A 72,089-nucleotide genomic window follows, 5' to 3' on the forward strand; every position below is an offset into this window, starting at 1 on the left:
TTTCCTTGAAGATATAGACGCATATGACGCAAGAAGGCTCTGTGTGAGACAAAAATTTGTCTATTGAGATAGAAGAATTTCCTTCTTTTGATGAAATCCTTTGAGCTCAATGGTCTTCTCTTCAAAGCGATATGTTGATGAAGATTCCTCTTTCTCAAAATGTGAAGGATGGTCATATAGTTTGATATCTTGTTTTGCACTTTATTTTGATTTTTTGTCAAATGTTGGTTTTGAAAATTTTGTGTTGGATGAATACTTGTTTTTGAATTGGTTTTGATTTTCTTTGACAAGAAAACAGAGCAAGCACACAAACACAATAATGTTGCCTCAAAAGGCACAAATAAGTGTGGGTCTAAATCAACCCAATATTTGAACTTTTTGACCCCTTTTCAAAATGTTTTTGTGTATGTTTTTCCAAAAAAGACTGAAGTCGGCTCAGTTTATCACTAGTCTTGACACAAAACGAAGACACTTCAAACACACTTCATCCCTAAGGTCAAATGGCCAGTTGCGATAATTTCAGCCCACATCTTGATATTTCTTAAACTTTGGTACTACATACCTTATGAATCCCACCGTAGCAGGTAAGGATGTGATATACTAATTCTTGCGCGAGCATAACAAATAGATGATCCCTATGAGGGGGGAGTCGCCACTTTAATCAAGCTACAAGTTGCCTTTCAAAATACTATGTTTCTACTCAAGGAAATATGTATGGTGAGTCTTGGGAGAAAAACCATCTATGCTCTTACACTGAATTTGTCACAAATATCCTCAATCAATAGAACGGGTGGGTTTCTATATAAAAAGGTATCTAGTAATTTTTTATGTTTTTCGACATAAGTTCATTCTGCAGTGACTCACTTAAGAGCCTTGTAACTTTTGGTGGGGCCCATTTGTCCTTTCAGCAAGTTACAATGTAGGAACAGCTATACCCAAGGCTACAGCTTTCGCTCACACCTAATTTCTATAGCGGCTCGAAGGATTTACCACACGAGGTCATTCCCAAGAGTGATGTGTCTCTTGGCAGGCCTCTCTTAAAAAGATAAAGTTTTGAGTGTTACTTACACTTTTCTCTTGCACCTAGGACCATGAAAGCCAAGGGAGATGATAGTGTGTGTTAGAAGTAGGACCACTCGACAAAATTTGCACAAGCATGCCAATCACTGAAAACGCTTGTTCTTTTTAACTGATTTTTCATTGCCATGTGATCTAACTATTTGGAGATGTTGCCCCAACAATCATGGTATTCTTTTTAACTTCAAAGGAAAAATGTTATGTAATCTAGGAACTTGAAATCCTGGTCAACTGAATTTGAAACATGTTTTGCTTTGAAGTAAATCACTTTAAGAACAAAAAAAAACTTTAATTGAGGGTTCTTTTTAACTTGCACAAATGAAGTGTTGATTGTGAATTTAGCTTGATGCAAAAAGTTGTTTGTCTTGTTTTAAAACCAAAAATATAATGAATCCTAACTTGCAAAAAATCAAATTTGTTGGGTTTGAGTTTGTGGTTCTTTTTAGTTTGTCAAGTGAGATTCCTTTTAAACCCAAATTCAAAATATGTGATTCATTTTATGACCCAAATGAAAATGTGAAGTTAATTCTTTTAAGCTAAAACAGAAAGTGAATTCATTTTAAACCCAACCTTGAAAGACAAAGTTTAGTAAAAAATAATTTAACTTCCTAATCTAACTCTTAAAATCTTGCAAAAAAGGGGGTTAGTCTAAACCTACACAAAAATCAAATAGTTAGTAAAATCTGAATGCTTGGTGGGCTTCCACAAGCCTAATTTTTTTGGTTTTTCAGTTACAAGGAAAAAAAATTACAACTCTCTGTTACAATAGTGCTACTCTGTGTACAAATAGAAGCATTATTTAACACGAAAGCGCTAAATAATAATCAAGAGCGCTAAAAGAAGCGCAAAGACACTAAAAGAACTCTGTCAAACAGAATTAATTATGTCAAACAAAGAGCCAAAAATGCTAAAATAAGAAACGATGGCGCTATCTAAGGGTCAATAGCGCTAAAAGAAAGACGATAGCGCCAGTTGAGAGACAATAGCGCTATTATTAGGAACAATAACGCTAAAGTACCTAGTTTCGAAGGCACTAAAGTGCGACCTGTGTGTCAATTAAAGTATGCAAAAGTTAGTAGTTTTTGAAAAAAATGATATCGGGAGGTTGCGTGTTCGATTCACGTCGGGTTCACCAAATGATGCTCTGCAAAAAGGATGGTTAGGATAAGTTATGCAAACACAAAAACACAAGAAACGAGTTCAAACATTAGTGTTAGCAATCACAAATTAAATACTATCCTAAGCAAGCATATCAAGAGAGATACTAAATAAGAAATAGAAAGCATGCAAAGACAAAAGAGGTAAACTAAACTCCTTCAAATGCTGACCAAAACATTCATAGTGGCTCCTCCCTTGTTCCTCTCCTCTCCAAGTTCCCAAATGAGTGTAGCTCTCAGTATCTTTTTGCACTATTTTTGGATGTCTTATGGAGATTCAAGATTTTGAAATAAAGGCTCATGAAAATGCAAACATGAACAAGCTAAAAATGAGATATTATCTAATCTAGTGGTGATTTTAATCCAAAAGAGTAAATGTAAATGATTATGCTAAATGCTCTCTAAAATTCACTATAAGTTAGATGCATACAAGTTTTTAGGATCTGGATTATGAAGAAATGAGCTCTATTTATAGGTAAAATGGAGCAATGGATGGTTGAGATTGAGCAATCTCAACAAGGGTCGGGATTGAAGGGCTTATGATCCATGTGAGGGCTTTCAATCCAATCCTAGGATGATAAATGTCAACAAGAGATGGGTTGAGAGGAAAGGGAATAAGCATTAAATGCTTGACATGACTTGAACGTTAACTTGGGAGGTAAGGTTAACGTTGAGTTGAAAGAATAAAGCCATTATCCAATAAAAAAATCTTTATCCAATGGATAAACTCTTGCGCAAGAGTTAGTGAGGATAACCATGGTCAAAGAAATAAATGCTTGAGAAGACACATGGGTCAAATAAGGGTTGACTTAGAGGTAAAGTCTCTAACCATGGGAGCAACTAGATTTAACCATAAATGGTCATGTACGAGCCATTAGTGATTTGGAAGACTTTAGGGGTTAGCTTGTTGAACATATAAAGCATTAAATGCTTTTCAAAGACTTTGAGGGCTTTGAAAAATGACTCCAAGTTGATTAGGAATGTGACAATATTTAGGGGATGGATTAGGCTAATTAGGAATGATTAGAAAGTGGTTAGAAGGGTCTAGAAGGGGATTTAGGATTGCAAGTGGATTTGGTGGGTGAGGGAAAATAGGATTTAAATTAAAATAAAATTAATTTATTTCAACTTGTGGTTGCAACTTGTATTTGTAGGAGAATGCAAGTGGGGGGGATTTAATGATTTAAATAAATATTTTATTTATTTATTTAAAGAGGAAAGGGAATTAAATTAAATAAATAGGATTTACTCATTTAATTGATTGTGAATTTGGTTTAATGAATTAATTAAAATAAATTGAATAATTTATTTAATTAATAGGAGAATGTTTGAGGATGAATTAATCAAATAAATAGTAAATATTCATTTAATTAGATGGACAGATTTATGTGACTGCACTTATTAATTCCCCAATTTAAATAATCTTTATTATTTAAATAATTCTATTCTCAATTTCTATCTCTAATCATCCAATCATTAACCCTTTTCTAAATATTAATTAAATATTTATTATTTAATTAATTGTGATTTAATCTTGTAAATTAAATAATCTTTATTAGTTAATTAAGTTCCATTTCTAGCATTATTAAATATATTTTTTAAATTATTTAATTAACTAATTAATTCTTCCATTCCGAAATCCCCAAATTCTAATTTCATTTAATTTCATATTCTTCTAAGTTCTTCCAAATTCAAATACATGTTCATGATTTCAAAAACCAAATTGAAAATCAAAGTTAAGTTCTAAATATATTCAAATGCTAAATTGAATTAAAATAAATTCAATTATTTGAATAAATTTCATGCAAAGATTAAATTGAAAATCTAAGTTAAAGTGAAAGCACATGCTAAATTAATTAATTAAATCAATTAATTAATTAAATTATTTATCTGTCCAGTCTCTATTTTCATCTTCTAGTTCTCTTGGTCATCTTCTTTATTTCATCCAATCATTCCTTTTCTTCTTTCAGTTAGCTTTTTCTCAATCAGTTGACTCAATTAATCTATTCAATCTATTTTGTTTCACCTCCAAGTCAGCGGTTCAACTACCAATTTTCATGTGAGCTCACCTGAGTTCCACCTCTTGATCAATCTATTCCACCTTTCAATCAATCTCATCCAAAAATCTATAAATTGAGCATTCAATCCTCACAATTTCTCTAGATCACAAACTTTGAGTCTTTGTGTCAATTGCAGGTTGCCAGTGCAATATCTGAGAGCCATCATACCACAGAGAGAAGAAGAACAATGGAAGCCATGATGCACAATAGGAAGTTTCATATTGTTTAATTTAATTCCATTTTGCATCTATTTCATTGGTTTTATGTTTGAATTGCTTAGATAGTTAAGGAATTCGTGATTGTCCTTATTTCCTATTTAGCAATGATGTATTTGAGCATAGCACAAATTGTTGCATTTATGAATTAATATGAAGTCAGTAAATTGAGGCAATGGGTTCATGGAATCAATGCTGATTTGGAAACATTTGTTGTACATGTGTTATTATGGTCTCTTTGGTAGGTTCGAATGAACTCTCTTGTTTGTGGCATCATGAGTCTTGTTTTTGCTATTGGATCTTGTCCTTCATTGTGGGGATACTCAGATGTGTCATTTTATGTGTTTGAATTCCAGAGGCTTGGGAGGGGAGTTTATGGTTCTTTATGTATAGTCATGCTTCACTTTTGATGTTAAGAGTTCAATCCTTGAATGATTTTGAAGCTCGATGGTGTCTCCTAGCCTACTTTGGATACTCCATGTATGTTATCTTGTTCTTGCAAGCCAGCCAACCTTGCTATGGTAGAGGGGTCTAGACTCTTTGTGTTTTGGTTGTCTTAGACCATGTGATGAATTTTGATTCCTAGGTGCAAGTCAAGGGGGAGTGGCTTTCATTGGGGGTCGGGATCCAAAGTGGTTGCCAAGGTAACTCAATGAGAGTTTTGTAATCAAGTGATAATTTAAAATAATAAATTTGGGTGGGTAGCTAGATAACATTAATAAAGATTAATTCTTGTTGCCTCTCTTATGCTTAGGTGCTTGTATAGGGTTGAGGTAAGTAGAGAAGGGCCTGGAATGGCTTCCACCAATCTTGTCCTTTCAAAAGGTTGGTGTGATCACTAGTGATTGTATGGGGGCTGGGGGTCGGGAGAGGTCACCAGGGTAACCCAGGATGGGGTTCGAGACCTAGTGAAGGCCTACCAGGGTAGCTCATGAACGACTAGTGATGACACTCTTCCTTATTGCTACCTAGTGGTAACTTGCGTATTTTATTCTCCTATGGAATGCTTGAGCCTCTGGAAGATGGTTGTTTTACTTTGAACCCCCTTGTGGTTAAACCTTTTGAGTCTCTTGTGGTTAAACCTTGTGATTCTTTTGTGTGTCATGTTGGTTCTCCTTTTTATTGCTTCCATCATGTGAGTCTGGCTGATACCTCCTCGCACGGGGGGTGGACCTTATGGTACCACACGGTTGGGTGGAGTGCTATTCGCACCCATTGGGTTTTGTTCGACCTGCTTCGTCTTCGTGTTGGCATGTGGAGGATCGAAGTCTATCATATTGAAGTAGATCTATGTATTCTTTTTATTATTGTACTCTTGGAGATTATATCCTTATGGATACCTTGTAATGTAACCAATGATCTTATGTATATTCTCTTGGCAATGTGATAAGTATCATGATCCTTGTATAGAACAGTGTTGTCTTATTAAAGAAGTTCCTTTGTGTTCTTTTATGTTGGTTGATGTTATCCTTGAGTAACATCGTTATGGTGCCTTGAGGACTTTGCCAGTGTGTTCTTCTACATCGTTTCCTTATCTTGTTGTATCATGTATATCAATGTATTTAAATGGAACTTCTTTTATTAATCAAAAAAAAAATTCTTCATGTTTTCTTTGTTTATTTAGTTAAATCCTTTGGGCCTCATAGTGGGGCGTTACACTTGGTATCAGAACCCATGTTCAAACACTGGGATCTCTGGTTAAATTTGTGCCTCTAGTCTAGTTGGTCTTTCTTTTGTATGCTTGTCCTTCCAAGTATCCCTAGGATTGATGTTTAGGACCTTGTATGTCTTGGGTGCTTTGTGCTCTATGTCTCTTGCATGTTCCTCCTGAAGATCCTAATTATGTATAATGAGTGTATTCATTTATTTCTTTTATCATCATGATGTTAGTGTTTGTTACATGAGTGCATGTGCTTTTGATTGCACTTAAGATCTTCAATTTGTAGAGGAAATTATATATGTTTTCCTTTCTGATGTGGTATTCTGTAAATTAGCCTATAGTATTGGACAATGAATTTCTCTAATTATGAATTATATGGATGTATTCTCTCTTTCTCTTTCTTTCTATAAATTAAAACTATATGCATATTGTGTACTTAGGGCTTGTGTATGTCTTCTTGTTATGAGAGAATGCTTGTGAATTCATGAAACTCTTATGTGTATTTTGGATGATTAACTCAATAAATGTCCTTGTTATGAATAGCATAATAATGTATCTACATTCAGACTTTGCATACATAAAATGTGTAAGATAAGGACATGTTGGATGTGTATTCATTATCATATATTAGTTAACTAGTAGATTCTCTCTTCCCCTTTCTTGTGTATGTTCTCTTGTATCTAGGAAAATTTCATTATATTTTGGTACTTAAGAGATGGCATAGTAGTAAAATATTTGCAGTCAACCTATTAGCCTAAGGTGTCTATGATTCATTCTCTAACGCACTCAGGACATGTGACCTTGGGTGTTGTGTAGCGGTTACTCCCTACTGAGTGGCCAAAATTGGTCACCTCATATTGAGATTTTGTTGTAACCGTGGTTTCTTTGATTTGTTTATGAACTGTGTTTTGTGATATGGGGCTACCAATATTCTTTTGAAAGGGATGACCACTAAATCCTCTATTCTTTCCTTTTAATCTATGACTCTTGTCGTGTTTTGGCATTGTGGATTTGTCGAAATCGTCGGCGTTTTTCTTTATTTAATGTTGAGCTTGACAGTTTTGTTTTCTTGGATCATTTTCTCTTTGGTTCTTGGTGGTCATTCCAAATGTTTAAATTGTCTGGCCCTAGTTGTGTGTTAAGTGTTGCTTCTATCATGTTTCTTAACAACCCATATCAAAAACCAAGGTAAATATACATAAAATAATAGTTAATTTACTTACCCAATAACTCAACCAATCATACAAAAGGGTAGGTAGAATAATATTTAATCAACCCAAGAAGGTAAATAATAAATCAATCAATAAAATAATATTCATGGGCACAATTAACTATAAAGCCCAACAAATAATTAAATATAGTAAACCAAGGGCTATAAATAGATTAAAGTCACAATAAATAACCAAAGGCTATTTAATTAATTAAATATAAGCCTTAATATTACAAAGCAATAATAATAATAATACCAAAAGCTAATAAATAATTAATAATTAATAATGAATATCCAATGATATAAAATCATTTACCAACATTACTTTAAATATTATTACCAACCATTTATTTATTTTATTATTACCAACTATATATATATTTATTTTATTATTATTATAAACTATATAAGTCTATTAATTTAATTTAACGTTAATAAACTATATAAATCAATTAATTAATTAATAACTAAATCAATCAATAACATAACACTCCAAGCATACCAATAAAAGGGCAACTCAAGAGATCACTCGACACGGAACAACAACTCACACAAGTGGCAAGGGTAATCAACTTAAACCTACAGTGTAGAATGGGATTTCACGTCACCTCCGATCAACTTGCCATTGGGATAAGACACGCTTAGACCTATGAAGCCAGGTGGAGTCGATGTCTGCTACCTGCAAATCTTTCCTCCACAAAGCCACTATACAACATATACAATATATAGTAACAGGCAAGTGATAGATAATCCCAATGACACATATTGCTCGCAATGACACATATTGCTCGCAATGACACATATTGCTCGCAATGACACATATTGCTCGCAATGACTGATGTGACATCGTCCCTATCACAAAGATAGTAGAAGACACACACACAATCAAGCAACATCATAATAAATCTCACACCATGAAATAGGGTTAGTACATCATAACATATCATCAAACCATCATAAGAAAGTATAACAACACATAGAATAAGTGCATATAAATCATCAAATGAGAATCTATCATCATGATAACCCATTTAATAATCCATAATGTCATTATCCGCATGAAATAATAATGTCAATGCAAGCATAATATATCCAATATCCATAATAAAGCATCCAAATGATAAGTAAAATCCATGAACATCTACTAAAAGTGTATGCACCTAAAAATGGTCTGAAGATAATTAATTAAATAAGCAATTATTTAATTAATCCCCCTTCCTAATTTAATTGAATTCATTAAGCAATTTGATTAAATTCCCCCTTTCATCTACTTATTAATAAATCTAAGGATTTATTTAATAGGTTCATTTCATAATCCCTTTTGATTAATTGATTCAAATTAATTAATCCTTCCCCCACTTAAATCAATTCTTCTAATCTTCTAATTAATTAAAACAAATCAATTTATGAGTTGTTGAGAATTAATTAGTCTTTTCCTATTAATTGAATTTTTAAATTCAAATTACCCACATGCCTCCTAACTTCTAACCACCTAACCTAACCATCCCTCTAACCTAACCCATTCCACCTAACCTTGGGTTTTCCCAACCCTATCCTATCTTGCACATCCTAACCTCCTATGGTGTGGATATTTTCTTCTTGAGAAACATGGCACTTTGGCCACATGTCTCCTATCTTGGACACTTGCCCTTTTATGAGAAAAGCTCCTTGACACTTGTCACCACAGAGATGACAAGTGTCTCTTCCTCCAACCTCTTCTCCAACCTCCTCCAATTTCACCCTTGATATCTTCAGACTCAATCTTGACCATTGATTCCTGCCACCTCACCCCTGGCCTTGGAAATCCTATAAATATCCCCCATTTTGGAGCAATAAGGATCCCATCTCATTTTCATCTTATTCATTGTTACTATAGGCATATCCATTATAGCATATCATTTGAGTATTGTTATTATAGGCAATTGCATCTTAGATCTAATTTAATTTGATCACTTTCTAGCATAATTGTTGAATCATGTAGCTTAATCAATCTCTTTTCTAGCTTAATTGTATCATCGTCGTAGCTTAATCATGCGTATCATTAGCTTAATTAGTATCTTGGATCAATCTAGCATAATCAATCTCATCTTTGCATATCATTATCATTTCAAATCCTCCATCTAGGTGTAGTCAAGTCACTGGGATTGCTTATACAGATCTGAGAGAAAATCCATACTCACATCTCTTAGGAGGTGATAGATCGCTTTGTCATGGTTTTATCTTTCTTTTGCTTATTATTTGCTAACCATGCTTGTAATGATCTATTGAGTGTTTTGTGTTGCAGCTGCAGGTATCGCACATCACAGAGCATGATAAAAAGCATCTCAAAGTAGTCTAAGCTATAGCAATATAGTCTATCGATGCACCAAAAATAAGGATGAATCAGGGAAGGACACTACATCCTCCCCCCTTATCGTAGGCTTACTCTTGGAAGCCTGAAACAAGTAGGGAAATAAATCTCTCTCAACTGCACTGCATCCTCCCGAAATGCTAAAAATCCTCATTTGAGCCCCATTGGACCCTTTTCTGCTCCATGACGTGACCCCTAAGGATCAACTCCTGATACTATAGGACATGCACTGTCACCAAAGAAAGATTCTCTGCCATGACGTGAAGCCTCAACTACTGAACTCTAACGCACATCCTGACGATCATCTATTGTGGCAAATATGCAATGAGATCTACCTGCATCACCAATAGTGGGCTCTGACGTTGTTGGCCTCTGAACTGACATCTGAATGGTTTGTTGAGAACAATCTCTCGTGTAATGTCCCTGCTAGCCACAAGTGAAACAACTCCCTCTGGTAAAACCATGAATGTTGTTGAAAAACTACTTCCACTAGAGTTCTGGTGAGAACTTTGCGTCGGTCGATTAGTGTGAAAATCAATAGCACATTGCCTGCTACTCTCTCTATAAGCCTATGATTTATGCCTGCAAGAAACATTTTGATCCTGAGAGCTCTCCTTCTTTTGATGACGTTCACCCTTAGACGATGGAGGATCACTCCTAGCAAATCCTGATACCTGCGACTGCACACCTCTCACAACTGATCCTGAAACTGGAGCACTAACTGTCTGTCCACCTGTCGCACCACCTGAAGCTAAAGCAAGATTTTCCTCTGCTATATGTGCCTTCTCTATATCTGCAAACCTCACCACTGATACAACCATTGAGGCCTCTCACAAAATGTTGAATCAGCATCGGCTCATCATCCACTATCCCAGCATACTGCCTGAGCTCAAAGAACCTACGCTCGAACTACTCAACTAACATATCCTGTTGTCTCAAATCATGAAACTCATCAGCCTTCCTCTGTCTTCAATGCTCTGAAAGGAATCGAGCATGAAACTGCTCCAAAAACAACTCCCATGAAACTGTTGCAATGTCCAGATGCAGCTTTTGCTCCTCCTTATGCCACACTATCATCGCAAAATCACAAAGATGCATAATCGCACACCTTGCCTTAGTGTTACTGCTACATGAGTGCACAAAAAAACACCTACCCAAGTCCAACAGCCAAATCTTTGCCTCCATACCACTGCCTAAGCCATTAAAAGTAGGAGGGTGATTCCTCATAAGATCCCTCAAATGACCTGCTACAACTGTATCCTGATCAAGTACTGCATCAACTCTCCTCCGAGGTGAATGCAAACGTTCCCTCACGTGCTCCTTCTCTACCTCTTTATCTTGATGACTGGAATGATGAGATCCCTCTTGCTGATTCGCCTCCTGCCTCTGCCCCAAATGATCAAGAAGTCCCTGAAGCACATTGACCAATTGCGGAATCGCATCACCAACTTATGCTCCTTCCACCTGCTGACCATGTTGTTGTTCCTCATGGTGTGACTCTTCAAAAACCTCGAGTCGAGGATTCCATCGAGTATCCATGCGACCACCACGGCCATGGCCTCTACCTCTAGCAGGCATCTCATCTAATCAAGATACAAAGAAACTATAAGGTAAGAAATCTAGAGCAACAAATGCAATAAACAATAAGTAGGGATAAACTGTTGGGCTACCCCATGCTAAAGTTCTATCAAGCACAATAGGCTCATGTGAAACCAGAGTACCCAGTGTATGAACATGAGCTCTGATACCAAATGTAATGCCTACCAAAATACCCTAGAGAAATACTCTAACTAGCATGCAAAATAGTGATAACAAAAAAAATTTAAACATCTATACATGCATCCAATACAATAATTTCTCATATATAACAACATTCATTATCTTAGTAATAATAAATCAATATGAAAACCAATAAGATACACAAGCGGAATTAAACACAACTACATCAATAACACCCAACTTCCCTTGGGTAAATCAACGTCATTACTTATACTACTAATCATAAGCAACAACATCATAATTACAACTAATACAATATGCATTGCTTATATTATCAACTATTCCTTCCATGCATATATGCAAGATTATTCTCATCTATCTATCCTAAACAATAATTCGTCTCATAACCAATTACCACATTATTAAATCATAGCAATATGAACTAATTACATCATTACAAGCATAGCACTAAGTACGCATCGATAGATCCAATATACATTATTCTTATTATTAAATATTCTCAAGTTACACATGATACATCATTTTCCCTAATAACACCTACTAAATACACGAATACAATGTCTTTTACAATAATGGGCATAGTTCTCAAATACAATTACATATACATGTCTAATGAATCATATACAATAATCTGCTATGAATATCCATCCACGAACTGAAGAGATAAGAGATCCACACCCACACAAGGCATCCAAGAAAAGCAGCCACTGAAGAACATCCCAATGGAAGAAAGGAACCAACCACCTGACCATATGGAACCAAAGGAACCACCCCCGGCTAGGAGATGACACAAGATCCCAAACACACTCTAGATCTAAGCTGATACCTATCAACCAAAGAGGATACAACTCTAACACAACCAAGGAAAACATACCAAACAATCAAGAGATCTCCAAAGGCGACTCAACATCAAGACATAAGGAACTAGGACCAACATGTAGGGAAAGAGTGCCATCACATGCTACCACATAGGATACACCTGTGGAACCGTCTCAACCTTTGAGGAAATAAAGGTAGTACGGTTTACCCAGTTACTAGATCTACCGCCTCACTCTGATCTTTGATCCATGAGATGGGTATTACAAAACACATTTATTATCTTGCTTAGAGGAGTTGCTCTACTCAACCCACCTAATATTAATTTATTATGTTATCACTTATCAATTACAATGGAAAACCTTGAATGAGCTATCCAAACGGTCTAGACCCCGACTCTATTACACAAGAATCCTAGCAGTCTATTCCTCGTGACCTCGACCGACTTATGGAAGCCCACTCCCCCTAATCATGCACCTAGGCCTTAACAACATAGCAATCAAACAAAAAGGGCTTCACAAAACATAATCCGGTAACCAAGATCTCCATAGCATAAAATACCATAATGCACAAATAGCCAACATCACAGCCATAAATAGCTTAAACCAAGTGAAATCCAAAGAGCCCAACATCACAGCAAGGTGTGGCACATCTTGCTAAATTTTGCCAAAAAGGCGAAAGCCATTTTTATAACAAAACCAAAAAATTATAAAAGTTCAACCAAATCAATAATACAACCCCAGATCATCTCAGGACACTTAGGAAACACAGATCCAGCCTTTAGATAGTCGTAAAATCAAACTGAGAAACCAGAAAATCCAACCAGGAAACCCAGCGATCAGGAAAACTGACTTAGAAAGTTAAAAAGCCAGATTAACGCATATGATAAACAGATTAGTGCATTTATTATTTTAATCAACGCATATGATTGATCTTTCAGCACATATGTTAAACCTTTTAGCGCATATAAGATATGTTCTAGTGCATATATTCTACAAAATAGCGCATATGATTAATTAAGTACCGCATATGACCAAATAACTGGCGCATATGATTAAGTCATTAGCTTATATGACATAGAATGCAAAAATTGACAGAAAAGGCTAAGTTACGACTTCAAATTAAAAATCAAGGAAAAAGATCTGTCCCGTAATCAGACTGAAAAGTGACGCCCAGCCAATACCAAAAGAAAGGCGTAATCAAATCGATTAAACATAAATCATAGTGAAAGATCTCACGCATCAAAGCCTCATAGCTTCCAACCAAAACTACACAGAAAGTGAAATACAAAAGGGAATTCCTCTAAAATACAATAAGGCTCTCAAAATCAACATAGTCCAAATCACAAACACAAGCACCAAGCAAGAAGACAAGCACAGAGAAATCTCAGACAAGCCTTCACAGAGAAGTACGTTCATGACAACAATAATTCCCAGAATAATAGTATTTCAATAAAACTATATCAAAACCCATATAATATAAAGTTTTCAACATAAATATTTACTTCAGAAAATATATAAAACTATATGATAAAATTTATTTCTCCCAAACCCCCGCATACAGCCACGAAGAAGACAATCTTTTCAAATGGAAAATGCAGAAGCAAGAACCTCCAACTTGGTAAAAAAAATGTCGAGATGAGAATTTGAGGAAGAAGGAATCCAACCAAGCTTAACCAAAACAATCCAAGCTCCTCGCAACAACTCCAAAATCCAAGGTCACGCAATATGCATTTCCATCCAACTCCAATGAAATCTCAAGAAAGCAAATAAATAGAAAACCAGGCCAAAACCATAGAATATGTCGGCCAATCAAAATATTAGACTAAATAATATTTCTTACCAACTCACATCAAAAACTGAGGTAAATATAAATAAAATAATAGTTAATTTACTTACCCAATAACTCAACCAATCATACAAAAGGGTAGGTAGAATAATATTTAATCAATCCAAGAAGGTATATAATAAATCAATCAATAAAATAATACACATAGGCACAATTAACTATAAAGCCCAACAAATAATTAAATATAATAAACCAAAGGTTATAAATAGATTAAAGCCACAATAAATAGTCAAAGGCTATTTAATTAATTAAATATCTAAGCCTTAATATTACAAAGCAATATTAATAATAATACCAAAAGCCAATAAATAATTAATAATTAATAATCAATAACGAATATCTAATGATATAAAATCATTTACCAACATTACTTTAAATATTATTACCAACCATTTATTTATTTTATTATTACCATATATTTAATTATTTTTTATTATTATAAGCTATATAAGTCTATTAATTTAATTTAACATTATTAAACTATATAAATCAATTAATTAATTAATAACTAAATCAATCAATAACATAACACTCCAAGCATACCAACAAAGGGCAACTCAAGAGATCACTCGACACAGAACAACAATTCACACAAGACTGACAAGGGTAATCAACTTAAACCTAGAGTGTAGAATGGGATTTCATGTCACCTTCGATCAACTTGCCATTGGGATAAGACACGCTTAGACCTGTGAAGCCAGGTGGAGTCGATGTCTGCTACCTACAAATCTTGCCTCCACAAAGCCACTATACAACATATACAATATATAGTAACAGGCAAGTGATAGAGAATAGTAACAGGCAAGTGATAGAGAATCGCAACGACACATCTCGCTCTTAATGAGTGATGTGACATCATCCCTATCACAAAGACAGTAGAAGACACTCACACACAATCAAGCAATATCATAATAAATCTCACATCACGAAATATAGGGTTAGTACATCATAACATATCATCAAATGATCATAAGCAAGTATAACAACGCATAGAATAAGTGCATATAAATCATCAAATGAGAATCTATCATCATGATAACCCATATAATAATCCATAATGTCGTCATCTGCATGGAATAATAATGTCAATGCAAGCATAATATGTCCAATATCCATAATAAAGCATCCAAATGATAAGTAAAATCCATAAACATCTACTAAAAGCATCTCAAAGTAGTCTAAGCTATAGCAATATAGTCTATTGATGCACCAAAAAGAAAGATGAATCAAGGAAGGACATTACAACAAACATTTAGTTGAGGATATATATATATATATATATATATATATATATATATATATATATATATATGCAAGTATTTTGTTAAGTATAGATTTAATTGGAGTTTAGTTATATTTTTTTGAGAAAGTAAATGTAATTAGGTTTATTCATATGTTATTGATTAGTATTATTTACTAGTCTTATGGTTAAGTTCTGCTTAGGATTTATTATATGCATATGTCTTCTTGTGAACTTGGGTAATCTTCATTTTATATGCTATTGATCAAATATATCAAAAACAAATTTGTAGTAATGAATTGTAGCGTTTATGAATTAATATGAAGTCAGTAAATTGAGGAAATGGGTTCATGGAATCAATGCTGATTTGGAACCATTTGTTGTACATGTGTTATTATGGTCTCATTTATAGATTCGAATGAACTCTCTTGTTTGTGGCATCATGAGTCTTGCTCTTGCTATTGGATCTTGTCCTTCATTGTGGGGATACTCAGATGTGTCGTTTTATGTGTTTGAATTCCAGAGGCTTAGGAGGGGAGTTGATGATCCTTTATGTATAGTCATGCTTCACTTTTGATGTTAAGAGTTCAAGCGTTGAATGATTTTGAAGCTCGTTGGTGTCTCCTAGCCTACTTTGGATATTCCATGTATGTTATCTTGTTCTAGCAAGCTAGCCAACCTTGCTATGGTAGAGGGGTCTAGACTCTTGGTGTTTTGGTTGTCTTAGACCATGTGATGAATTTTGATTCCTAGGTACAAGTCAAGGGGGAGTGGATTTCATTGGGGGTCAGGACCCAAAGTGGTCGACAGTATAGCTCAATGAGAGTTTTGTAATCAAGTGATAATTTAAAATAATGAATTTGGGTGGATAGCTAGATAACATTAATAAAGATTAATTCTTGTTGCCTCTCTTATGCTCAGGTGCTTGTATAGGGATGAGGTAAGTAGAGAAGGGCCTAGAATGGCTTCGACCAATCTTGTCCTTTCAAAAGGTTGGTGTGGTCCACTAGTGATTGTATGGGGGTTGGGGATTGGGAGAGGTCACCAGGGTAACCCAAGATGGGGGTCGGGGCCTAGTGAAGACCTACCAGGGTAACTCATGACAGCCTAGTGATGACACTCTTTCCTATTGCTACATAGTGGTAACTTGCATCTTTTATTCTCTTATGAAATGCTTGAGCCTCTGAAAGATGGTTGTTTTACTTTGAACCCCCTGTGGTTAAGCCTTGTGAGTCTCTTGTGGTTAAACCTTGTGAGTCTTTTGTGTGTCATGTTGGTTCTCCTTTTGATTGCTTCCGTCATGTGGGTTTGACCGATACCTCCTAGCACGGGGGGTGGACCTTATGGTACCACACGGTTGGGTGGAGTGTTATTCGCACCCATTGGATTTTATTCGACCTGCTTCATGTTTGTGTTGACACATGGAGGATTGAAGTCTATCATATTGAAGCAGATCTATGTATTCTTTTGATTATTGTACTCTTGGAGATTATAGCCTTATGGATACCTTGTAATGTAACCAATGATCTTATGTATATTCTCTTGGCAATGTGATAAGTATCATGATCCTTGTATAGAACAATGTTGTCTTATTAAAGAAGTTCCTTTGTGTTCTTTTATGTTGGTTGATGTTAGCCTTGAGTAACATCGTTGTGGGGCCTTGAGGACTTTACCAGTGTGTTCTTGTACATCGTTTCCTTATCTTGTTGTATCATGTATCTCAATGTATTTAAATGGAACTTCTTTTATTAGTCAAAAAAAAAAAATTATTCTTGTTTTCTTTGTTTATTTAGTTAAGTCCTTTGGGCCTCATAGCGGGGCGTTACAAAAGCCTTCACCTCATGGTGGTTCAGATATTTTTACAAAAGCCCTTAGTTTGTCTTGTAAAATTGATATTATACACTGTATTTATTTTAGTGTTTATTTTTAAATATTTTTTAGATTTATTTTAGTTCTTTCTTCTTTTTTCCTAATTCGAATGTCAAAATTTTGTGTTTGTTTATGTATTATCTTTTAATATTTTGTATTTGTTTTGTAATTAATGTCATTTTTAATAACTTTATATTATGTTTGTTGTTAGATTAAAATGTAATTGTGTGGATGTCTAAATAAGACAATTTTGTATCATATTGCATAATCATACAATTGTTTTTCATAATTTTTCTCCATGGGGCCCCCTTGTTATCTCTAGATTCGAACACAGGGCCCAGCTGCTATAGATCCCCATTTTTAATAACTTTATATTATGTTTGTTGTTAGTTTAAAATGTAATTGTGTGGATGTCTGAATGAGACAATTTTGTATCATATTGCATAATCATACAATTGTTTTTCATGATTTTTCTCCATTGGCCCCCTTGTTATCTCTAGATTCAGACACAAGGTGCAGCTACTATAGATCCCCATTTTTAATAACTTTATATTATGTTTGTTATTAGATTAAAATGTAATTGTGTGGATGTTTGAATGAGACAATTTTGTATCATATTGCATAATCATACAATTGTTTTCATATTTCTTTATCTCTTTGTCCAAAAACTGCATTTTGTGTGATTAAAATTTTCAAATTGAATTCCCTTTTGTTCGTCATGCATTGACTTGGTTTTTGGCTTCCAAGTTTTCTTTCTTCTAGTTACCTTCAGCACTCATTCTTTAGCAACTCAAGTTTTGTAAGCATTGCATTCTATATTATCATTGTGAAGCTTTCTATATGTCCTTGGACTCCATATTCTTGGAGCAATTTGTTGCAATTTCCTTCTTTATTATTATGTATTGTACAAAAAAAAAATTGCATTTCTAGATTCTACACCTCCTAACCCTCCTTCATACACACAAGAATAACAATAAATGATTTTCTTTTTCATCACTTACCTTATTATTATTAGTTCTAGATTTACATAAAATTAAGGATACAAATAAATCCAACATCTAAATAAATCCAACATCTTTTTATTTGATATGTTGTGGAAGTCAAAAGACCAAATTTAGGGCTTGATAATTTTGGCAAGCTTCCAAGCAATCACACTTTCCCCTTGTTTCGGCTATATGTATTCTTGAGAGTTGGTTTTTTAGATTCAACACTTCAACTACATGGTTTATCTCCATTTCTTGTATTTCATTTATTTAAATCTATTTAAATGTGATTTCAATTCCTTTACATTCCTCAAATTGGTTCATAAACTGTCTATTACTTTGTTGTGCAGTTCTATAGCTTGCATAGTTTTATGTACTCATTAGACACTTGCACACCTTGCAAACTCTATTGCAATCACGTTGTCATCCAAGAAGTGCACTATCATCTATGTTATCATCTTTTTTAAATTCATCTTTCAGATTTGCATTTCAACCAGACATCCATTTCTCAACTTTATACCAAGTTTTATGCTCCTCGTGTTTTGTACTTTCCTATTTGAGCAAAAGATCTCTTTTTGTATATGCATTCCCTAGCTCTATTGTGTGTATGATTAAATTAATTGCACTGCGAATGTCTTATTAGTTTAATTGATAGATGTGATTAATGTAATTTAATCTACTATAAGATGAAAGTAGTTTAAAATATACTATCATGCTCTCAAAGACAACCAAATAACAGTACCTACTCCAGCTATACCTAGGTTACTTCTCACTACTCTAACATTCCTTCACAAGTTGTCATTAATAGGCAAGGTACATCACACAACTACATTGCATCAATTACCCCCTTAACAAAGTAATTTATTCTTTTCTTACTTTATTTCCATCAATTGTTCTATAATTTGATCTTTAGGTTTCTAATATTTTAGTCTGGTCCAAATAAGTGCAAAATTAGGTGGTATTAACAATGTTTACAATAACTATCCTTTTGAAAAAAATTAGCATTGTTTAATATATTTGGAAAATCTTTTTTTATGAGAGATTAAATATCCTAAATCATTTCATGTCGATATCAAAAGTACAAATCATGGATACACAAATAAGTGTCTTCTTTCGAAAGAGAGTCAAATGCTAAGAGATAAACATTCTATTAAAATCATCTAAGACACAATACTTGCCTCATCTTGCATTCAACAAGACTTAATCCTTAACAAACCATTTGTAAGTCATTCAACTTCAACTCTTTATGAAATATTTAAATAACTTTCTTCATCCATATATTTATAATTTAATACTTCATTATTTATTCTATGAAATGTCCTCTAAAAAAATCATTTAAAAGACATCATTTTGTATACACAATCATTTTCCTAGATCATCTCTTAATAAAAAAAATTCCAACATTTCATAGATTAAAATATTATGTGTGAAAAAAAAGTATAATAACTAATATATTTTATTTCTATATATACTTCATTATGGATGTAATATTTATAAAACTATCAACATTTTAAATATCTATGCATGCCAATACAACTTTGTAATTTATTATGGAAATAAAATATCTAGAAGCATTAATTATTCAAACATATGCACCTACTCATTCATCATATGTGGTAATAAATATTACAATCTAGTCTTAATGCAACAGTGCAATGAGTTGAAACTTAAGGCATTATACAAAATAAACTTTTATGATGTTATCATCATTTTTTTAATTTTTTTAATTTTATTTATAATTATTAATATGTTAATTAAAAAATATATTCAAAAACTTACAACAAACTTCAACTGTAAAAATTATTTGTATGATATTCTTAACAGAATGATTCCCCTTTTAACTAAAATCAAAATTATTTGTATGATATTCTTAACAGAATGATTCCCCTTTTAACTAAAATCAAAATCTAAGATTGTGTGTAAGCTACTCAAAAACAATTTTTACTTTAACCTCAACTTTCAACCTCTTTTACCTTCATCTTTTTATAAGGATATATTTCCTTCACACCAACTTTCCTCCCAAACTTTCGCATTTTAATTTATCTACTCCTTAATTTTAAAAACATCACTTATTTTTACCCTTCCATAAGGAAGGGTATAATCCTTAAACTCAATTCTCCTTGTTCTCTTATCCTTTCACATCTTTACTATTACCCTTTCATAACAATACACTTTACTTTTACCCTTTCATAACAATACACTTTACTTTTACCCTTTATAAAGATACACTCATTAACCTCACCTCCCCTTGTTTTATTATCTTTTTACATATTTGTTACTGCTTTGACTCCATACCATTTCCAATTAAAAATATGTTGCAAATATTCCTGTTATGATCTAAATTAGATATCTTACAAATTCTATAAATAAGTTGGGCCACCTCTCACTTTCCTTCGTCCACTTACAAAACTTTACACTCAATCAACATTCCAAAAATAACCACATTGTCGTCCTAACATATTGTTGTCCTAAAATCAACCTCACCACAACAAACAAATTGTTGTCCTCGTATCAACATCACAACAATAAACAGAAAAAATGTTCAGTAATGTGACCTGCTAACAATATATTAATCATGGAAAATATTCGGCAAAAACAGAGAGTGTTTCTTGCATCAAAGCTTAACCGAATTAATTAATTCCCAGAAATAACAAAAGTAAACGAGTTAATACTTACCAGAAATGACAGCGAACTTTCAAAGTTCGGTCAAAAAATTAGTTGCCAAATATAAGAAGAAAAAGGAAAGACAGAAAAATTCAATAATTCTATCTAACAAATCAAATAATGGAAGGTGGTTGTGTTAATTCTAAGCACTATACCAAAGAGAAGCCAAAAGGTTAAAAAAATTCTTGCATTGTGATTATGAAAATATATCTTTTTTTAGTAGCCAAACAATATCCATAATGAAACATTACAGAAATCTTAAAAAGAAGGCGAAGGCAAGATTTTTATGCTGTTAAACTATATTATTTCAATATTTGAGAAAAGTTTTAGATAACTTAAGATTGGAAAAATGAAAATAAAAAAGAATTATCCACATAATCCATTGCTCTGAACATCATCAAGAATTTATCTGCAGCCACTTCTGTAAGAAAGCCATAAGTCATTGCAGCTGCTTACACAACAAACCAAAGTCAAGTTACAAGTCATATTTCGGAAGCAGGTTATCATTCACATTACATCCTATTCAAGCAGAAAGTTGGCACATTTTCAAGACGAAATGCTTTTCCGCAACCTTAAGCTTTAACATAATTGCTGAGAAGACTGCCCTGCATGAGTTGCAACCATTCTAGCTTAACCTCCAGTAGAGGAGGCATCATAACTGCAGAACAGAGGTAATTGAATGAAGGGGTGGTATAATCTACTCCTGGACTATTTCCACTCCCATACATCTTCCAGATGCCCAGAATGCAGCATATACCTCTTCACATTGTGTAAGCAGCATACTCTTCATGGACTATGGAAGAATTGGACACAGATCTTTTTAGTGGGCCAATGTCCAAAGGAAGTCAGTATTAGCACCGCTCATAACTCCTGCGCATCCATGTCTGGCTCTGGTGGATATTGAAGCCCCTGAAGAACAGACATCTTTCTCAAATCCTCTTCAGCATATGCAGGGACTAACCAATAAAATTTCTGAGTACCAAACACCTGTTCGTGAAAAGGAAAATATTAGGTGGTGTATTAGATACATTCTCAGTGACCATAAACAAAACACATTTGCAAAAATCCACCTCTTCAAAATTCTTTCTTCGACCTAGGTCGTATATCCATTTGGGTGAGACCTGTTTTTCATAAGCCTGCGTATAGAAAAGTTCAACATTTCAATTAGGATCTGAAATGTAAAGCAGGGGCATACAATAGCATGTTAAAGAAAATAATGAAAAATTGGATTACCTCAATAGTGGTAGTGTTGTGAGAAACCAAGGAGATATGCATAATGAGAAAACCGAGAACACTCAATGAAAATGCTAAATTTAGCACTGAAGACAATTACACACAATGTTAGAAATGTGAATAAGTTTGAACCATGAGATAAATGAAGTTTATACGAAAGCAAACTACCGGTAGACAAATGCAAGCTGTGTATACTATAAGAATATACTAGAACATTAGTTGTTTAATTAACAACAGTAGCAGTAGCATAAGTTGGCCTGTGCAGAATCTAGCTTACCGAATCCAAAGAATGTGGTGGCAAGTGTTCCAGCGGAGCCAGGAATTTCCTCTTCACTAAAGAAATCTATGAAACGAGGTAACAATGCTAGTGTGACCAAGACAGTCTCCAAAAATGTGTAGAACTGTAAAATAAGAGAAAAGGAACATTAGACTAAGATAGTTAACAACTTTCAAGGATTAAAGTCACCCAGCTCCTACAAATGCAAAGTTTTCATTTCTAGGAGTGCCAAATGATACCAAAGGGAAAAATACACTATTTTTTGACCTCTTGTTTAAATTCTATATATTGAATATAATTCATCAATAGACATCTCACCAGTCTAACTAGAAATATTGCTTCAAAAATCATTTCAGCAATGCAGAAACTGAATCACTACCCTCAATTCCTAGAGCTTCAAGTTGTGAAGGGATTTGTCTGCTACAGGGGAATAATGCACACATCTGTGTTGCATTCTTACCAGTTAGACAATAGTTTAGTACAGGGGAGTGTTGTGGCCATAACAAGCACTGGTTCTTTTTGATCAATCGGCAAATATCACCCCTCCATAACAACAATAGGTTAACCATGTTGACCTTGATGTGCATCCACCTATTTCTGAACTCAAGGATGCAAGTTTCTTTTAGATATAAAACAAATGCCTTATGATGCTGATATTTCAAGAAGAGGAGATCCTGTATTATACTTACAAGTGTGGGTGAATGACAACTGTATATTCTAAGGCATCATGAACCAGCTTAGCAAATGTATCAAAATCTTGGTCTTTAAAGATTCATTAAAGCAGCATACTTCATTATAATTTAAACAAGGAAGTGTGACTTTGGCCTCTATAGAACCGATGCATAGATTGTTTATCTATTAGGTGGGATAAATTATACAAGTTTTGGCCTCAGTTTAGCAGACTTATTTATCTATCAGATGCAATAAAATGTACGAGACCAAAATTTCTTTAATGCCTCCTGCAATTTCTGCAAAAACAACCAAATGCTTCTTCATGAGACTGATAAGCTGATTTTGGATCAGATCTCACATGCTCTTTAGCATTGCCCATTCCATTCATGGAACATTGAGTCACTAATGTTTGGTAAGATGCCCTCCAATAACAAAAATAAGAAAGACCTTCGCAGGCATGAGACCAACAAATCAGTTCAAAGACTAGCTTGTCCTTCAACTGGTAATTGAAATAAAATGGCAGAGGTACAGTTTCATACGAGAAAATCTATTTATTTTCTGTCGCAGATTTTAAGTTCAGAATGAATGAAAATAGTGATAACGTTTTGACATTCATTGAATGAGATTTGTTTAGTGTTTTCTATAGTATGTGTTAAATGGATTATTGCATCTGAGATAGAGTTTGTATTGATAGGTTTCAGTTTCAGTTTTATTCCTGTAGGAATTAGATATCAAGAGCAGAATTTGTTTACCATGATTACAGAATTTAACATGGTATCAGAGCAGTTTACTGCGACCTTCTAGGAATCCTTGAATAGATAGTAGGGTTGCTACCTGTCAAAGGGAGCTGTCAGGAGGTTTCAGGGATGATATGCCCATGATCCATGCTTGAGAAAATCAGTGTACCTGTGATTAAGTTTTTTAGTTAGATTGTTTTGGATTAAAGCAAAAACAGGTTTTGAAGGGGCCCCAAAACCCTTTACAAAAAGATTCTAAGACAGATAGAATCAGATACTAGCATAAGTCCAAAACAAAACAGGCTGCAAGAGAAAGACATTACAAATTGCAGCCATAGAGACAGCAAAAGCCCAGACGGGCAGCAAAAGCCAGCAAAGAGAAAAAAACACAGAACCCGCAAAACAGAGACAGCAACGACAACAGACAATAGAAACACAGACCCAGCTACATGAAGCTCTTAAGGGTCTCAGCCAGCTCAGCCGGACAATCAGATTTTCAGCAGCAGCTTTTATTTCTTTATAGTTCGCCTTCTGAATGACTGCCTTCTTCTTCATGGTGCCATGGGTCCTCTTGCTGGGTCCCTCTTCAGCCTGGGTCACATCAGTATCATCTCCAATGGTGACAATAGCCCTTTCCTGTTGTTCCCAACTATGCACCATAAGAGCCATAACATCAGCAGTATTCTTCACATTCTTGTGGCTGCTCGACATGATAGTCTTGAGCATAGCCTGCATCTTATTATATCCTTCTTCAACATTGGAAATGCGGTCTTCAAACCTTTTGTTTTTTAGTTAGATTGTTGATTTGTTTTGTTTAGCATGATTATGCCAATGCAACAGGACTATTTTGAGTTTCAGATATGAAGACAAATTGGAAGGTCCCTCTAACTTTGTCCTGTGGAAATGTTGGATACAACTGTTGTTAGAGGAGCAAGATCTGTTGGATTTTATTGAGAAATTAGTTGCAGAGTCTACCAATTCCACATTGTTGGCAGATCATAAGAAGAATATGGCCAAGTCTAACTGTGGCATCTTTGATTCTACAAAGGATCATTTGATCCCTCATATCACCAGAAAGACCACTGGAAAGAACATTTTTGATGCTCTAGTCACTCTATATCGGAGGAGAACGTCAATTGGAAGATGTTGTTGTGAAATAAGCTTAGAGCCATGTGGATGATCAAGACAGATATTATAGCTACCTATTTGAAGATTACTAACACTGTGATCAACTTGCTGAAGGCAAGATAGTAAAACTAAAAGGGTTGTGTGCAGAGTCCACACAAATGTTAAGCTCTCATCAAATGCAAATGATGATTAACAAAGGGGCTGATGGATCTGTGGCCCAATTGTCAATTGTTCAAGAAAATGTTATAGCATTAAATTGACCACTAGAGAATACCAACTCAATTGCCTCATGTTTGTTATTACCATGGGTGAAGCAGACAACATGTTGGAAGTACAGTGGCTCACTACATTGGGAACAATTGAGATGAACTTCCAATACCTATTCATTAGATTTGACCCTGAGGGCAAGATAATTGAACTAAGAGGGTTGTGTGCAAAGTCCCCACAAATGTTAAGCTCTCAATGCAAAAGATGCTTAACAAAGGGGCTGATGGATTTGTGGCCCAATTGTCAACTGTTCAAAAAAATGTTATAGAATTAAATTGACTATGGTAGAATACTGACTTGATTGCCTAATGTTTGTTATTTTCACGGGTGCAGCAAATATCCTGTTGGAAGTGTAGTGGCTAACTACATTGGGGACAACTGAGATTAACTTCCAATAGCTATTCATGAGGTTTCACTCAAAGTGCAAGATAGTTGAACTAAGAGGGTTGTGTGCAAAGTCCCCACACTTGTTAAGCTCTGATCAAATGCAAAAAGATGCTTAACAAAGGGGTTGATGGATTTGTGGCTCATTTTTTTCCATTTGCTGCATATCAATCAAATGTTCCTACCCAACTAGATTTGCAAACAATTATAGATAGTCACAAAATGGTTTTTGGTGATATTCATAAAGGACTGCCTCATAAAAGGGATTAGGATCATGCCATTAAGCTAGTACCAGAGCGCCAACCACCCAACATCAAGCCCTACAAGTATCTCTATGTACAAAAAAGTGAGATCAAGGAGATGGTTCAGAGGATGCTTGAGCTAGCCTATCATCAGGAATAGCCAAAGTGCCTACTCTCCCATGGTGATGATACATAAGAAGGATGACATTTGCACATGCCTAGACTATAGAGAGCTCAACAAGTACACCATCAAAGATAAGTTTTCTATTCCAATCCTTGATGATTTACTAGATGAATTAAAATAGGGCTGCTACATTTTTTTACAAAACTTGATCTTAGATCAAAACATCACGAAATTTAAATAAAGGCTGAAGATATTTCCAAGATGATATTAAGGACTCGTGAGGATCATTATGAGTTTCTAGTGATGCCATTTGGTCTTATTAATGCTCCTTCTACATTTCAAAATTTGATGAATTCCATCTTTAAGCCATTTTTAGGAAGTTTGCATTAATGTTCTTTGACGATATATTGACTTATAGCAAGACAGGGGAAGACCATTTGCACCAGTTAGGTCAGGCATTACAAGTTCTCAAGTAACACCAGGTTTAGCAGTGAAAAATAAATTGAATGAATGATTCAATAATCAGATGATTACATTGAACGATATACACACGTATATATAGAAGTTACAAGACGATGTTCTATAATTAGAACATAACGTTAAAGTAAAAGATTAAAGAGCTAAAAGCTAAATTAAGCTTAAAAGCTAATTAACTAAAAAGGAAAAGCTAAATGCTAAATAAAGCTTAAAAGCTAATTAATTAAAAAGAAAAAGCTAAATGCTAATTAACTAAAAAGCTAAATGACCATTAAACAAGGAACTAAATATAGGTGACTAAAATATAATTAAATATTCTAATACCCTCCCTTAATGGTCATGCTATCTATCACACCAAGCTGCCCTCTAAATTTGAGAAACTTTGCCGAGCTCAAGGACTTGGTGAGGATATCTGCAGTCTGATCTTCTGTAGGAATGTACTGCAGTATCACTAATCCATCTTCAACATGCTGGCGGATGAAATGACAATGAAGCTCCACATGCTCTGTCCGCTCATGGAAGACTAGATTTTTGGCTAATTTTAGAACCCCTTGATTATCACAAAACAAGGGAGTAGGTCCTGGTTGAGACATTTGCATGTCTGCAAGCATCCTACGTAGCCAAATTGCCTCACATGCTGCCTTAACAGTTCCCCGATACTCTGCTTCAGTCGAGGAAAGAGCTATTGCATGTTGCTTCTTGCTGGTCCATGTGACTGCACCTATACCCAAGCTGAAAACATACTCAGAAGTTGACTTTCTGTCATCAACACAACCTGCCCAATCTGAGTCTGTAAAACCAACCAGCCTAGGATCTTTGCTTCTGTTGTACAGAATGCCAAAATCAGGAGTGCCCTTCACATATCGAAGCACACGCTTCGCTGCAACCCAATGTTCAACTTTTGGGGCTGACATGAAGCAAGAAATATAGCTCATAGCATAACTGATGTCAGGTCTAGTGGTGGTGAGATAAATGAGGCTGCCCACTAGTTGCCTGAATGAAGACTCATCCACTACAGGTGAATCTGATTTGGCTGATAATTTGAATCCTATCTCCATAGATGTAGATGCAAGTTTACAATCTTGCATACGAAACTTATCTAGTAGGCTCTTGGCATACTTTGACTGAGAAATGAGTATGTGGCTATCAGTCTACTAAACCTCTACACCGAGACAATAATGGAGAAGTCCCAAATCTGTCATATCAAAATGCTGACACAAATTCTGTTTGACCTGCATGATCAAATGTGATGCATTGCCAGTAATGATGAGATCATCAACATAGACTACTAGAAATAGAATATCATCACTAGTATGTTTGACATACAAAGTGGGATCTGAAGGACTCCTCTGAAAGCCTTGATCAATCAAGTACTTATCAATTTTGATGTACCATGCACGAGGAGCCTGTTTGAGGCCATAGAGTGCTTTGACTAGTCTACATACCTGGTGTTCCTTACCGGCAACCTTGAAACCTGGAGGCTGTGTCATGTAGACTTCTTCCTGCAAATCACCATTGAGAAAGGCACTCTTGACGTCCATTTGACGGACTTTCCATCCAAATTGAGCTGAGAGAAAAAGGACAAGCCTAATGGTACTCATCTTGGCTGTGGGAGCAAATGTCTCTTCATAGTCGATGCCCTCCTTCTATGAAAACCCTTTTGCCACCAACCGAGCCTTGTACTTATCAAGACTTCCATCAGCTTTATACTAAACTTTAAACACCCATTTGCAGCCAATGGGCTTCTTTCCTGGAGGAAGATCAGACAATACCCAAGTGTTGTTTTTCAGAAGACTATGTTGCTCCACTGCCATAGCCTTTTCCCATTCAGGTACACCTTTAGCCTCTGTATATGTTTGAGGCTCATAAATATTGTGAATGTTGGCCATAAGAGCAAAATTAACTGTGTGTTGTTGGCTCTTACCTCTAACGGATCTACCCTCAATGAGCTCATCATCATGAAGATCACCAATGGTCTTGGCCCACCACTTAGGCCGGAGAGTAGAAGTACCAACATCTGCTGCAGGATGAAGAGTGCCTGGAATATTTGGAGCAAGCTCCTCTCGATGTGGATCGAGAAGATCTTGAGGAAAGTCAGGGGGTGCAATGTCATGCCTGGGAGACCCCACAACTTCAGAGTCAACTAAATCCCTCCCATCAAGTGGAGCTAAGGGAAGACGAACACCCATACTTACAACCTTTGGAAGGTGATCCTCAGTGCTCAAATCAGGAGAGGAAGGCTGAAAAGGCCCTCTTTCTTCATCAAATACTACATCTCGACTGAATATGAGGTGATTAATGTCTATATCAACCAGCTGATATGCCTTGTGGTTGTCATTGTAGCCGATGAACATCAATTTCTGACTCTTTGGATCCAGTTTGGTGCGCGTGGCATCTAGAATCCAAACATAAGCTGTAGAGCCAAAAACTTTCAAATGACTGATTTTGGGCTTCCTACCAGACCAAGCTTCCTCTGGAGTCATCTTCTTAACAGCCTTTGTGGGAGACCGGTTTAGAAGGTAGACTACAGTGAAGACTGCTTCCGCCCAAAAGTGTTTTGGAACATTTCTATGCTCCAACATAGATCGAGCCATCTCAGTGACTGTACGGTTCCTGCGCTCAACAACACCGTTCTGCTGTGGGGTGTAAGGTGTGGTAAGCTGATGCTTAATGCCATGTGATGCACAAAAGTTGGTGAACTCTGTAGAACAAAATTCCCCTCCATTGTCGAACCGAAGAGAGACTATCTGACAGCTAGACTCTTTTTCCACTAAGGCCTTAAACGTTTGAAACATGGTGAACACCTCTGATTTCTGCTTAAGAAAATAAACCCACATGCGTCTGCTGAAATCATCAACAAATAGTAGAAAATACCTGCATCCAGTGACTGATGGAGTGTTCATGGGACCACAGATGTCTGCATGAACGAGTTGCAAGACCTTGGATGCTCTCCAAGCATCTCCATCTAAAAACAAAGTCCTATGCTGCTTTCCAGCTTGACATGCTCCGCAAACTCCATGATTCTGAGTTTGAATCTCAGGTAATCCTACGACTAGATCCTCTCAAACCAACTAAGAGAGATAGTGGACATTGAGATGCCCATATCGCTGATGCCAAAGAGTGCTGATGGAAGTACTCCTAGCTGCCATGGCGAGCTCCTGAGAACCAATAGAATCAACAAGTCTATAAAGACCATGATCCTCAATACCAACTGCAACTGTAGTGCGAGTCTCCCTGTCAACAATGTTGCACTTGTGCAACCCGAAGACGACATCCAGTTGTGGTGAATGCTGCATAATCTGACTAACTGACAGTAGATTGAGCTTCATACCAGGTACAAAGTATACATTGAGGAATATTAAATCCCTCCCACCAGATGAAATTTGAACGTTGCCCTTGCCAACAACAATATACTCTTCACCTCCACCAAAGATCACTGAATCAGTGAAAGGCATGTACTCTGTAAACCAATCCCGACGATGTGTGAAATGTTGAGAGGCTCCAAAGTCAATGTACCAGGCTGATGATTGAACATCATCAGAGGAGGTTTGGGCCATGGACACATAGAAGGCAGATTCCTTCTGATCAGGATGCGTGGCAGAATTGGCTTTCTGCTTGGACCCTCCCTGTTTGGATTGCTAGGATGCTATCAATTTCCGGCAATCTTTCACCAAATGGCCATATATGACAGTAGGAACACTGTAAGCTCTTCTTTTTGGAAGACTGCTGAGGTTGACCTTGACCTTGTCCTTTTTACTGGAAGGACGGAGCTTTACCCTTGTACTTATGCGAAGCTGAGGCTGTGAAACCCTGTTCAATGGATGAACTAGCGCTGCTTCCAAACTACTGCTTCCATCAATCTTGTTGGAGTAGCTTGTTGCAAAGATCAGGAAACTTCAAATCAACACTAGTAGAGGAGATATTGAGCGTATCAATGAAATGCTCGTAGGATCTGGGAAGGCTTTTCAGCGTGATCACTACCATATCCTCTTCCACCATGGTTCGGCCTATAGCTTCCAACTGATCACGGATGTCCTTGATCTTCGTAAGATGTGCCTGGATAGATGACTTCTCATCCATCATGATAGAAAACAACATATTCTTCAAAAAGAAAGCTCAGCTCTTGTCAGAAGTTTCATGAAGATCCTTCAAAAGATCCCAAATCTCTTTTGCTGTTTTACCTGAAGGCACCTGTGGGAGTTGATCATCTGTGACAGAGAGTTTGATAAGCATAACAGCCTCTTGATTCTTCACATCATGTTTGTCTTGATCATCCCCTGTTGTTGTAGGACGAGATTCCTTGCCCAAAACAAGCTGATCAAGGCAACGATACTCAAAGATGGTAAGCATACGCTATTTCCAGGTGTTGTAGTTGCGGCCGTTGAACTTCTGACTGTGTTCCAACATGATGTTGGTTAATGATGCCATCACGGAAATCGAGGTTGATCGAGGTCAACTAAGTGAAGGCAAGAGACAGAAGAATCTGATTTTTTTTTAAATTAGAATAGAAACAGCTTCTGAAAAAACTGAAACCCTATAGGAGAATTCTGACACGAATTCCAAGGCACGAATTTCGAGGTTTGGAAGAAACCCAAAAATTAAAATTTTCTACACACTTAAAACAGCATAAATGGTGCCAAAAAAACAGCAAAAAATCCAACGTCCACAGAAATAGCAGAAATTGTGAACTGTTTTTAAATTCCAAGGCAAATTTGCTGGCACAAAAATTGAGGCACGGAAAACGAGGCACTCAAAAAATATGAGGCCAACCCAGAAAAGCTCTCGAAAAACCCATCAAGAATCTGAAAACAGAATGCAGATCCGATGGCTCAAAATTTGAGGCACGGAAAACGATGCACCCAGAAAAATCTGACGACAATCCAGTTGAGCTCTCGGAAAACCCACCAAAAATCTACAACCAAAATAAAATTTCGACTTGAACAGAAGGGTCAAAACCCTAGTCGAAAATTACAGAAACCCTAGGAAAATTTTCAACCTGCAAAAAAAAAAAAACTGCCCAGGAAGAGAAAAAAATCTGCTTTTTAAAAAAAAACAGTTTCAAAAAAATCTCTTCAAAAAAAACTTCGAAAAATTTTAATAATAAAAATTTTCGAAATTTTTAATTTCCATGCTCTGATACCATGAAAAATAAATTGAATGAATGATTCAATAATCGGATGATTACATTGAACGATATACACACGTATATATAGAGGTTACAAGACGATGTTCTATAATTAGAACATAACATTAAAGTAAAAGATTAAAGAGCTAAAAGCTAAATTAAGCTTAAAAGCTAATTAACTAAAAAGAAAAAGCTAAATGCTAAATAAAGCTTAAAAGCTAATTAATTAAAAAGAAAAAGCTAAATGCTAAATAAAGCTTAAAAGCTAATTAACTAAAAAGCTAAATGACCATTAAACAAGGAACTAAATATAGGTGACTAAAATATAATTAAATATTCTAATAAGCAGGAGCATCCAATCATTCCTTATTTTCTATTGTTTGCTCAATTTTGGCATTGAATTCCTCTTGTTTGGCTTTTTATTGTGTTTGCAAGTACTAGGTCGGATTTAATGCCAATTTGCTTCTATACCTAGTTGATATCCTCTAGTTTTAGCTCTCCTTAGGGCTGTAATGCTGGCACAACAACTGGGCGGTTTCAATTGCTATTTTGGGTTGTTGTGCACTCAAGGAATATTATTTGACCTTGAAGAGTTGACTGTTAAACTAGTGCAATCATTTATTTCCTCTCATTTCTAACTGATGAAGTGTAACTGACCCTACCCTTAGTTTTTATTGGTTAAGTTTTTGTCCTTGGTGAGTGAGGTGGTTGTTGGATCTAATTTTAGGCTAGACAGTTTCAAACGCTTTTACCTTTTCTAAGCAAATGCTATATTAAAAAAGGAATGCAACAGTGGGAGATATATTTGTTGGAACTTGAATAATGAAATGGTTTTAACAAAAGAGTAGAAACTAAATGCAAAGATAAGAAAGCCGTTTTTTATAGAGTTGAACCAGTACGACACCCAAAATGCAACTCTTCATGTTTGAATAAAGAATTTTTAAATAAAGTTGTCTTCGATCGAGCACCTGGACTTGATAGTTGATTCAAGAATATTGAATTAGGCAAATATTGTTTTGTTATTTTGAGATGTTGAAACTTTCTTTTCTGTACTTTTCAAATTGTGTTACAATTTTTTTTAAAGGGCTTCCTCATTTGTAGCCTTTAATCAGGTTCTCAAACATGGACTGCATCACCTTCCAGGTGTGCTTCTGGTCTTAAAGAAGTTGAGTACTTGGGTCACATAGTGTCTCATGGAGGAGTGAAGGTTGATTCTAACAAAATCAAGGCTATGATGGAGTGGCCTATTCCTAAAACCATTAAGAACTTGAGGGGTTTCCTAGTACTGACTGGATACAACAAAACATTTGTGAAGAATAGTGGATTGAGTTAGCTAATACAACATTTAGGAGACTGAAGGAGGCTATGTGTACCACCCTAGACTTTACCAAGGATTTTATTGTGGATTGTGATGTTGCATAAAGGTAAGCCAATTTTGCTATTGAATTTCATCAATTGAAGTGTAAGAATTAACTCAAACCCATGAATGAGAAGGAAATTGTAGCTATTCTTCATGCAATAATGGAAGCCATATTTGATGTGGGTAGACATTTCAAAGTTAAGATAGATCATGATAGCCTGAAATATTTTTTGGAGCAATGCTTATCCTCTGAAGAGCACAAAAATGGATCACTAAGATGTTGAGTTATGACTTTGAGATTGTCTATAAAATAAGAAAGGAGAATATAGTGGTTGATGCACTGTTTAGGAAGGATGAGAAGGATGAAGCATTATAGTGCATCATTTCAATATTACGAATAATATGGTTGAAGAAGACAAGGTAGAGTGACATTATGATGTTGCTACAAGGAATCTCATTCAAAGGTTACAAAATGGTCCCAATATTTTAAATAAGTTTTGTTGGAAGGGAGACTCTATGGTACAAAAGAAATTATACCTATGTAAGAACACCACCTTCAAACACAACGTTCTCAAGGAGCTCCATAGTTCTCCAATTGGGGGTCATTGAAGATTTTTGAAGACATACAAAATCAAGCAAGATCTTTTTGGGAAGGGCTTAAGGGTGATGTTAAAAAATCTGTGGCAAAATGTTTGGTATGTAAAGGAATAAAGGGAAGACAGTTAAGTCACCTAGTCTTTTGCAGCCTTTAGTTATTTCTAGCCAATGGTGGGAAGAGGTCTCCATGGATTTCATCAATGACCTTCCAAAATCTAAAGGTAAGAGTGACATAATGGCATTAGTGGATTGTCACCAATACACCCATTTTATTTCATTATCCCATCCATTACAACTAGTACAATGGCAAAGCATTTATGGACAACATACAAAAGTTACATGGTGCCCCAATGCTTATTGTCAATGATCATGATCCTATCGTAATGTCCCTTTTTATTAATTACCCCTAGTTTACCCTAGATTATAATTCTTAGTTATTAAAAGAGGGTTACGAGAGGGAGTACCTTTAACTCTTAATAGTAAAACCCTGCAACAAGTTAGGAAATAGTCTAGCAATTATAACATAAGTGATTAATTACAAACATGCTAAGTATGTAAAATGAAGGAAGGCTAACTATGTAAAACAAGAAGACTAACTATGATTCATAAATCAAAGAGAGATAACTATGATTAATAAGATAAAGGAAAGCTAGATAAATATAAATGTAAAGAAACATGGATCATAAGTAGAAGTATCCCAAAAAAAGTGAGTTAGGAGGGATGACTCAATAGGATGTCCTCAACAACCGTTCTCCCTTAGCCATACTTGATAGGGTGTCCTAATCGCCGTTCTCCCTCAATCAAGTCATACTTGATAGGGTGTCCTAATCGTCGTTCTCCCTCAATCGAGTCACCTTCTACTACTCATATGAATCATCATCATAGAGAGGATGGAGATTGCCTCAATAGGGTGTCCTAAGTCTAACCCTCCTAAGCCCAAAGGCAGAGAGCCTTCACCCCCCTTTGGCCTCATGTGGACTCTGCCATACATATGAGGTGGCATGCTTAGAGGTGACCCTTAACATTGTTCCCCCTATTGCAATCATTCTTCTTCTACCATGTCTGATAATAAACAAACCAGAATATATATATATGCAAAGCATCATATTTCATCACTTTTTCCAAAATATATAACCATAAACGACTCTAAAGTATGCTGTGTAATGTAAATAACAGTGGACTGTTATCAGACATTAGTATGCAGAGAATGCTGTAGAAATATGATGCACAGGATCACGTACCAGAATGTCTTAATGTCTTAAACATGGATATGACAGAGAGTTCCTTACTTGCTGTGAGTTCAATCTGCTTTCTTCGATGTTCTTCTTCCTTCTCTTAACATGATTGGGTATATTCAGAACATATGAAGGAATTCATTCTACATATAATAAATTAGCAAACTGTGGTAATCAGACGAACCACTGAATATTTAATATCTTATAAAATCCAATCTGAATCCTTCAATTCTTATTTCTTCAGGTCTTTTTGTGCCTGTAACTTAATAACAGTTCTGATCTGATCTGATCAATGGTGATCTCCCTATATGCTTTTGATTCCTTTCCTTTATATCTTTCAATGTGAGGGAGAGGTCACACCTCTTCATCATGTATGCCCTTTGGCCAGAGACACACCCTTTCACCATTAGCACCCTTTGAAATAGTGCAACTCTTCATAATTCCTGTCCTTTGGAAGGGACACAACCTTTCACAATCAGATCTACACTTATTTAAATCAGATCTGCACTTTCATTTCCAAATTCCTCCCTCCCCCCCCCCTTCGAATGAGTTCTCTTCTCCCTTTTATACCTCGCATTTGGGAGAGTCACAGCTTATCATTTCATGCCTTTTGACCATTCTTTAACTTAATTAAGCTTTAATTATGTTTAGTTATATTCTTTTGTATTTTAATTTTCATTTTATTTTTATTCTTTTGCATTTTTATTTTTATTATTATTATTTATTATTAAATCCTATTATCAAAGTTGGGACATTACACCTATCTTACTAGTAACTTTTGGATAGATTTACTCCCTTGTTTAGGTACCCAATTGGCTCACAATTCTTCATATTATCCTCAATCAAATGGACAAATTGAGGTCATCAACAAGTGCTTGGAAGGGTATCTACATTGTTTCGCTTCAAATAAATAGTCTCAATGGGTGGATTGGCTACCACTAGCAAAATGGTGGTATAAAAATTACATCCATGTTTCTTCAAAAACATTTATGACATTGCGTGGAAACCATCCTCCATCCATCACATTATCATTGACGGTGACAACAAGAGTTCAACGGCATGAAAGCAAAAGAAATATTAGGTTGACCAACACTTGAGTGAAAGGAATTTTAAAGTACGTGATTGGGTTTTCTTCAGATTGCAACTTATTAGCAAATGTCCCTAAAGCAACAAACAAAGAATAACAAGTTGTCACCAAACTATTACTGTCCATACCAGATTTTGCAAAAAACTGGGATGTGGACTACAAGCTTCATTTACCTCCAACAACAAAGATATTGTTGGCGATATGTGTTGTCATTGATGTCAACCTGATGTCTAACAATATGTGTTGTCCCTAATGATGTTTGGGCAGTTGATTGTGTGGTCATTGATGTTGTTGATGTTACTGTTGTTGTCACTGATGATGTTGCTGATGTTGCTGATATGAGGTCATATATAGAGTTTGTGTTGATATGGTTTGAATGCAATAATGATGGTTGTAGTTGCTCTGGGTTGTGGATGTCCACCATCTTTGGTGGCTGATGTGTACACTCTGTCTGAGATATTATATTGCTGCTGATGAAGCTATTGTGATGGTATAATGAAGATATCTTTTGGATAGAGACTGATGATGATAGTTGAGGATGTGTTCTTATTGGTCCTAACACTTTTGGTCTAGCTAATGATGTTTCCAGAAGTTTTGCAATACAATGAGTTATGATATGTAGGAAAGAGTATTTAATGTCTGGCTAGGAGAATGCTCTGCATTCCTCCGCAATTGTGAATTTGATCTTATGGATTTGGACTTAATGTTTGTGTTCTATGGACATTGCACTACTATCTTTTCAAGTTCCTAGTGTTGCAGCTGAAGTGGTTTCTGAAGGTTGTTTGTTGACAGTTTGGATGTTTGTCAGATGTGGTTTGACTGGTTCAAAAAATGCTCCACATCTTTCCACATTGATATTTCAGGTGCTCCAACTTGGAGGACATATTTCTAATGTTCGTGCGCCGTCTCAATTACAGTTTCAAGTGTTGAAGTGTTTTGCAAAAAGGTTTATCAATGTTCTATTCAACACTATGTAACCTGGCAGCCTGGTGATGAAATGTTTTGTAGTTTGTATTGTGCCAAATTGGATCGATGTGACAGTGAGAATGAAATGTTTGGAAGTATTGTTGGATGTTCTATGAATATCCTTATGTGTTGTGGATAGTGTTGGATGTTCTGTTTGGTGCCGCATTGTGTCTAATGTTGTGTTTTTGGGTAAGTTTGTTTTTTGGCTTGTGCTCAAGTCTTAATGATATGTGCCGACGTTGGAGAGAGTGTTGAGTTGTGTTTGGGTCCTCACTACGGTGTGTGGAGATCTGCATTGAGTTATTTCATTTAGATGATGTATTTTGGGCCAACTGGTTGTGTACTACATTGTCTATCTACACGTTACCTTGTTGCTGACCTTGGATGATGTACGCCAGCATGTATATCGTTTGGAGCTGCTTAGAGAAGTGCAACATGATGTATTTAGGTCCTCTCTATCTCCTAGATTGGACTGCAGTCACCACAATTGTGTTTGGTGGCCAACATGATAGGACCTATGCCTGTCCCTTGTTTTGGCCAACCTAATTGATGTTTGTAATGAATAAGATGGTATATATAGAAGATCAAATCAGTGTGGTGATGTGTCTTTGAAGGTGTTGAAAAGTAGAAGAGATGATGAAGTAATGTGCGAAGTGTTTTTCATGTGCAAGTGCTTTCATGATCATATCATGTGTAGAGTGTTATGGTGCAAAGGCAGTGAATGTGGTGGTGACTGTTGTCGGAGTTCGTTGCTTGTAACAGATGTTCAAGGATAGCTTCATAGTTGGAGAAAGACTTTGTTTTGCTGATTCAGAGATTTGTTGTTTATGTATCTTGCCTTGGAGCACTGAACTTCAACTTGCAAGTCCTTTGTATCTTGCCCTGGGATAGTGCATCTCAGTCTACAAGTCTTCTAGGTGGCAATGTGCTTCCTTGGCAGTGGTTGCCTAAAACAGATTTGTAATGATTTCATATATATTGTGAGTTGACTCTCATTATGGTTTCTCCTTGTTTAAGTTTTTCCATGTAAATCTGGTGTTCTCTTGTGCATTCTGTCTTGTGGTTCCATGTTTCATTGCTGATGATAAGGTTAAGGATAAGTTGATTGTGTTTTGAAGATTAAAAATTTAAGTGAAGTGTTTTAAGATCTAGACTGGTTCACCCCCCCTCCCTCCCCTCTCAATCCTAAGGTGTGTTCAACGGATACATCTGGAAAGGAACCCTAAAATTCATAGTCTAGCCAAACCCTAGAGTGACAAGATAAGTCAATCAAGCCAAGTTGCATCCTTTTCTGAAAAGATGTGTCCATTACAACAAGATTTATTGGACCTTCTTGAGTCATCCAAGAAATCCACCCATCCAAACCTGCTTTAGGATACTTGTGAACAATTTTGGGATGTGGAATCCTTCACACTGGAGAAGATTTGTGCATTGTGTCTTGTGGTTCCATGTTTCAGTGCTGATGATAAGGTTAAGGATAAGTTGATTGTGTTTTGAAGATTAAAAATTTAAGTGAAGTGTTTTAAGATCCGAACTGATTCACCACCACCACCCCCCTCTCAATCCTAAGGTGTGTTCAACAGATACATCTAGTTTTTCATGTTTCAAATTTAAAGAAGGCGATTGGTCAATAGATCCTTGCATAGACAGTGATACCAAAGTTAGATGAAGAAGTAAGAATCATATAAGATCCAGAGTTAATTCTCCAAACTTGCACAATGAAGTTAAGGGCTAGGACAATCACAAACTATCTCATTTGGTAGAAGAATTTGCCAATCAAAGATGCCATGTGGAAAGATGAAGATTTTGTGCAGAAGCATCCACAATTGATCAACAATGAGTACAATGCTTCTCCGAAGAGAGGCATGCTACAACCTTAATCCTATAGGTGCATAATGTTATGAATAGTAAGATTGTGGCTACCTTAACTCTTAAGTTATGTGATCATTATTATATTCTTATTCAGATAATTAAGTTATCCTAAGTGTTATATTTAGGTATCTAAGTCAGTTTGGGGGACATCAAAGGCATGAGTAGGGCATATATAGGAGATACTGAGTGTTATTTGATCATAATATTGCGAATTGTGTTCTTATTTGGAGTTATTTGAAGGTCTTCCCCCTTAAAGTGGCTCATTATTCTCAAGCAATATCGAGTATTTGTAGGGTATTTCCTATTATATTCTTCTCTTGTACAAGTTATTTCATTACGCATTCATTGAAATTTGTTTATTATTTTCCATAGAATGTGTTGAATAAATTCTTATAAAGTTTTGTTTTGATAGGTTTCAGTTTAAGTAGGAATTATATATCAAATGCAGATTCTGTTTATCATGATTTAGAGAATGTAATAGCCCTGTATGGCTGCATTGCAGATATGAAAGGAATTAGTGTTTATCACATTCCTAGTACACTCTGGCATGTCCCCATTTGGCATCTTAGCACCACTCTAAACACAACCAAAAAGCCTACAATGAGATCATTTCTAGCCACATTGAGACAGCATTGGCATCTATAGATGAGGCAAGAAGATCCCAAGAGATCAAGCCTCCAAATTGGCTACTCCTACTTTGGCATAGTAACCTGCAATTGCACCAAACGACTTTGGCTCCAAAATGTTAACATCCTTGATATATTCTTGAGCAATTACCCACACCATTCCTTCCTCAAGATATCCATGATGTTTGGTAGAAAAATCAAAGCCAGGGTGTTGTTCAAGTAACGCTATGGAAATTCAAAAATACATTCAGGTCCTATAACCTTCCTGAATTTTCAACAAGTGGAGAACCAATTATGAAGACACATATGAGGCACTCCAAATCAAATCTAACAATGTTTGGCACCTCCCAATTTCCTAGCATAAGATAGGCTCTTAGGTTCATGGATGAAGATGGTGCACTAAGCATTCAGTACTCAATATTTGTGATAACATCATTGGAGTGACTGGTATAAATCCTTGACTCAAACACCTCACCCAATGCATAACTAACCCCGCCAACTTTAACAATGGAATCTCTTCTGATAATTATATCCCAAATATCATTGTAATGCTTAAGCCTCTACTTCATCCCATTGACTAGTTTTTGCATATTTCCATTCCAATCCCTTATGACATATCCAACACCTGACTCTCCCAGCTTGCCCCCAGCTGAACCATCAAAATTCAGTTTAAACATCCCATTCAATGGGGGTTCCATTTGATGTTGGTACCCTGATTTATTTGGATTAACCCACAAGACCCATGAACAGGATCTAAGCTCAGTTGTTAACTCCATTCACTTGCATAGAAATGAATAGACACTAGTTGCAATTCATAAAAATAGTTTCTCTTGCCCTTGCTTTTCGACCCTAGATTCAGAGAAGGTAGGATTACAGCTTGAATGAGCAATCCAGCAATGAAAAGCATTGCAGAGATATGCTATCTTCACAATTGGTGTACACACATATGTTTGCTACAAATTTACATATGTTGGGTGTAAATTTCAAGATATGTAGTTTCTTCAAACACTTTGACAAGATCAATAAAAGATTTAAAATTCTCATGTACATTATATGTCTACAGATCCATTTTAATGATCTGTAATCTTCTCAGCATATGTTGAGTGTAAATTTTGAGAGAAGCAGTTTCTTCGAGTACTTCATCAAGATCAGAGAAGAATTAAAATTCCCATGTACATTTTATGTCTGCATGTCCATTTTAATAATCTACAATCTTCCCTGAAAAATTGCAAAAATTTCTCTTGAAAGGTAGAAAAACTTAATAGTTCTGAAGCACGGTTGTAATTTTATTGGCTCATAAGGATTTAAAAGAGCATTTCGTTTACTAAGCAAACACGTACGATGTATGTTTGTACAATAATGTAAGGGCATGTCCGCTTGGTAACCAAATTTATATACTAAAAAACAATCTAACACATGAGAGGGTGAACCTCCAATAGAGAGCAATTCGGTTCAGCACTAAGCAATGTGGTTTTTGCAAACTACTTCATAAACACTTTGAAATTCCTCATACACCTAAAGACTTAAGGGACTATTTAAATTTATTTCTCTTTTTCATTTATCCTTTTACAAGTGGAATAAATAGCCTAGAATGTAATGTCCCTACATTATAAATTTATAATGATTTGCATTTTTTGATTTTTTTTTAATGTTCTGAATTTATGAACAAATATGCAAGACTGAAACAGCACATTAAATTCAAACAATTGATTGAAAAACTTGTGAAATCAACCCTTATCTTTCATGACAGCAATTAACCAATCATTTCTCTACTCAAATCCTTCAACTATACTGCAAATTGGCTGTTGTAACAGTATAAACCCTAGGGTAAAATATGTTTCAGGTCTGAAAATTAAAGAGTTTGTAATTGTAATAGCAATTACACATTTGACTGTAACTTCCAAAGCCTTCCCAAACTGAAAGTCTAATGTAATCCCTCACTGCTGGCCAAAATAGAAATGGATATAACAATTTTACTATGATTTCCAATCAGATATTCATATTATCATGAATTTGACTTACTACTCCATGGCAATGGAACAGCTGGTTCAGAACTGTAGGGCTGTAATGAATGATGTGGTGGCTAGAAACTTGAACCTTCAGCATTTAATTTACCCTCTACACTGCTGTGCCCCAAACCCTAGCACCTGGTATGAAACAGAATTGATGTGGATGGTTGACACTCTAAATGTAGCTTGGCTGATGACAAGAATGGAACAGCACTAATGTTGCTAGACCTGCCCTCTAAATGATGTCACCCTATTTTATATGGTTGTAGATGTGAATTGCAGCAAAGATTACGCCTGGAAACACATGCAAAATGCCCTAATCTGTTTAATATCTTCGTAGAGATGATGGTGCTTCACTCCAAAAGCCTGGTATCTTATGTTGGATGACTGAAATAATGTAACCAGCAGCTGGTATGACTATCTAATGCCCAGAATGAATTTCTCTCTCCCAATGTGGTCCTCAGCTAGGGTTTACTGATACAACTCAGATCCAACTGTATATGATGCTCAAAACTCACCCAAAATCTGAAAGCCAATGTACAAACCCTCAAATATGATAAGGCCACAAAATAATGATATTTACTTGCAAAACACTGTAGCAGTATTGTAGCGACACAGTATCAAATTAAAACTATCTCAAAATTCTTCACAAATTAGCACAATTGTGATCCCTGGATGGAATTACCCAAATGGAAAAACAACAGTTTTTGTCCTCTCAAACCCTAGACAAACCAACAGTTTTCAGCCTAAGATGCCCTGGATTGAACAAACTGCTCAAATTTGAAAATAAGATGTAAAAGGACAACTTGAATGATGATCAAATGTAGATAGACACCACCTTAACATAACTTCTCAAATTGGGCCCTTGGGTCCTAAATTTACCTCCAAGTATTTAAAAATACTTTTAAGTTTTTATTTTATTTTATTTTTATTTAACTATTTAAAAATACTTTTATTTTAATACTATTATTTAAAAACACATTTTATTTTAATTATGACAATATTGTTAAGTTGGCCCTAAAATAAAATAAAAGCTGGGCCCAAGTTAAATAATGTTAATTATTTTAATCCAAAAAGGGGACATGACAGCTAATTTTCCCATTTGAACTTTGCATAAATTACTTTTAACCCTTTACCACTATTAGAATTATTCTTAGCATCATTATTTGTCAACCCCTTTAGCAATCCAATTCTGGTCTCATAGATTGTCTTCTTAATTTTCATTTTGGGAGTTTATAAGTTAGCTTTTCTATTTAGGGCTTCTCCACTCCCTTTGGTTTACATGTCGATGATGTCTGGTCATGTGGCACACATTCCCTCTTGGAAAGAACTAAACTTAGCTCTGTAACCCAGAGATGCATCTCCACCCCCCTGAGACACATCTCGGAGAAAGAGACAGTATGCGTCTCAGAGGCTTTTCGTGCTTCCTAAGTCTTCATTTTCATCTGGAGACTTCACTTCCACATCTCCCACCGTCTCCACGTCTCCCACCAGGTTTCTGGCCGTCTCCTACGCGCCTCCTCTAACCAAAGGCACATAAAAAGGTCAAAAACAAAATGAAAACGCTGTTTTCCATCATTTAGCAGCCATGGTGAATGGAACGGTTGAACCATATGGCCTTAATGAATGACCCCCTACTACCATTAGAGGAACCTGAGTTTGAGAGTGATGATTATCTGGAGAGCATCATAGCTGAGGACTTTGATATGGATGATCAAAACATTGAAGAGTAGACAATAGATTTCTGATTTTTTATTTATTTTTTGTGTATCAGTATCAAACTGTCAATATTTTGATTTTCAATATGTAATGATAATCTAATATGTAATATGTAGTGTGAGTTTTGAACTTTTTGACACAAAGACATTTGACATTTTGATTTGTGTATTTAAACTTTAAAGTTGATGTTAAAATTTACCATTACTCTTGTTTTCAAAGTTCTATGCCATGATATTTTTTGGAAATTATTAAATTATATTAAAAAAATTTGGTGTCTCATATTTTTCAAAATTAGCCATCCCAGTACCAATATCAGTATTCGGAGTCTCCAAGTAGCCCCCATTCTCCTGGTGACCTCGAAACTTAGTTGTCTAATATTTGAGGTATTGTAGAATCAAATCATTAAAACTTAACATATGGGTGGTACTTTAAAATGTTGTTGCTATTAATGGCATAGCACAATGGAATAGGGGTGACACTGTTTCAGCAGCTACCTGAGTCCAAACCCCACTGGGCAGCTTACTAGTGGGCTTTGTGCCCCTCCTGAGTCATTGCACTCCAAAAGGCCGAGAGAACATTGACTCACTCAAATTAACTAAAAACAAATATTTTTAAATTTTGATTTGTCTTTAAATTTCAATGAAAAAGGAGACTTACCAAAATGGTTTCTCCAAGTTTCAAATATACTATTCTAAAGTTTTCTAATCTCTACAATGCTACTGAAAGTCACAGGCTGACTCTAATATTTTTTTAAAGAGCAAGATACTTTTGAATATTTATAATAGGTTACAGTTATTTTTATTAAGTCCATATATTTAAAGGGCATTTTTTTATTTCTCTGAAGTGTAATTAATTTTCGCCACCATGCATTTTAAGAGCACTCATTCAGCACTTTATTATGAAAGCCTTTGAATGCCATTTTGAGGGGATACACACTTCATTATTGACGGGCATTTTTAATTAACACAAATTTCATTGCCCAAAACTTTCAAAGTGGTTTCTTTAAAAGGTGACTCCCTTCATTGGGTTTGACATATAGGCTCAAGTTATATTAAATCAGGCAGTGAAGGAATATTTTAGGAAGCACATTGCTTTTCAAAGGCAACAATATGATATATGGCTGTGTAAACTTAAGAATCATATTGGAGGCATCATATGTGTGTTGAACAGCAAATTATCGTCTTGTAAATTCTCAATTTCCCTATTGCCATACCTTGCTACCATAGTTCATTCCATGGACTGTAATCAATTCTAAACCAGGAACAGAAACTATTGGAATCATGTGTAACATCCTCCTGAAACAACATTGTAATGATAAGGCAGATTATCATCTTATTTTAGCCCATAGGTGGATGCCATATTGAATACAGAATAATATCAAGGTGAATTGGTTTTCAACTGTGTAGGAGCATTACTAGACCAATTGTATCTCACAACTGGCAGCTTCAACAGAAGGGCCCTGTTGGGCTCTTTCATCCCCCTCGGCACTGTTTGCAAACTACATCAACAAGAATGAATCGTGCATTGGTGCCCTTTTCTTTAAATGCCCTTCTTTTAGTAGTTGTATGTGGCAGGGTAGTGTCCAAGTACACCCTCATCCTCTCCTCTTTCAATACATTTTTTGGATGTTGCACCCAGCATCTCCCCTCTCTCCTCTCTGAATCAATCAAGTGGGTCATGACTGGATTTTCTACACTTGGCAGCTCATTCCCTTTTTTGAGTGTATTGTTTGTAGGGGCAGGTCCAGTTGTAGTCAGCAGCCTATTTTATGACAGTATATGCAGACTAGACTCAATCTAATATGGCATCTTCAACAGTTTCTCTTCCTTGTAGGGGTTCATGCACTTCACATGACAGCTTGAACTTTTGGTAGGCAAAACAGTTGTCCTCAAAGGTGAGGATTCATGGCAGAAGAGAATCAAGATAGAAGCCTTATCCAATAAATTGCGGGAGGATGATAATGTTTATAAGCAAATCTTATCCTAAGATTGGTAGTTTTGAGAATCACAAAAAGGGAAAAAGTTCCAAACTACTTCAGCATGTGTATTATACAAGTGGTGAACTTGGTAAATGTGCGCAAGGTATTGTCATTTCTATTGAGCTTGAATAAGACCATATAGGACAGGCCTTAGCTGTCTTAGAACCATATTGGAAGATATAATTCACCACGATTTCTTAATCACTATCAATAAGCAGAACCTCGAGCTTACACCATTTGATACTACTACTGCTACTCACCATCAGGAATCCGTCCTACACAATCCACATCTCATCCATATTAGCACCCTCATTACAGAGATTGAGGATGTTCTCCTTATCAATACAGGAAGTGACATTCTTATCACCAAGCATTTGGTATGACAGCAACTGCCCAAACTAATAGCAAACATGGGCGGATAGTAGAATCCTATATCAGTACTCATTGTCAGGTCTGTGCGCACAGATTGATGCTTGATTATGTAGACTGTAAACATTTGAGTTTGTCTGATAGTTTCCTCAACAGTACGTGACAAATATTTTTTGTGATTGATTGATTGGCAACCATCTCTTCTAGACAATTCCAGATGGCAACTTTTATTAGTTGCTTCACTTCTGTTGTGTGTGAACATCCTAAATGTGATCTTTTTGGAGTACTTGTAGAGACTTTGATCCTGGTCCCCCCAAAAAAAAAAATTGGTTTTAGTTCATAGTTTAATTTTGTTGAAGGCACCATGCTGATCTTCGACTCTCTTGTGTTTGCAACATCATCAAAACACTTTCAGCTTCATCAAGCACTCATGAATGTCAATGCCATTGCTATTGCTATTCTTGGAGATTCAGTTTTCATTGTGAAGTCCATTCAACCATCTTGTCAGTGGACGTTGCAATGTAATGTTTATTTGATCAAATATTCAAGCAGTTTGATTGTTTGTTGACACCTTTAGTAACCACTTTCAACCCCAAGATTGCCCTAAAATTTCTCTTGTTTTGGAAAATATTCATATAGTAGATTTTCTACTCAAAAACATATTTTTAATTATTAAAAAACAAAAAGGGTGCACTTTCAAACACTTATTTTCACAATAAAATAACAATTAGACATTCAAGTTTACAATTTTACACTTACTCTCTGTTTCACTCTGATTTCAAGTTCTATTTCCAATGATCCATATTGAATCTTCAGTGTCCTAGATGATGGTGTTATTTGAAATTCAGCTTCTTAGAAAGTTTAATGATGTTTTAACAGTTTTACAAAGGCAAAGCTATACAATATTTTTTTCCATTATCTTCCTTTTATTTTTTAATTATAATTTGTTGTCCCCCAGTTGTCCCCAAAATTGTCGGAATTTTTTGTATTCTCAAAACCAAATACCCACAAGCCTTTGTCCCACCCTCCTTTAAACTCAAAGAATAATAATATTAAACAAACTCAATCCAATTAACCTTGAACCCAGCTTCTCCCTGACTACCACACCTATATCAGTGCCTTCTAACATGTAAGATAGGCCTTATTAAATCAAGCATCAAAATTTCACTAGTTCATGTCATTAATTTCTGGACACAATATGAGTGCTTCTTCAAAGCTGGAAACTGCACAATGGCACATAATCAGACAGTGTGGCACCAAGATAGCCTTAGAAACACGACAAACCCTTCCGATGAGAACCAATTGCTAGATAATAAATGGACACTTTATGGATGAGTACTTTCGTATAAGAAGAGCAACAATGATATTTAGGTACCACAAATTGGATCAGATGATAGGAATTGTCCTAAACATCCCTTAGACATATCTTCAACTTTCCTGGCACTTATTTTGCACTTGTCTCATATCTTTAGCAAAGATAAAGAACAACACAAGTACTTCAGTGATAGATATCCTGCCGTGCTACTACGCTCCAAATTTTTATTTAAAATTCTTCCAAACATCATGCACAGTACCCTTTATACTTTCCAATCAAAGTTGAAAGTGAAACTAACAAAGATGAGAAAAAAAATTCTCTAAGAATTTCTTTAAACTATGGAAGGGTTTCATTTGAGCAGACAACATATATATTCTATGAAAACAGCAAAAAGGAGGAAATTCAGTGCTTAACATTGATGAATAAGGAGCTTTGTTACATAACAGATGAATTCATCATGTCAATATTGTGCTTGGAAACTAGAAATGTCCTATCAAGAATGATTTTTAAAATGGCAACTCATATAAATGGAAACTAAGGTCAAAAAAAATAATTATACCTCCTTTGTGCATATAACAAATTTGTGAATGATGCATACAACACCTCTTTAAAAGAATTTATGAGCCTAAAACAGACATTTTTGTACATAATTTATCCATATAGATCCTCATTGCATTGCCTACCTAACACACATTTATTCAGATTTCAAGTCTTCTTAAAAGGAAAACAGAGACAATGGAAATTTAAGATATATTTAATAACCCAATCTGTACCACAATAGAATCCACTATGCAATCAAACTACAAGAGTCCGTGCTGTACAATATCCACTCACTTACCAAAAACAGAAGAAAAAACTTGTAATTTCGTGCACCAACACAATTGACCACCCAAACACAATGGTGATCCATTTTCAAAATGCATCTCCCACCTGGAATATTGACAAGTATACCAAAAAATGAAAGAGTTTACAAAGTTAGAAACGAAGTAAGAAGGCAAAGATTGGACAAAATTATGCCCACAAAAAGAGCAAAAGATACATACAAAGAAAACTCCCTGTGATGAGAACAATAATCAGATAAGTATGGAATCAAAAGATACCTCCATTTCTCATCAACACAATAATAGAACCATGAACAACTATTCACAGGAATGTATGGATCTTAAAATATGAAAATGCCATTTAATTGAAAGAACGAGAGAAAATCTTACAAACACAGCAATGATGACAGCGTGGAGGCTTAAACTGACAGCATTTCCTGCAGTACCGAAGCCTTGAATTTGAAGAAGCATTTATGCCTGATATTTGTTGAAAGGTCTGTCTAGGTATACTAGGTGAACAGGTCAATGGTACAGTCTCCCCACTCTCTTCGTCTACTACTGGTTTCCAACTTGATGGCACACTCCCCGGATCGGTAAAAACCACCGCAAAGTAACTCCACAATAACATCCCCAACTGCAAGCACGTTAACAAATCTTCAAATTTCCTCTTCCAAAACCAAATGAAACAAAAAAACAGATTAAAATTTTGAGATTTCCACAGTGCATATATCTTTGTACCTATTTCTTATGAATAAACTGCACATGTGATATGATAACTCAGAAGAATTTCATACAAACAATAAATTTGACCTATAGTCCAAAACACAGATTCGTGTGGTACGCTGTTTACGTGTCACCATTCAAAGACTTTGGATTCACTCGGTACTCACCAATAAATGGAAGAGAACCAACACCACAAAAGATTGTAAGGCTTTAACTCCTCCTTTCAGTAAATCCGGTCCATAGTTTGCTATCACAACTGCATAATATGTTGATCCAACGATCCCTAAGACGACAAGAATCATGATAGAGCCAAGGCCTCTCAGGGCCGTGCAGAATCTGAACACGTTCCATGACATGTGAAATCGGAACCTCTGCATATAAATGGAGGACTATACAATTGAAATAAACCAAAAGAAATATCCCTGAAAGTACCACGGAGGACAATTCTTTGACTCCGAAGGACAGAAATAAAACTCTAATCAAAACTGGACCCGTCAATGCCTTGATGTAGGCAATCTCCAAACTGAAAACTAATTAGCTTCAATAGCGGAACTTCTTCGCTAGCTCAAGCCAGGTCCTTCAATTCCTTTATGTAGCAATCTCCAACTTTAAATTCATATATCAGTATAACTTCAAACTAACAGCCCTTAACTTGCAGAGAACACTTCTTTATTTCGCAAGGGCAAAAACGAATCCCTAAATTAATCCAAGCCCTTGATGTGAATAATCTCTAGACTGCAAAATATAGAGCTTCATATACAGAGATTCTATGATTCCGATGAAGCAACAATGAAACCTTCAATAAAACAAGGCCACAGTCTCCAAAATAAAAAATTTATAGATCGGTAGATAATCTTCAAACGCAGAGTTTCTGTGCGCAACAAGCTTACTTCTTTAACACCTTCATGTATTCAAAGATCCTGGAAAATAAGTCTAATCAAACATCGCAGCCTCGGTGGTCATTGCTCTGGAAAATATTTGCAATCCTCCTCGGCATTTAAGAAATTTTATGGAAATATTACGGAATTCAGGAAATAAATAAGTCGTCACGTACAATCAACCGTTTGGAGTAATTTTTAGCTCTGGAAATATTTTCCCTTGCTTGAGATCCACGAAAAGGAATCTTCAACTAACACCTGACATTCACAATTTCAACGTGTTTTTTCAAAGCCGAACTTTTATGAGACATTCAGCGCCATTTCAACTGAAATTACAGTTTTTGCAATGCTTTTCGTTGAAATTTTAAAACTAAACTAAGATTAGGTAAACAAAAAAGCATCAAACCTGCAACAGCCAGTTCATGAGACACACCTTCCCCGATAAATATCTCAATCAAACCCTTAGATTTTACATAATTAAAATCAACAGAGGTTGAAATTTCCCCTGGAAGAAAAAGTTTTTTTTAAATCCAACTCAGAATTTCAAACGTAATACCGTGTTGCAAAAAAAAAAAAAAAAGCTCGGATTTTTAAAGAATAATTGAATCTTGTTCAAAAACGTGTCTACATTTCGGCGTTAAAACAAAATTCTATATTTTAGAGAAGAAAAGACGGAGTACCTGAAGTGAGAATTTCTAATCCAAGTTCGCCGGCGTAGCATTTCTGAGGGGATTAAAGAAATATTTTTCTTCCAAAATTCTATATTTTAGAGAAGAAAAGATGGAGTACCTGATGTGAGAATTTCTAATCCAAGTTCGCCGGCGTAGCATTTCTGAGGGGATTAAAGAAATATTTTTCTTCCATTGGGTCAATTTGCAAAATGTTCCGCCCATGGTTTTTAATTATTTCTAATATTTTCTTTTTTGAAGAGGGAAAGACTAAAATCCCCTTTTTAAATAAATATATATAGTTACGCGAGGCTTAAATAGTTGGCATCTACATCTAAAATAAACATTACCAAACTAGGCAAATGGTCTTTTTTAAGGTAAAATTTCTTTTAAACTAACTACAGTCGCATGGTTTGCATGCAAGGGAAGTGGATAGGGCGAAGTATTCCGGAATTGATTGTTCTAGTATTGGTGGTTTTTATTTGTAAATTTTGTTTTAACCGTGGACTTGATATTGGGTTGTTGTATTAAGTAAAGGTAATGGTATATCAATGTGTAATGTTATTGAAGAGGAAGAAAAAGAAAAAAAATTATGGTGTTAATATTGTATGTTTATGTTTAGTAATGGAAGGTTACTTTTTTTTTTTGTAAAGGGATGGTAGAAAATGTAGGAGAATGTAAAAAGTGATTGTTTGTGTTTTTTTGTGATAGGTGTTGTTTGTTTTTTTGATACAAGTGGAAATGTCTTATATTTTGGTTTAATTTTTATATTTTAATAACCTTTTTTTTCTATTTTTATTGGAAGGTTGAATGTAGGAATGTTTTAAATGTAGATTGTTAACGGAGCATGCATTAGCAGGTTGTTTTGGTTTGATCATGAGCAATAATTGTAGTTCTCATCAAACAGTGCCAAGTAAACTATAGTTGTTTCTTTATACGTATCTTTCAACCCAAAACGCATTAGTTTTCTCACATTCCTACCGCCTCCTTATATAGTTATTGTGTGATGAAAAATGTGTGTGCTAAACTAAGGGCTAAAAATAAACCTAATTAACCGAACAAACACAATGCATCATACATCTCAAGATTAGAATGGTAAAACTAAAATGGAGAACAAAATGATAAACAAATGCAAACCATAATTTCCGCTTTAATTTGATTATTCCACGATTGGATGTGTTCTCATGATGTAGCTTCGGATGTTCGATATTGCTCCATGATAGCAAATGCAAATGATAATGAATTGATGGATGAAAATGATAATGGATAGGTTGAGTAATGATTTTGGCAGAGTAATGGGATGATGTATGAAAAAGTAGATGATTTGGTCTAAAATGAGGGGGATTAAATAGGCAAGGTGAGGAAGGGAAGGGGAGGTGAAGAGGAGACACTTGTCCTCCATAGAGGACAAGTGGCTCAACTAGAAAGAAAATGAATGACGTGTGTCCTCCTATCTATTTTGGGCAAAGCCACTCAAAAATAGGAAGAGTGACATGTGTCCTTAGGGACACATGTCTATTTTGGAAAAGGCCACCCAAAACAGGATACTTTCCCCAAAATAAGTAATTGGTTAAGATATGCACACACATGGGGGAAGAGGTTGGAAGGGATAGGATAGGGTTGGTTAGGGAGGATGACTAGGATAGGGTAGTTGGTTAAATAGTAGGAGACATGTGCTCAAATAGGAATTTGAGCTTAATTAATTAATCAATGTGCTTGGAAAAGGGGGGGATTTAATTAATTAAAGTAATTAATCAAAAGGGGTGGAGAACTAGGATAATTAAACTATTAGATTAATTAATTGGGAGGATAGGATAATTAATTAATTAGATTAATTAATTAGGAGGATAAGATTGGAAAATTAATTAATTAGGAATTGGAAGAAAGGGGTTTGGGAAATTAATTAATTAAGAATTAATTAATAGGAAGAAATGGGGTTTAAATTTGATTAAATTAATTAGTCAAATTTTGGTGTCTACATTCCCCTCTTCTTGGTGGCACTAGAATAGAGTCAGTGCAAAGACAATAAGACACTTGCGAGAGAAGAAAAAGAAAGGGGGGGCGAGAAAATGCCCCAGGCGAACGAAGGAATGGGTAGGAATGCCCCCTCGAGAGGGTGCACAAGGAAAAATGAACTGGGCGGTGTCTCGAAATAAACATTGCCCCATTGAACGGGATAGAAGAGAAGAGGCAAAACGGAAAGGGGAGAAAAATGCAAATGCAATGGATGATATGGATGAAATGATCGTGGAACGCGAGCACCTGTGAAATAGGACGCCATGTAGTGAGCACTTATTTTGATTTAGCATTGTATGTGAGTCACTAAGGTATAAGGAACCAAGGTGGAATTTCACAGCCAATGCATGGACTAACACATATAAACAAACACACAGGTTAATCTAGCGCCACACAGAGTTACAGAGACCCTACAGGCACCGGTGCTAGAAAAACCCCAAGCAGAAGATATGCCCCAATGTAACATGAGATAATAGAGACCTCATGAGGGAACAACAAAGGGACATGCCAAAAAGGCACACCAAGCAAAAACAAAAAGCAACAAGATCACATCCCGAGCCTTGGTATTCCCAGTGCACCATGATATAAAGGATCATGACGACCAAGAGGAAACAGGACCCGAGGAGCTTAAAAAGATAAACAAAGATAAAAACGAATCAAAGCCAACATGAGTGTCTCAAATGTCTTTTGCCAAAAGGATGAATGATTGGATTAGGATTGGATGATGTCTGACTTGAGGAAGGATACATTCTGCGCAGACTGATGATGGGTGTTGGTGAGAAGGATACATCTCAGAACAACATCAGGATAAAAGATTAATGATGATCAACAAAAGGATCTTTATAGTATCATGATGACAAAGATGCTCTTGGATGATTGCTAAGGAACTAGTTGATGGGATATGATCTTGAAGGACGGGACCAACTGACGCCTATGTACAGTAACACCTATATACAAGATGTACAAGAGATATGGATGACAGAAGAAGACCTAGGGACAGGCATGATGCTGCCCCAGTCAAGATGAAAAACCATGAGAGATTGATGATGGATTGATTGATGGGATCAAGTCTTGCAGCAAGGCTGGGAACAAAACCATGGATGCGAATGGATGATTGACCTTGGATAGCGAAGGATATGGATAAGATTCGAACATAATGGTGGATGCAAGAAGCAGATAGATTGATTAGACGGATGGGCAAAGGAGGGTTTCGAAAATGACGGTGGTTTTGTGACTGGAGGGGAAAAAAAAAAGAAAAAAAAAAGCATTTTGGCATGAAAAAGAAAGACAAAAGGGGAAGGGCGGGATTGCATTTCCACTATGGCAGGAATGCGCTCCCGCCTGAGGGAAGGGATGGCAGGAGTGCATTCCCGTCGTGGTGGGAATGCGCTCTTGCCACTAGGAGGGTTGAAGGATGGCGCTCCCGCCACCGGGAAGGCTAGCGGGAGTGCATTCTCATCGTGGTGAGAATGCGCTCTGGCCACTAGGAAGGGCCAACGAGAGGGTGTTCCCGTCGTGGCAGGAATGTGCTCCCACTACCGGGAAGGGCCGACAGGAGGGTGTTCCTATCGTGGTGGGAATGTGCTCCCGCTACCAGGAAGGCTGGCGGGTGTGCATTCCCGTTGTGGCGGGAGTACACTCCCACCATCGAAAGGGATGGCGGGAAGGCATTCTCGTCGTTGCAAGAATGCACTTCCGCCACTGAAAGGGGAGGTGGCAAGAGGACATTCCCACCATGGCAGGAATGCACTCCTGCATGAAAGGGAGAGGAACCAAACATGGATGGGGGGAAGGAGGACACAGGATCGCGCGGGGAAGACAAATCGATTGGACTACGGGTACCATGGGATACCATGCAAAGAAAAGTGGGACGCGATGACCATGTAGATGGGCTAATTGGATGGATGGCATTGGATTGGATGGGAGTAGCCTAGGGCGAGATACCAAGGACAAGAGATGAAAAAGGCGATGGAATGATAGGAGGAGAGGAATGAAAGGATGGGGGATTGGATGAAAAGGATGCAAAGACGAAAGCATTATGGATATGGACAAGAGATGAAAGGATGAGGGACAAAGGGACAAAGGTAAACGATGATTGGGAGAGGAACCGATTATGAATGAAGGAATGGAGGAACATGGAGATCTAAGGATAGGTAGGTGAATGGATATGCATGAAATGATGGGGGAAGCAGGAGATGAGGATTGGTGGATGAATGGATGTGGATGAAATGATGGAGGAACCAGGAGATAAGGATTGGTGGATGGTTGGATATGATAAGATTTGTACGAGATGGCGGATTATAAGGAGTAGAGGGATTGATAGGACAAATTGACATTAGATTGCGTGGAGGTAGCCTAGAGCTAAATACCAATGACAAGGGATGCAAGAGGCGATGGAATGATATGAGTGGAGGGATGAAAGGATGGGGGATAAGATGAAAAGGATTTGTGGATGAATGGATATGGATGAAGGGATGGAGGAACTAGGAAGGGATGCAGAAGGATTACATGGACTATAGGAAGGATGAGTGGATAAAAGGGTGAATGGAGGAAAAGGATTGGTGGATGGTGTAATGCCCTGCCAGGAACCCCAAAGGAAAAACCACACATCTAGGCAACTAAGGGTGAAATAATTTTTTATTTATTTTTTTAAAGTATAAATCACATTAAGGGCATTAATTACTACATTGCACAATAATAACACAAGCGGAAGACTAACACCAGAATTCCTAAAGGGTTACCAACGAAGAATTATAATAAAAGTTAAATTCCACAATTACGATTAATCCAATTATCCATCATTACTCAATGAACATAATAAACCATATACAATAACAAATTACACCATTTAAAGATTGAAAGAGTAACAATATAATTTTCTCTTAAATTAAGCATTTACACAAATCATATAGAAAGCTGATAAATAACATCCAAAACTTAGGATTACATTGACCATAAAATACATGGCTTCCAATAATACATTCAAAGTTAAAAACTTTATCAAATACAAGGTTACATAAATTCATTGATACAATTGACCACATAGGTCTCCAAAGAATAATAATCTCCAACATGAGATAGAGCATGAGTCACAAACCACAGGAACACCTACGAAGCCAATCCTCGCATGAAGGTACGAACAAGAATATCCGATGGAAAGTGGCACTACCACCCGACCATGTGATCCCAAAATAGAATCACCCCACTGTGCTAGGAGATAGCAGAGGACCCTCAAGAAGGCATAAACAAGACAAGGATGACAGTACAAAATGACTCCACAATACTCCATGTGACTCGACCTCACAATACATTAGTGACCCTCAAGAGAGAGTGTCATTGCATAGCTTATGATGGTTACCCTAGGTATGCCTCCATAGGTCCCGGCCCCCATCCTGGGTTATCCTAGTAACTTTTCCCGAACCCCTAGTTCCATCTAAGTCTCATGCGGACCCTACCAACCCTTCGTGAAGACAAGGTGGTCGGTTTGCCATTCCAGGCCTTTTCACTACATCTTGAGCCTATATGAGCACTCAACCATGTGCGGGGTACAATATCTTAATTAATATTAAAACTACCCACCCCCTAATCAATTATTAGGTTATCACTTATTAACTGACTTTCGAGGGGTTATCCTGCCAACCACTTCGGGTGTGGCCCCACTTGAAAGCCACTCTCTCATAGGACACTAAACGAACATGGTCAATCTACGAGGACCCTATGGCGAATAAACAACCATAACACCACTATCCAAATACAAGTGGCCAAAAATAAAGACATACTAACCCATGGTTAACCATAAGGAATAAGCACTGCATGGTTAAGACAACAAGGTCATAATACATTACTTGGTCAAGAGATACAAAATACGCCACAACAGGATGACTAACAAGAACGAAGGATAACAACCAATTAAACCCCTTGCAAGAAAAGTTAATTTCACTAAGTCCCAACACAGTCAATCTTTAAAAATAATAGCATCATATATACTTGCAATTTCATCGTTTAAATTAAATAAAACATCACTAGGGAAATTACGATAAATTCAAGTCATCATTGCACTGATAGGACTAGAAGTCTAACTAATCATAATAATCAATTTACTTCTTTTAATTTGAACCAGTAAAAATCACAATGAATAAATGAACAAACACCCCAAAATAAATAGCACATTTATTCTAAAGGCATCATTTAATTTGTAAATTTAAACCATTTTGTTAAACTATTAATAAATTAATAAAATACTAACTTTATATTATTATTTTTTAGCGGTAATTGGCCGAAGCCTGAATAGCTTTTGACTGGAGCTATGAACTAGTGGGGACACAGTAGGGGGTCCCATCCCCATTACATCTCTTTGAATTATTATTATTATTATTATTATTATTATTATTATTATTATTATTATTATGTTTGATTAGATTGACCCCAAGACCTTCCTCATCCCATGGAAGGCCAAGAGTCACAACTTAGAATTCCACTTCAGATGTCCCTATTGGGAATTGAACTTGGGTCTCCACAGTGAGAACCCAGTGTTTTAACCAGTTAAGCTCAACCCCTTGGATAAATACTAACTTTATATTATTAATATTTATTAACCACAAATATTTTTTAATACACAATATTATATTAATCTCATTATTATTATTTTTAATATATAAAAAAATAGTAAAAAAAAAAAAGAAACTTTAATTAATAAATAAAAAAATTATTTCACCCTTAGTTGCCTAGATGTGTGGTTTTTCCTTTGGGGTTCCTGGCAGGGCATTACAGATGGATCAAGTTACTGATGAAATGATGGAGGAACTGGGAGGTCCAAGGATTGGTGGATGGATGGATATGATAAGGTGGAGGGATGGAGGAACTGGAATATAAGGATGGGTGGATGACTGAATATGATAAGATGACCGACAGAGGGATGGGAAGCTAAGGGAAGTGGATGGAAGATAGGGTGATGGGTAAATAAGGACTATGAAGGAAAAATGTGATAGGGGAGTGGAAGCCAAGAGGTGTCCAAAGAATGTATACATAGTGGCCTTTTCTTTTCATCAAGATCCAAGGAGGATGGAGGAAGTGAAATGGATGGGATATGATAGATATGGTAGGCAGATGGAATGGAGAAGGAAATGGCCAAATGGGCAAAAGAGCTTGCCTCCAAGTGCAAAGAGCAAAAGGATGAGGGGAATTACACATGATGCATGTTTACCAGGTTTTCATCATGGTACTTGTCCAAGGCACCCATTTGCCAAGTTTTCACAACTGGACAAATTTTTTCTCTTTTTTTTTATTTTTCTGGTATTTTTTTATTTTTTCGATTTTTTTGGTATTTCTGATTTTTGGGAGGAAATCCATGGATGGATATGGAGGATAGATGAATGGAGGACTCAAGAATAAAGTTCCATATCAAGGTATTAGGAGCCCATTTGTAGTGATCACTAGATGTTGGTACAACTTTATTAGGAAGGAGTGGATTATGTAAAGGCTTGGATTAGATGGTTTTGATGGGGAATGTAATGGATATGGTAGTGGCAAGTGTTTGGATGGAAGGAGGGAAAGTGAGTGTGATGGGGGGATGTTTTCTTGACCAACATTGGCACATGTTGTGAAGGATGTCGGATGAGTGGAGGAGAGATGTATGTAGCATGTGAATATGATGGAGGCATTATGATAGGTAGCTTTGGGACATATGTACCCAAAATAGATTTAGGAGATGGAGGGGGAGAATGTTTAGTTGGTGAAATAGCAAATTTGGATGTCATTAGAGATTTTTCTTTTGGATGAACTGCTTCTTTTTGCTTTGGGATCCACATTGTTTTTGCTTTTTCTTTAGTGGGCCTTTGCGGCCTGTGGGATTCATTGCATTTTTGTATCAGCTTTGGCATTGTTGGAACATGTATTTTTTAGTGGACATGGTCATCTTTATATTGTTTTGGATGTTTAGCTTTATACATTTTTATTTGGCATCGAAATTTCTGCTAGTAGCCTTGGAAGGAGTGTGTGAACATGGAAGAGATGGAGGGAATATGGGTGAAGTGATGGATGTAGTATGTTTGATGAAATGTGGGGATACATGCCTTTAATGATCTTGATTGGGAATGAAAGGAGTAGGGTGTCTATGTTGGGTGATGGAGATATGGGATCTATGTATGGAGGGACGAGTAGGAAAAGATGGAGGATGGAATTTTGGGATACAATGGCCGATAATGGATTTTGCATGTGGGGAATATATGAAGGTGGATTTTGGGATATAGGGACCCAAAATGGATTTTGAGGGTGAAGGAGGAAGATGGATGGTTGTTTTAGCTTTATATGATGGAGGAGGAGGAATGGTGATAAATGGTTTGGAGGAATGATGGGAAGATGCAATGGTGTGTTTGGAAGCATACTTGGATTTTGCATTAGTTGTACCAACATTTTTGGATGAAGTGCCCTGGGATATGTAATTGAGACCATGAGATACTGGATGTGCTTTGACATGGATGGGCTCCAAAGTATCTCGCGCATGTAGGCCTAAGCCTTTTCCTTGATAGTTCATTTTTTTAAGCATTTTATTTAAAGTAGGATACTTGTTCTTTGGGTAACAATATGCGAGTCCTTTATCAAATGGAGGAGAATGGGTGGTGCATATGAGATGTTCTTGTTGGTATTTTGGTATGGTTTTGTCATTGATGTCAACACCTACTAAAACACTAGCACTTTGGAGATCCAGCAACATTCACCGGCAAGAAAGTAACTATTGCACAGTTACTGGTATATGGTACACTAGCAAGATATAATGATCACCGGCACTTGGAATGGCATGGAAAACACGTGGTAATGTCGAAGACATCGTCTGGACATCTTGTCCTAGAGTTTTGTTCATTGGTATATTCATAGTTGCATATTTGTTGTTACCGGCAAATAGGTCTAGGGTTACACCGGCAGGTTTATCTTTTCCAGATCAACATGGCACGCTATGGAGGTGATTAATTATTGTTGTAAATGCATTAAGCCGACATGTTCAATTAGTTATTGCATCAGTTATTATATTGTTTGTAAAATGTTTTTATTGTAATATCTTGTAGAGCCGACCTACTAAAATTGGTCTTAGGTTATGGTATAAATGTAAGATCTTATTTATAAGATCGAATGTGGAATGTGAAAAAGGATTGTGTGAAGGTATATGCGAGATTAAGCAGAGCTATACACACAAACATCATCTGAAGATTGAAGGAGGGTTTTTTTGGAAGCATATCAACATTACACCGGTATTGAATCCAACATGTGAAGATGCTATTTTGTGTAGTACATTCTTATTGGATTTAACCATCCAACTGTAGTCAGTGTGACTCCCATTTTGTGATTGAGCAGTGAGCTCTAGGCTGTTGGCTTTTCTGCATGTGTAGACCCCATTTATGTACACTTACTATCTGCAGTAGTATCATCTGATTGTGGGTAAGGTTTCCCACCATGGTTTTTCCCCTTACAGGGTTTCCACGTACAAATATTGGTGTTATGTGTTGTGGATGACTTTGTGTTTATGTTTCATGCACTAATCCTTACCGACATAGCAATTAACTGTTATAACTATCTACCGGCATACTTAAACTAGTTTACCAGTATTAAGCATTAAGTTGGTTAAATTGTTTTTGGTCTAAATTTATTTGACAACTGATTCACCCCCCCCCCCTCTCAGTTGTCTTCAGAACCTAATAGTTCTTCTACTGTGAACGAATTGCCATGGACGTGTTGGAGTTCAAAATCATTGGTTTGATGATCCCTGAGAGCATGCCACCTTCTATGACCAAGATCAAAAACTGATTTTGGCCAACTTAATGGAATGACCAATTAGGTCTTACTTCCCTTCACTTCTAGTTCTGCCAAACCAAGGCGGGTATACCTTATCACCAACTGTTATCCTTTTGTACTATAATCAACTAATGACACTAAGGCAGATTATATTACAATATTCCTATTTGAAATCACTCTTCAATGGCATGGAAAATGAGAATGACCTCAATTTTATCTTCTACTTCTACCGTGCAAAACTAAAACTGAAATGAAATCTATTTTATGAAACGAAAATATTTTCTTGAATTGGTTTTGACGAGATGCAATCCTGAGTAAGTAATATAGACCAATGTCTTGCTTCTCAATGGGCACAAAGTCCTATGGAACTTTGTCTCTTTTGGTCTCCTACTAGATAGGTTTGCAACTATCCACTACTGATACTCTCACAGTTGCTAATCCTAATATGACAGTCACTATATAGTGAATTTAATCAAACTCCTACAGTAACCATCAAAGAGTGTGCAACTTCTTGTTCATGAAATAAAAATAACAAGATGGCAATAGTATGAAGAGTAACCTAAATGTAGTCTCCAATCTTCTCAGTATTGAAATAACAGGCAGATTTGAAAAAATACACCAAAGTAATCTTAAATCAACATGTAAGCATAAGGCAACTGATTTTATATTACTTTAAAATAGAATTACACCACAATATTGAAATTATATGTATTTGATATGTTACATCATGAAAAAATCCCCTCTGATTTACATTTTGTATCCTATATGTATGAAGAAAACCCAATAGAGGCGTCTCTTCATGATGACTCTTCGATATGTTCATGTCACTTTTGGTACTTTTTGCTTCGTCGGCAAACTTCTTTCAATCATTTGGGCAATCCTTCATCACATTTGTATTTTCTCTTCGGGTTACCTATGCCAAATGCATCTTGGATGGTGCTTATTGGGATTGTTTTATCTATCGGTATATCAAAAAAAAGTATGCCCGACTTCATAAGTTATCTCGATGAAGTTTCTGCCATCAACTCCTCCTTTCTCTATAAGTTATTCCGATAGAGGTATTTAGTCGAGAGTGTGTTGTCGGAGTAGCTATTCTAATATCATTACACATACTCATTTTTGGGATAAGTTGTTCTATCGGATTATAGATAATCCATTATTTTGATTTCATTAGTTATACCAATAGGGGTATCATCTTCATTTTCCTTCATCATCATAGGTTTTACCAATAATAGCTCCTCGGTCATAAGTGCACAATCGGGATAGTTCCCCCAATATCATTTTTTTAATCCATCATCGGGATAGTTTTAGTGATCAGAATCTTGTTAATGTGTTATTCTAACGTCACTGGTTATCCCGATGGACCTACATAATCCATCCTATTGTATTTTCTTTCGTCAAGATAACTTACACCATCTGGATAGCTTTTTGAACTTACCCCGATATCATATACTATTCCGGCAAGACTTGTATCGACACGATGTATCCCAAAATGTGTGCGTCGGGATAATTTACTATATCGGTATTGCAAAATACCATTTATCTGCCTTTGATGGCCATTCCGATAGACATCCACATGCTTGGTTTGGTATAGCTATACCGAAATGGCGATATTGGGATAGTTTGTTCTATCGAAATCACATAGAATTGTTATTTCGCTTTTGTTAGTCATTCTGATGGGCAATCAAGACTTCATGTTCAACATTGTTATCCCAATGTCCATGTTCAACACTAATTTATTGGATCAGGTTAGCTGTCCCGATATCGGTATTTAACATTGATTTATCATATCAGAATAGCTATTCCGATATAGTCATGAAATGTTTGCTTGGTGAGGTTATCTTACTGATTTTTCTTGGGTTTATCAAGAATTTTTTATATATCATTAGGGCATAATGGAGACAATATGTGGGATTCTATGTTAGGTAAAAGAATTTTTTTGTAGCTTCATCCTTTTAGCACTTCAAATACAAAAGCTTGGTGATCCTGTCAAGGGTATTGTTATGAAAATTTAGGGTTCTAACAGGACAAATGTAAGCGAACCAAGGGGATAAGGAGATGGTGGTGGGATGGTTTGGATAGGAGGAAATGGAGGATCAAGAGGTGGCGTATATGGGATGGGAGGATCTTGACTTGGAAGAGGGGATGATAGGGGATGGAATGGTAGGATCTTGACTTGGATTGATAACATTTTGAACATGCTCTGGAACAAGATCTTGGAATGATGGGATTAGTGTGGATGGTGTGACAAGAGGTGAGTGGGTAGACTCTTCAGATGGAATGGATGGAAGGATGGGAGATTCAGTGACTTGGGTAGATGGAGTGGATGAAAGGAGGAGAGGTTCTTCAACTGGGATAGCTAGAGTGGATGGAAGGATGTGAGGCTCTTCAATTAGGAGAAATGGAGTAGATGGAAGGACGAGATGTTCTTCAACTGGGAGAGATGGAGTGGATGGAAGGATGGGAGATTACTGGGAGAGATGGAGTGGATGGAAGGACGAGAGGTTCTTCAGCTACGGGAGATAGAGTGGATGGAAGGACAAGAGGTTATTCAAGTGGGAGAGATGGAGTGGATGGAAGGATGGGAGATCCATCAACTGGGAGAGATGGATTGGATGGAAGGATGGGAGATTATTTAAGTTGGGGAGATGGAGTGGATGGAAGGACGAGGAATTCCTCAACTAGGGTAGATGGAGTGGATGGAAGGACAAGAGGTTCTTCAATTGGGATAGTTAGAGTGGATGGAAGGATGAGAAGTTCCTTGGATTGAGTTTGAATGACTGTAGGAGTAGGTGATGGGGATTGCGAGGAAAGAATCTCGATGGATGAAAGGTCTTCAATGGTGGTAGGAAATGGGAGAGGAATGATAGATGTGGAAGTTGGAAGGGGAGCTAGTGGATTGAGATAAGATGCGGTAAATGGAGGACTAAGATTGGAGGAAGTGGGGGGTGGAGGATTAAGGTGAGATGAAGGATTGTGACTGGTGCCACATGCTTGTTCATAAATGTTCATTACAACAATGTGTGAAGGTGGTGCTTGTAGATAATTGAATCATGGTTTTGAAACAACAAGTTGCGATGTCACTTGAGGTTGATATTGCAGGGCACTAACCACATGTGGCACTAATTCAATGGGTGGGGGCACAAATGATAATGGCATTGTGTAATTCATGCCCCCGGTCATAGCTTGTGTGATAAATGATGGCGGATTAGGATTAGATGAAGGATTGAGATTGGATGGAAGATTAGAATTAGATGGAGAAGTGAGATAAGATTGCGACGTGACTTGGAGATCTGTCTCATCGGGTTGATCAACCATACCATCATTATTATCATCGACATAGGGTGAAGTGGAAGAAAATGAGGGATGACCACACTCATCATAGTAGGATTGAGACATGACTTGGACATTTGTGTCATCAAGTTGATCAACCATACCCTCATCATCATCGACATAAGGTGAAGTGGAAGAAAATGAAGGACGACCAAACTCATCATAATAAAATTGCAACATGACGATTAGTTGATGAGTTGGAGAGATGAAAGATGGGAATGGACGATAGACCAAAGATCAAAATAGGATGAATGACCAACTCAGACTAGGATGGGGACTGATGTTTGATGAAGTTGGAAAGAGGATGAATTTTGATGTTTGATTTTGGATGGCTAATGTTTAGGTTGATAACCTAGGAAGAAGGCAATGATGACGCAAATTGGGAGACAAGAGGTGATAATGGACGATAATGACAACGTAAGAACCAAGATGATGATGACTAAGGTGACAAGTACCAACTGAGATGATAAAAGTGACCATGCAAGTCGAGACCCTAGTGGACAATAAGAATGACATAAGCTAGAACCCAAATTGGAATGCAAAAGCGAAGAGCCAAAGATATTGATCAAGAGAGAACTAATGAACCAAGGACAACACTCTGCTAGTGCAACAACATCTAAGACTCGGAATACGCAAGGATAGATACCGACTACTGAAAACTTGAGAGATTTCTAACATCATGCGGACAACACTTCGGCAGCGTAATGACATCTAAGAATGAGATCATGAAAGATAGGTGTAAAATGCCGATAGATCAAGAAATTTATAAAGTAATGTGGATAGCACAACGACAACACAATGACGTCTAAGAACAAGATCATGAAATATAGGTATAAACTGTCGATAGATCAAGAAATTTGTAAAGTAATGTAGACAACATAACGATAACACAATGACGTCTAAGAACAAGATCATGAAAGATAGGCTCTAAATGCTGGGGAAACAGAAGATTGCAAATCAATGAAACAAAAATATGATAGCATAACGAATCTAAGCTAACAAATCGTGACAAGATAAGGTAAACCTGCTATAATAGGCCACAAACTCACCAAAACAAGGCGTGAATCCGCTACAACAAGGTGCAAAGATGCTAGGACAAGACTGGAAAGCTTCAAAATTGACTGAAAATTGCTTGAATCAGCATAAAAGCACCAAAAACGCAAACTCGTTGCTTCAAGGTGCAAACTCGCTAGTATAGGGTGCAAACCCACTGGAACAGGGTGACAAACACTATAAAGAGAAAACCCACTAGTTCAGGGTACAAACCCGCTATTTCAAGGCACAAACCTGCTAGAACAGGGTAACAGACATCAAAGAGCGAACTCGCTGCTTCAGGGAGCAAACCCGCGGGCTTGAAATACAAACCTGCTGGTTGACAGAGTGATAGTATTTGTGCTAAGTGTATTACTTCTAGCTCAAAATTAATAGCATTCCCGCTAGAATACGACTGTAAACCCACTATCCTAGACCACAAACCCGCTACCCTAGACCACGAACCCGCTAGAACTAACTTCAAACCTGCTAGACTGATATTTCGACAAAAGACTTGACACCAAACACAACAAGCATGAATATCTGACCATAAAATAAATAAAAATTAGTCAAGTACACCCCTATGGATAGTCAAATGACAGTATGTGTTAAATCTCCTAACCATAAAATACCACATCCAACCGGATAGATAGAAGCCTGACAGCACTGGCTCCACCCTCGACACACACTTCTCGGGCATGTCAAGCTTCAAATTCTTGGGTAATCACTTCCCAGTCAATTTTCTATCTTGAATAAGGGGGTACATGAGGAGTTTCTTCAGTATGCATGTATTACAACACCTGAGTTAACACATAGAAGGATTTTTGGATACTAAAGAACAGTTGGTTCGTAGTGAGGGAACTTTCAGGGTGAATCAAGTAGTCATACATGTGGTGGCTAGCTCATTTAAGAGTTATCCCAACCCATAGAACATAAATTTTATGCATCTACCACATAAGAACTAGGGGATTTTGACTTGCGTCAAGACCACAAAGGTATTTGCATAATGATATTGAGGGAAAACATTGGTATAACACAACGTTACTAATTGATTTATAGCTTTTGTTAAAATCACAAATATTTATATAATGGACCGAAAGAAAGTACCGCTTGGGTCGTTCTCCCCTCACCCGACCTTATAGGCTACTTGAGGGGACAAGCTCTCCTACTTAGAAAGCAAAAATTGAGTGTCACTAACATTTTTCTCTTGCACCTACGACCACGAAAGCCAGAGAGAGAGGATAGTGTGTGTTAGCAGTAGGACCACTGTACAAATGCATAAACATGCAAGACACGAAAGACATGGGGTTCATTCCTTTAATTGAATTGAAGTGTGCCTAATTACTTAGAAGACATAGTGTGTCCATTTCCTTAGTTGAATTGAAGCGTGCCTATATTAAAAAAAGACACAAATGCGAAAATGAAAGCAATAAAAGAAATATCGTCTTCACAAAACCCCTCTTTAGTGGTCCTGCAATCAATTGTTAATGTTTACAGAGTTTGGGGTCTTCTTATCACTCAATTTGTTGCACCAACGTTAGAAAAATGCCATCCAAAAACACACTAGTTAGTTGATTAGTACTAAAATAGCATTCTGGAAAATTATGTAAATGATAATGAGCGAACCCGTAGTTTCACAGTGCAAACCTGTTGTTTCAAGTCATGTTCTCGCTTGTTCAGGGCGCGTTCCTATTGTTTCACGTTCTCGTTGTTTCAGAGTGCAAACTTGAAAAAATTAAGTCATCCACCATACAAGTTATCAGATTAGTAGGAAAACAACATTTTGGAAAAAATTATGTAAATGATAATGGGTGAACCTGCCATTTCACAGTGCAAACCTGCTATTTCAAACTACAACTTAACTTGCAAATTTTGATTAGACAAAATTGTAAATTTTATGAAAATAACTATAACGCGAACCCACTGGTTTATGTTGCGTTCCTGCGGTTTCAGGGCGCGTTCCCGCTGTTTCGCGCATTCTCGCTGCTTCGTGCATTCCTGCCACTATGCAGAAAAAATGCCAAAATCATTTACAAAAATCCTGAAACTTAAAATGGAGATTTATACCTTCCATTTGGCTTTGGGAATGCGAACCCACTATTTTAGGTAGTGTTCTTGCGGTTTCAGTTTGCGTTTCCGCTACTTCAGAGCGCGTTCTTGTTGTTTTGGGAAACTTTGGGATTGATAAAATAGACTTCCATCGTGGCGGAAATCTGAGTGTAATTCTGCTTTCTTATCTGAAGTGCTCAAAATCTGTCAAAAAACACACTCAAACAACAAAAAATGTTAAAATGACCCATGAAGTGGGTCCCACTAGGCGTGCCAAAAAATGTGCGATGAAAATGTGTGTGCGAATACTAAGGACTAAAAAAAAATCTAATTAATCAAACAAGCACAATACATCATACACCTCAAGATTAGAATGATAAAATCAAAACAAGCATGAAAACAATAACACAAAAGCAAACCAAATGCCCGCTTCGATTTCATTATTCCGCAATTGGATGTGTGCTCATGACGTCAACAAATGTTCGATATTGCTCCATGATAACAAATGCAAATGATAATGGATTGATGGATGAAAATGATAATGGATAGGTTGAGTAATGATTCTGGCAGAGTAACAATATGATGTATGAAAAGTGGATCAGAGAGGATTTGGTCTAAAAATGGAGGGATTAATTAGGCAAGATGAGAAAGGGAAGGGGAGGTGAAGAGGAGACACTTGTCCTCCAAAAAAGGACAAGTGGCTCAATTAGATGGAAAAGGAATGACATATGTCCATGAGGACACATGTCTATTTTGGGCAAAGCCACCCAAAAATAGGAAGAGTGGCATGTGTCCCTAAGGACACATATCGATTTTGGAAAAGGCCACCCAAAATAGGATATCTTCCCCAAAATTAGGAATTGGTTAGGATGTGCACACATGTGTGGGAGGTTAGAAGGGATAGGATAATGTTAGTTGGAGGGATGACTAGGCTAGGGAATAGGGTTGGAAGGATAGGGTTGGTTAGGGAGAAAAGTTGGTTAGAATGCCTAATTTAAATAATTAATTAAAAATAAATGTGGAGAGGGTAATTAATTAATTTAAGATTAATTAATTAAAGGGGATTGGAAAGGGAGCATTAATTAATTAGGAAATTAATTAATGGGAATAGAATGAAAGGGGATTAATTTATTAGAAATTAATTAATAGGATAGGATGAAAGAGGGATTAATTAATTAGAAATTAATTAATAGGATAGGATCAAAGGGGGATTAATTAATTAGGAATTAATTAATTTGAAGAAAGAGATAGGGAAATTAATTAATTAGATTAATTAATTGGTAGAATATGATTTAAATTTGATTAAATTAATTAGCCAAATTTAGGTGTCTACAGTTATAGACAAGAGTAGGGGTTCGTGTATGCATATAATTGGGAACGAAGTTCAAGAAGAGCAAGGAAAGTTTTTTGCTTGATAGTGAGTTTTATTTAGGCAATTATGATCATCTCATTTGTATCATGTTCAAGTATAATTAATTTGAAAATCCAAACTTTTCAATTTGTCAATTAACAGGGTTTTTTTAAATAATATTAAAATAGGAGGAAGTTAAATATTGCTTTGAAAGCTTGATTGTAATTTTTTTGGTGAAAAGTTTAAAAATATAATTGAAAAGAAGGTATAAAAGCATTGAGCATTATAAGTGTAGCGTCATAAAATTGTGACCCTTGCAATTTTGACCGCGTTTTAGGTCCTCACCCTAGCGACCGCATCTCCCTACTCAATTGGGACCCCTCTCTGCATTATTCTTCCAAATCTCCTCATGTTTAAACCCTTGCGTCACCTCATGACCCTGTCCAAGCCCCAATATAGGGTAGGGAAGGGGCGTGGCGCTCATGTTCTCCCTCTTTGTGTGGCCCCAAAATGGGTCCATTTGACCTTTGGACCTAATTTGCTATTTGGGATTTAATTTCCCATATGTTGGCCTTTGGTGAGAGGAAAATTAAACCCTCCAAGGCAAGTATAAAAGGGGATCTAGTCCTCTCATTTGCATAAGTGAAGATAAGCGAAAAATTGGGTAAACAAGCAGAAGGTCTCTATTATAGTCATCAATTGTTCAAGTGTTCAAGCCTTCAAGCATTCATCAACTCTTCTTCTCCTTCATGTGTCTTATTCACTCATCCATTGGATCAAAATTACAAAATTAATTTACAAGCATGTGTGTGTGTGTGTGTTAGGGTTTTGTCATGTTACATGCCATTTCATGCAACACTTGTGATTACATTCAAGAAACAAAGCAACCATCATCAACAAATTGCATATCTACAAGGTATATATTTCCATTATTTACATTTAAGCATTTGCAATTACTTTGTTTAAAGGTTGATTCCTCAACTGGGGTTTGCCTTAGCAAACCCCTATCCACAACCCTTCTTCCCTTCTTTTATGTGTGTAGGTTGTAGGTGTGTGGTTGTAATTGCAAATTTAGGCTTCATTTGCAGAGACGAAAAAACCCTTTTTGACTCACAAGTTTTTCGGACGATTGTGCATAACTTACACACAGTCCCGATGACTTTTTTCCAAATTTGCAGGGCAAATCTATATCAGTCTAAACATCTCAGATCCGAAGTTATAGTGTGAATCCCAAATTGGTAGCTCCTTGTTTCATCTATTTTGTCTTCCTTTTCTACATAGTCAATAAGTCAACATATCTATTTACAAAAGAGGGCAAATTGCATTCCAACAACTTGCAATCCACTTAGCATTCACATCCTCATTTCCCTTGGATTTGGATCTAGTGGATTCAATCCCTCTTTTGAATGTAAAGTGCATTTTGGCATCAAGTGAAAATCATCCTAGTGGTTTCCTTTCTCTCTCCTAGGTGGGGAACCACTAGGGTCCAATTTTCCACTTTACATTTTGGTGAACCAAATGTCTTACATGTTAATTCTGATTTCTTATTGTTAGATCTAAATAATTGGAATTTGAATTTCAAAATTTCATTTCCAAGTTTGATCTTTTTGCAAATTTTAGAGGTTAATTGCATAAAAACCCTAATTTTTCATTTTGAGGAAATTAAGCTTGTGAAATATAGCATTTTAGTTGCTTGTTTCAGATTTGATTTTTATTTCAAAATTACATTTCAAATCTGTCTTTTCATTCTAAAAATTAAGTGGTTAAACAACACAACCCTAATTTTTAAGAATCTCCTATTTCAACCTTTTACTGCTAATTTGACCTATCTAGACATCTCTAAATCAACTGTTTGTTTGGATTCTGCAATAAAAACATAATTTCTATCATCCCTGCAAATTTTCAAAAAAAGTTGGTCGGACCATGCATAACTTACGCACAATCCCTAGCTTTTTTCCCAAAATTTCAGGAGTCAGAATTGACTGTATTTTTCTACTTAAATGCATTAAATTAGTGTACTTTATCAATTTTAACACCTCTTAAGGTTGAAAAAAAATTCAAATTTCAACACTCTCAACTTTTAAATTAATTTTCATAAAAGGGGTCCTAATTTTAGATCTTCTTTTTGAACAAATTAAGATTTAATTAAGAGACTTTAAATGGAAATCAATGGATTAGACTTATTTTCTATTTCACACATGATTACATTGTTTTTAACATATATTTATTACAATCTTGTGTTGGATAATGGCTTCTTTCATTTCATGTTGCTTCTTTTCATTCATAGCACTTGGTCATATTGTGTTGTTAGGTTTTCGAATTTATTTCCTTTTCAATTTAATCTCAAAGCTTTCATGTATCATTTATGTGGTATTACGGTGATGTTATTAACCAAATTCATTTCATATGTTAATCACCTTAAGGCTTTTGTAGATCCCTTGTGTGAATGACATGAGAACTAATGCTTCAACCAATGATATTTTTAAAAGAGAGCAAGCATTGGAAAGCAACATGGGCCCATCTTCTTCTCATACACATACCCTTGGGCAAGGGGGGCAAAATCAAAATATTAACATTCTTACATCTTTAGACCCTCCTTGTTCTCCTAAGACCTATCTTCAACATCAAAATATATGTAGAGAGGATCATGTTATGCATTTTCTTAATGATTTTTCTCCTCACACAAAAACAAGTAAAAATGAGCCTTTAGATGATGAAGGTGCTCATTCCCAATCTCCCAAAACTGATATTCCTTCTTCATATACAAATCCTTTTATGCCCCATTTCACACCAAGTTTCAAAGAAATTCATGATCCTATTCCCCCACCTACCCATTTGCAACATTCTTATAGTTGTGGCTTTCATATAATAACAAAACAAGGTTTTAGAGGACAAGGACTTGGGAAGTTTGAACAAGGAATTTGTGTCCCTATAAACTCTCCCACACAAGCTACTATAGAAGGCCTAGGAAATGAGACTCCTCTCCCCATGGACGAACTCCTTAGGCTCCAAAAGTTTCAAAATCATCTTCAAAGACAACAAATCATAAGAGCCCGCAAGAATGCTTCTTCTTCAAAATGTCCTTTTTGCTCATTTCATCAAACCTATGATCACAATGCCGATGATTGCCTTGATTTTCAGAAATCTATTCAAGAAGGCATAGACAATGGAACAATTAGAATCATGGATAATGATCCTTCTTCTTCTAACATTTTTCTCCTCCATGTCAAGAAGATGAATTAAAACATATTTATCATCCCGAAAGACTAGCATTTTTCATAATTCATATTCACATTCTCTTGTAAAATGTCATGCATTTAACAATTTTTTTCAAAAGCAATATGATCGTGCACGAATTTGTCTTACAATAGATCTAGTTGTATTTCTTGGCAAAACTTAGTGCCTTAGCACTTCTTTTCTCTTCATGTTTCTCTTCACCCTATGACATAAGGAGCCAACGTAATTGGGGGCTCTTTATCATTTGTGGTGGTGTTATTTCAATTTTAAATACCTTGGGGTAGCAACATGAAGTTCACTTTCCTTCTTCTTTCTATGGATTTATCTATATCTTTGTGCATTATTCGTTATTAGATCTTTTGTCTTGCATAGAGTTATTCTTATGTGAGCATATAATTGTTCTTTGGTTTTCCTCTTTGCTTGGAGAGGAGCATCTTTAATGAGTAATCCACTTGTTCTCTTTCCTTCATTCCCTTGAAAAACTTACCTCTTCTATGGTTCCAGTTATTCACAAGTATGGTATGCTCCCTAGCATGGAATGATTTGTCGTAAAGTACATGTCCCTTCCTTGAGAGGATTTGTTCCATTAGGAAGGCATATTGCTTGAAAATAATCACCATTAGAAGGTGTGTAATGATTCTCCTTGTTCTTCTCACTTGGGGGGCAAGGATTTCGCTCCTTTCTCTTTCATTCTATCTCACTTATCATTATTTCCTTTAAAGGTTGCATTTTTCATATGTGATTATCATTTCTTACAATGGTATGTTCTTATGACTAATCCCCCTTGGTGAATATGTGATTCTCTTTCTCTCTTCTCTTAGATGATTGCCACTTATTGAGACGTATATTTTACATATACTAATGTCTTTTCTTACATGTGTTCATGTAAGTAGATTGTGCATTTGCTTATATTTAATCTCTCTCTAGAAGATTGTGTAAGCTCTTCTCGTTGTCCCTACACTTGGGGGGAAATGATCTCTCTCTCTCTCTCTCTAAGGATCCACTCTTTCCTATTTTGTGGATGATGTGAGTTTTATTACTTGATGTCATTCCTTGTGTGAAATATTTATTATTTGCTCAAGGGTTCTCTCTTATACAAGAGGTGTAAGTCCTTGACTATAACCTCTTTCACACTTGGTAATGTACATTTATAATAAATTCACCCATCCCCATTGGGATAAAAGTGAGTCATCCTTCATCAAGAATCCCTTTCACCTAGCAATAGGAGGAAGGATTGAATTCTTGTTCTCTTATGTGCTTCATTCTAGAAGATGTTATATTTGTCTAAGACAACTCCTCTTGGAGGTAGATCTCTTTTGAGAAAATATCTCTTCTCCTCCAAGGATCTCCTCTACACTTATAACAAGATATCTCTTTTCAACTATCTTATCCTTGCTTGAAGAGTATTCCCTCTCTTGCTTGGATTTATGACATTGTTGCATGATGGATATCTTCTTGGTGTCGAATGTAGGTATCCTTGTTATACCGTCCTTAAGATATCAACATTA

At 36.2% G+C, this 72,089-nt stretch overlaps 1 protein-coding gene across 6 annotated transcripts; it reads right to left on the minus strand.

Annotated features, from left to right (window-relative positions):
• Positions 1-21,239: 21,239 nt before the first annotated feature.
• On the minus strand, positions 21,240-50,017 carry LOC131034991 (probable protein S-acyltransferase 14). 6 transcript variants are annotated; one of them, XM_057966621.2, is made up of 10 exons: positions 49,791-49,994; positions 49,544-49,615; positions 49,287-49,368; positions 48,400-49,152; positions 47,900-48,143; positions 47,527-47,618; positions 22,400-22,523; positions 22,123-22,208; positions 21,960-22,025; positions 21,240-21,876 (listed from the first exon to the last, which is right to left on the minus strand). In XM_057966621.2, the coding sequence occupies exons 4-10, from the start codon at positions 48,607-48,609 to the stop codon at positions 21,751-21,753; spliced, it is 948 nt and encodes a 315-aa protein (XP_057822604.1). In that variant the 5' UTR covers positions 48,610-49,152; positions 49,287-49,368; positions 49,544-49,615; positions 49,791-49,994; the 3' UTR covers positions 21,240-21,750. The 6 variants fall into 6 exon arrangements, with proteins under 6 accessions (XP_057822604.1, XP_057822601.1, XP_057822603.1 ...); XM_057966618.2 differs by having other exon boundaries at positions 49,517-49,615; XM_057966620.2 differs by having other exon boundaries at positions 48,400-49,368; positions 49,900-50,017.
• Between the last annotated feature and the right edge of the window lie 22,072 nt (positions 50,018-72,089).

The sequence above is a fragment of the Cryptomeria japonica genome, chromosome 4 (assembly GCF_030272615.1).
Source record: "Cryptomeria japonica chromosome 4, Sugi_1.0, whole genome shotgun sequence".
In the NCBI taxonomy this organism is placed as follows: Eukaryota; Viridiplantae; Streptophyta; class Pinopsida; order Cupressales; family Cupressaceae; genus Cryptomeria; species Cryptomeria japonica.

Coding starts and splice junctions, on each gene's coding strand:
- LOC131034991 (XM_057966620.2), bottom strand. CDS start 48,609: ATGCAGAGGTTCCGATTTCACATGTCATGGAACGTGTTCAGATTCTGC. Junction 48,144..48,399: donor TGGTTCTCTTCCATTTATTG/GTGAGTACCGAG, acceptor ACGTGCTTGCAG/TTGGGGATGTTATTGTGGAG. Junction 22,026..22,122: donor ACAACACTACCACTATTGAG/GTAATCCAATTT, acceptor TTCTATACGCAG/GCTTATGAAAAACAGGTCTC.